At 36.3% G+C, this 72089-nt stretch overlaps 2 protein-coding genes and 1 non-coding gene across 3 annotated transcripts; all 3 read right to left on the bottom strand.

Annotated features, from left to right (window-relative positions):
• Positions 1-19042: 19042 nt before the first annotated feature.
• Positions 19043-19978, bottom strand: LOC140236211 (toll-like receptor 3). Its single transcript, XM_072316177.1, has one exon. It carries the CDS (start codon positions 19976-19978, stop codon positions 19043-19045), a length of 936 nt encoding a protein of 311 aa, XP_072172278.1.
• Positions 19979-31421: 11443 nt separating this feature from the next.
• Positions 31422-45680, bottom strand: LOC140235730 (uncharacterized). Its single transcript, XM_072315742.1, has 8 exons — positions 45614-45680; positions 44985-45308; positions 40506-40802; positions 35774-36052; positions 34776-35048; positions 34131-34202; positions 32738-32894; positions 31422-31629 (listed from the first exon to the last, which is right to left on the bottom strand). The coding sequence occupies exons 1-8, from the start codon at positions 45678-45680 to the stop codon at positions 31533-31535; spliced, it is 1566 nt and encodes a 521-aa protein (XP_072171843.1). The 3' UTR covers positions 31422-31532.
• On the bottom strand, positions 36951-37024 carry Trnat-agu (transfer RNA threonine (anticodon AGU)). Its single transcript has one exon. It is a non-coding gene; the product is annotated as a tRNA-Thr (tRNA).
• Positions 45681-72089: the final 26409 nt, after the last annotated feature.

Here is a 72089-nt window from a genome sequence, read left to right as displayed (position 1 = left end):
TATTTTTGTTATTAATTTCCGAACGTCACAGCAAACATTCGACATTTATTTTAGCATCTTCCGGAGCTGAATGTTATTGCCATTTACTCTTGAACATAAAGGCAAACATCAGACATTTATGTTATCATCGTATACACGGAGTTGAATATTATTGTGTTCATTTCCGAACCATCGAACGCAGGTGAATGTTACTGTTATTCATTTCGAAATTTAAAAGCGAACATCGACAGTTATTTTAGCATCGTATGGAGCAGAACATTACTGCTATTCACTTCCGAACGCAAAATCGTATACTTGTACGGAGTTGAATATTTTTGTTATTAATTTCCGAACGTCACAGCAAACATTCGACATTTATTTTAGCATCTTCCGGAGCTGAATGTTATTGCCATTTACTCTTGAACATAAAGGCAAACATCAGACATTTATGTTATCATCGTATACACGGAGTTGAATATTATTGTGTTCATTTCCGAACCATCGAACGCAGGTGAATGTTACTGTTATTCATTTCGAAATTTAAAAGCGAACATCCGACAGTTATTTTAGCATCGTATGGAGCAGAATATTACTGCTATTCACTTCCGAACGTAAAAGCAATCATCTGACATCTATTTTGTCATCTTCCGGAGCCGAATGCTATTGCTATTTACTTTCGAAAGTACAGGCAATCATCCGTCATTCATTTTATTATCGTAAGAAGTTGAATACTTTTGTTATTTATTTCCGAACGTCAAAGGGATCATTCGACATTTACTTTAGCATCTTCGGGAGCTGAATGTTATTGCTATTTACTTCCGAACGTAAAAGCAAACATCATAATCCTATAAACGTATATACGGAGTTGAATGTCATTGTTATTCATTTCCGAACATCAAAGCAATCATTGAACATTAATTTTACCACCGAACGCACCTGAATGTTACTGTTATTCATTTCGAAATCTAAAAGCAAACATCCAACAGTTATTTTAGCATCGTATGGAGCAGAATATTACTGCTATTCACTTCCGAACGTAAAAGCAATCATCTGACATTCATGTTAGCATTTTCCGAAGCCGAATGTTATTGCTATTTATTTTCGAAAGTAAAAGCAAATATCCGTCTTTTATTTTATCATCGTACGGAGTTGAATATTTTTGTTATTCATTTCCGAACGTCAAAGGGATCATTCGACATAAATATAGCCTACTCAAGCATCTTCCGGAGCTGAATGTTATTGCTATTTACTTTCGAACGTAAGAGCAAACATCCGGCATTTATCTTATCGTCTTACGGAGTTGAATATTATCATTCACTTCCGAACGCCAAAGCAAACATTCGGTATTTATTCAATTATTAGTCAAATGTCACCGTGATTCATTTCTAAAATCAAAAGTAAACATGCGACATTCATTTTTGCGTCTTACGGAGCCGACTGTTACCGCTGTTCATTTTCAAAAGTAAAGGCAAACATCCGACTTTTTTTGTAGCCCGATTGGGCCACCGAATTTTCAGCAATGAAATTTTGGTGGCGCAGGTCGTTAAAAGTCGTGAATAGCGAGATGATCGTAACCGATGTCGATATGTTCTAATAATTATTGATACTTGAGTGATGAACGCATGTGCACAACTTCCGCAGGTGTACTTCTTTATAAAGTAGCGAACAATCAAGGCAGTGGACATCAGAGTGTCATTAAATCGAAAAGAAGCCCCTGAAATCGGAATTTGATGAAAATGGGCAAAGTCGGAACTCCATGAAATGTATTTTGATTGAGCGGTCAAAATAAAGCTTAACGGGAATGTGCCCTTGAATACCCTCGTCCACCCTCGTCCACCCTCGTCCAACCCGCGTCAATCGAGACGCAAATTTCCGAGGATGGATTATCCGTGCGGGCGGATGGACTCGTCCAGTGAACGCGTATACCCGCGGGTACCCGCGGGGATACGCGTCAGTGGCCTCGTCCAGATCTCGGAAAAGTGTGACGTTTCCCGCGGTCGGCACTGTATAAGTGTAGGATGTTCATTATTTAAATAAATGTAATGCAAGTTCCCCAACATACCGTTGTAGTTAGTACACATATGCATGCAATATTGTTGTTGCTTGTTTTAAACGGAAAAGCAACCAGAATTGCAGGCCAGTCTGTTTTTAATGGTGTTACAAATAGGCTAAGTTTGCATGTTGTTGTTTGTTTGTGACTGCACATTTTATTTCGTTGTTATATTGTTGTTTTGTTTCTCTAACAGTTTGTGAGTGATGTATGAAAGGTATTTTACAAGATATTTTTTCAGGCTGCAGATCTGGAGTGACGAAGAGTTGGTGCATGTGGTCACAGGCAAAGCTTATAATCTGTGCGGAGGATGCAGCTGTGGTCGTTACCATCACGCTAAACGTCTGATCCTGCGAGACTATTGCCTTTGCTAATCAATATACCTCTGATGCGGTGAGACTACCAACAGTGGATGATATGCTTGCACTGTTTGTAGTCTCCTATAGCTGCATCCTCTGCCTAAATTATTTACGCTATTACAGGTCCTGAAAACACCTCACAGAGACTGGACATTAACAATCGCCCGGTGGACCCTCTCGGTCACAAAAAATTGATGTTAGGCAACCAGATTTAAAAAGAACGCCATCTTTTGGTTGCCCTATCGAGCACGTCATATTAATAATGGATTGTTATGTTTCCTTTTATTATTTTGGGCCACTACATTTCTCTTTCGGGCCACCAAAGTGAATAGTTTTAAAGGTTTTTGTAGCCTGAATGGGCCACCAGAGTATAAAAGTGTTGAGCCTTGACCAAGAGATCAGTAGAGTCTGTTTATCTTGTCCTTGGGGGTATATCCCACACAGATTAACTCTGGCTTCACAGAATCCGTGACTGTTTAAGTCAAAAATATGATATAAAACTCCTCAGGACAGACAGATTTTTTTCTGTCTATGTTAAAGGTAGGGAATCCCATTTGCATGCCTTAAATGAAGAGTTGTATAAATACAGTGGTATGTTGAAGAGCGTATCATTTTAGAAACTCCCATAAAGTATTGAAAGTGGAAGGTAACATTTAGTACATTTTTATTGACCGTTAGATTTTGAATTGAATTTTTTTCGGGGCTCACCGTAAATTCCAGTGCATTACTAGGCTACCTTTGCAGACCCACGCACTGCATGTGTGTCCATCATGTATATTTTGTGAAGAAAGTTCATCAAAACTTACAAACATTTCTATATACATTCTTGCCACACACTCTATATGTTATTACATCAGCTCTTATACTTTTAGATTTGTGCTTATAGATAAAAAAAGATACAGAAGACTGCAACAAAAAGGCTTAAGTGTGGCTGACACACAGAACTACTGAGTAGTTGAGTTTTGTGCATTATTCAAATTGTAGATAACTGTTGACTTCCAAAATTCTCAGCAGTGGCCTAAACAAGTCCCCTGAGGTTCATGTTTAATGTTTTGCTGCATTTTGGGAGGTCTGTAAAAGGTATCCCCTACCTTTAAGCCCTGATATATGGAGACATGAAATGTACTACTGTGTATAATTGTTGTGTGCGTCATTGTGCTGAAAGAAGTCAGTGGTGATACTTAGCAACTGAAATGAATCCCTCCTTTAGCCAGGAGTATTTGTTGAGGACATTGTGAGGCAGGTGGGAAATGGAATAATTTGTGGTGTGTCACCACGAAAGACTGATGAGATCGCAGACCATCGATTTCTCTCGATTTGGGATGCTGTGCATATTTTGCAGACTGGAAAGCTTTCGCACATCATGTATATTCATCTCCCTCTGTATGCAAAGCATGCTACAGAGTTGATTTGAGCTTTCGAAAGAATAGACAACCAAACGAACACAAATTTCAGAAATGTGGCCATTAGCCAAACTCAGACATTCGAGCTGTTGGAGAATAAGCATGTAATCCCAATGAAAGGTAAAAAAATTTAGATTGAAAAAAAAAAAAAAAAAAAAAAAAACACAAACATAAGACTCTAAGATGTGGACAGGGGTTTTAAACAAAGTTATTAAATTTTGTACATTTTAGCCCCAGTCACCTTAATTTTGCAGCTTCCACTGCCGTGTGCTGTCTGCAACTGTATTAGGGGATAGTGTAGTGATGGGTCACATATGTATAAATCTATGCCTGTCAAATGTAAGTAAAATCTTTCCTACATGATACTTGAAATTCAGTAAGCAGCTGTTGACACTATCAGATATGTATTATAATATCAGATTATAAGCTCGTCTCTGTTGTGTTATACGAGATATATATTTAGAGAGACTACAAATTGCAGAAATGTTGGATCGGTAACCTGTACATTTTTTAAAATAACCATATAGTTTTGGGTTTTTTGTAGTATACTTCATGTAATCCTCACCATATTTATTGTCGGTTCGTGCACAGAAGGTTGCAAACTTCTCCTCCTCTTGGAGAGAGTTTTAGCACCTTCTGCAATTAAACTGGCACAGTGTAACTGAATCTACAAAATGTATCCTGATTCTAACAGGAAGTCGTATTATGAAGAGATATATAGCCATGATATATCACAAATGATTAGAATCACATGTGTTTCTTATGCTTTATAGGGTATAGTGCATTACCTGATGAATTATAAAGTGAATTTGATATTGCCATCAAATTCGTACATGAAATAATGTAAATAAGATGAGAAGATCTTATATAATAGGCAGTTCGCGGTTGCGAGTTTTAATTAATTGTGCTATATGTCTTGTCTTGTGTTATCCTTGATAGAATGGCTCAAACTGTGTGGCATTCCACCTCTTAACACGCAGATGTGTGTGTGTGTGTGTGTGTGTGTGTGTGTGTGTCTGTAGACACAGGTCATTGTACAGCATCATCAAAGTATTATTTTGCAGTTGTGAGAAACTTTTCACGTCTCAATGATGAGCAGTCTAATTCACACGCACTTCTCAGAGGTTTGACTCCAAACTTCACATTAACTGTGCAGAGGAATGACTTTTCAATTTGACCATTAGCAAACAGTGTACACCATTCTTCAAAGTGTATAATTTCCTTCTGAAAAAAAGTGCTGAAGTGTTTGTGCCAATAGGGAGCAGTGTGCCCTCTGGAAGTTGTTCAGTGAGTGACCTTTAACCTTGTATAATCGCATGTCGGGAATAATTAGGGAATCCCCCCACCTCTGTAAATATTGATAATGAAACTCAAAACTGTTCAAGCCCATTTGTGGCGTTAAAGGGAAGGTAAAGTATTGGTGGAGATGAGAATTTGGCTTTTAACTTTTTTGCGAGATTCCAAGAAAACACTTTATGAAATAGTACAGAGCATACTTTTTAAGAGGAATTCAAAGTTTATTTGATGAAAATCGGGTTTGGAATGACTGAAACATCCAAAAACAAAGTAAAACAAAGCGATCGTAATAAAAGGTGGGTCCCATACTTTATTAGAATCGTTTTGTTTTGGATATCTCAGCCATTTCAAAACCAATTTTCATCAAATAAACATTGAATACCTCATGGAATTACATGCTCTTTCATATTTCATAAGAGGTTTCTCATTATCTCACCAAACAAGGTTAGAAACCTGAAATTAGGTCTCAACCATGCGATTCCTTTAAGCTGGCTATGCCAATTACAGTGAATGGGTGTTCACCATCTATAATCTAATCAGTTTTAATACTCTTGAGTTCCGGAGTAGGTGCTAGGCTGAGTCCACCTAATATAGTAGGCTACATATACCTCCTTGGAGAGCCAGTGATGGGTCCTAGATGGCCTTAGACTATCTAGATTAGATTAGATTAGATTAGACTAGATTAGATTAGATTAGATTAGATTAGATAGGTTGGGTTTTGCCATGAAGTACTGACAGTTACAAGTCACCACACAAACCAATTCTTAATGTTACCAGTGACAGTCTCGAGGGTTGGCGGGTTAAGCGTGAAATACGTTCTACTTCTTCTTGTCATGTCATGTGACCATGTATTCATGACATATTAAACGATGCACCCGATGGATATCTGAAACTTTTGCTCAACAATGAAAGCAAAAATATAATGTTGACTGACAAGATCACATACCCTACTTGTTATTGACAACTGAGATTTCTTAAGTTTTTAAAGCAAATAATCAAGTTCCGGAAACACCTTACACTATCTTAACTGATTCAGAATATACTTTGGCAGTTTGCGCTGAATATTAGCACAAAAATCCAAGCAGATGCAATGCTACAAGGAAAGCAAAGTACAAAGAATACAACACAAGTGTTGTGCATTTATGACCAAATTTCTTCTGAATTTTATTAAATTTGGATTGTAAAGATTGGATTTTTACCTGGATCTGTATTAAATTCATATCATACAGACAGAGTTCATGGAGATACAGCTCTAAGTGTGTGTGTGTGTGTTTGTTGTTGTTGTTTTTTTGCATTGTATCAAATTTTATTCTTGAAGCATGAAAAATTTAAAGAAATCATGAAAATACCTTTATCATGAAATAGTGAATGATTCTTTGCAAAACAGCCTGGCTCCAGATCATAACACAGATCACCACCACTACAATCTAGTTACAGCTTTCCTTCACTACAACAGACCTACAACACTCTTCATAATTTCATTATTAAAGCGGGTTCAATAAATTGTTGAGCAATATCAGCTGACAGGCAAAACAAACAAACAAATGCGGGCAGAAAATGAAATGCTTAATAAATACGTAAACAATATAACCTCTTTGGAGTTGGTAAAAAAAAACCGCAACAAACAACTTTCTCTATTCTCTCTTTCTCTTTCTCAATGTTGTGTGTAAAAAAAAAAAAGAAGATAGAAAGTGATGTTGTATCCCATCACGACTGACTGACTCTTGAGCGCTCCATTTTTTGTATCATTTGATATATTTCTATGATACTTTTGATATGAGTAGAGTGTAATCATGAATATTGTGGTCAGATTCCAGAAGTGGGGGTTTGTAAATTGGGCATCTTTTGTGTACCTACAATTAAAAGAGAAACCACATACGTATGTGTAGATTAATAATAGTGAGTTTGCACATGGCGTTATCTGAGTACAGTTTCTGCAGGTTATTGAATGCAAGACCAATGCTGCATTTTGCCGAAGTATATGGTATGTGTTTTCTTACTTTGCTTTGCAATTGTTACCTAAGGATGGCAGTGTGTTTGGTTGTTTTTGTTTTAAGTGACTGTAGTATTCCATGCGACTTGGTCTTGTACGGCAAACCGTAACCATGTGTCTTTGAAGTCACATGCTCATATACAAGTTCAAAGGGGAGAATGATTATAGTTGATACACGCATGTATATGACGGGAAAAAAAAAAAACACCAAAAGGTGGTTTTGAGGGAAACCTTGCATCCCACCAATGATCATTCCTTTGGAAATTATGTAATTAAAGCAATCATTGGATGAAAAGATGACTGTTTTCAGGCACCGTGTGAAATCAAGAATGTAATTATGCTATCAGAATATTGGTTTGTTTGTTTGTTCGAATTTATTTGATGTCACCACTAAGGAAGCACGTAAGTGTTTCTCATCAGTGCATGCTAGGTGTAGCCCTACTATAAAGGGGCCAATTGATGACTCTTGGTAGTCCCCGTAAAAGAGGAAGACAATGAAGATACATTGTAAATGCCTTGCCCAATGACGCAGTTGCTAGGAAACTCAGAATCATTAACCTTTCAAAATGCGAACCAGCTCATTTCAATCGAAGAATGAAAGCCCTTTTAATTCACAGTACATGTATTATTTTGTGCTGCTAAAAGTTGCAGGTGTTACCGACAAAAACGTAAGTGGACAGATGCTGTGCTTAACGCACTTGAAAATGAGTTGTGCAGTTATAGCAGGTGGGTGCAGAGGATCGAGCTGGTGGTAGAAGGTGATACACATAGGAAGCAATAAAGGTTTACCGCTCCGCTTGCGAACCAGGAAGATATAAATCCTGACCGAAGATTTTTTTTTTTTTTGAAGGAAAACATTTTCGTTCCCTATTCACGATGACACTGATGAAAATGGATGGCAGTGATACGAACAGAGCATCAGATATGGAAATCAAAATTGGTCGTTGGATCAGAATAATTGGGAACGTTTTTAAACAAAAATCACCATGATCACCATGATCTTAAAGGAATGGTATAGTATTGGTTGAGATGAGGATTCAGCTTTTAACTTTAAGCGAGATACTGAGAAACCACTGTATAAAGTGTTAAAGAGCATACAATTCTAACAGAAATTCAAGCTTTATTTTTTTTTTGATGAAAATCGGTTTTGAAATGGCTGAAATATCCAAAAACAACGTAAAACAAAGCGATCCTGATAAAAGTTGGGTCCCATCTTTTATTAGGATCGCTTTGTTTGGGATATCTCAGCCATTTCAAAACAAATTTTGATGAAATAAACTTTAAAAAATTCCTTTTAGAATTTACTATGATCTTTCATATATCACCATGGGTTTCTCACTATCTAAAAGGAAATCATCGTCACAAAATGTTGGAAACCTGAAGCCCCACCACAACCAAAACTGCACAATCCCTTTAAAACGACATGCAAATTGTATAAGGTGATGATGACGTCATTGCCTCATAAGATTCCCATTTACCCTCACACACAAATTTTCCCCAACTGATTTGTTCTCTAAGATACAAAACAAACAATTAGATGAACCATTCCCATCATGTTATTTTTATGTTGCTACATCTGCCATCAATGACTGATAAAAATGGGTCTTGATGGAGGAAACATGTATATACATAGTTGCAAAACTACTGACCAACAATTAGCGTATCTGTCACCTCCCCTAATTTCTGTATGTGGTTACAACCACAGTATTCTATAGAAACACATGATTTAACTCCCTTAATAAATGTCTGATGTTATGTGCAGTTATGACGTGTATGATGAAAACATCTACCAATCTTTCTTTTGAGTTTAGTATATTTATGAAGGTCCATTGTACAGTAGTGTGGAAGTACCCTCTATGTACTGGCAGGGGAAAAGAAAATCACGATCAGTTACATTCCGGTTTGTGTGCAATAAATGGTTATGTCATACCCACGAATGCCATATTTGTGATTGTTAATATTATATGATGAAATAATTTATTGATGGGTATGTATGATGGGTATTGACCCATATTGACTGTAATGGCGCTCGGTCTCAAATGGTTGCATTAGCCTACTTGGAACTACAGTCCCAAGAATCCCTTTGCTCTAGGACAAGATAGCCTAACCTTTTCCTTGACTTTCATCTGAAGTGAGATTATTACCTTGACGTGAACGTAGTACATGTATATGGAAGAGTATGCTGTCCTAATTATGAAACACTAAAACAGATTTAGTTGCTTCTCAGACCCAAACGTTAAAAGCTGCTTGTCCCTGTTACCGCAGTTGCCATGGGAACGGCTTTTAAACAGCCAATTAGCTGCGAGTATTTCACACATTACTCTGGTGAGATGCAATATTGATTGTAAAGCTGATGATATGTATATGTCATCGTCTGTTCGTCCTTTCGATCTTCTACCAAAAGCTCTCCCATGGAGTGGAGAGATTGAATTGCATCCTTTGTATTTATGTTTATTTAATTTGTCACATTATCTTTTTGTAAAATATGATACATATTCAGTATTCATGAGATGACATGACATCTGTAGTGTGCGTGTGGTAATAGAAGCAAACGGAAGAACAAGGTTAGTAAATGTGGACCCAGATTGGCCAAAGTTGCACCTAGCAGATTGGAGTCATAAGTACTTTTTTGATGACACGTTACATCCATATTATACAATGGATATATTGTGCATTGGAAATGACTTCAAAGTAACAGACCAATGGACAGACATGCTAACAATCATAATGGATATGGCATGGGTCATGCATAGTAACTGTGAAATTTTAACCCAATTAAGGTGACTGGTTATTCTTGGCCCAAGACAGTGGAAACTCTTATATGGATGGTCCGTTCCTCATTGGACCGAGATATATATGTTCGTTACATTGGGTATTTTGCTATATCAGTAGCCACTCGGATTGGACAGATGTCTGGCTGTATGGCAGTCTTTGTGTTCTCCCTTAAAGGGTTTTCAAACTTGCAATCCAGTGTATGAATCACCATTTAGTGGTAATAGTGATAATATAAGTCATACTGTACTTGGATGCTTACGATGGACTGCACTGTGCTGACCTCAGTCCACATATTATATGTACATTTAACCCATTATACATGCCGATCACTGTTGCCAAAGAAGGCTGTCGAGTTTTTCTTTTACTTATTTGTTTATTTATCTATCTATCTATTTATTTGTTCATTTATTTGTTTATTAATTTGGTAATCTATTTATTTAAATATTATTTATTTTATTTATTTATTTATTTATTTATTTATTTATTTATTTATTTATTTATTCATTCATTCATTCATTCATTCATTCATTTATTCATTCATTCATTGGGGTGCTTGTTGTTTTGTTTGTTTGCTTGTTTTTTTTTTTCTTCCCCCTCCCCAACCCACTTTTTGGTCCTCCTTTCTCCTTCTCCTCCTCCTCAATTTCCCAACCCCCTTGTGCCGAGGAAGAAAGAAATATAAGTGATGCATACATTTAGCTCTTTGCAAGAGGGTTTTCTTTTCCCGGAATACAGATTAGTTTCACTATATACAGAACCAACACGACCTGCTGAATGTACAGGTATACTCGTATGCCACGCCTGCGTAGATCTGCGAATGAAGGTGAAGTCTTTTTGTTCATGAACATTCCAGGGTGTATATCATGATGCGATTTGCAACGTATGATTACTGAGGCACTGCTAGCAGACATGACTGTCAAATGATATCCAGTTCACCTGTTCAATTCTGGGTAAAAGGTATTAACGTCTTCGAGGAAAACAAAAACAAAAACAGACAATTTGTTACTATATAGTATGTATAGTAACAGATTATCTGTCTGTTTGTTTATCTATTTCTCGAAGGCGTCAATAAATCAATCCTCTATAATATAGGGTAAAAATTTATCCATATATACACATTATAATTATTATTATTATTATTATTGTTATTACTACTACTACTACTACTATTATTATCATTGTTATTATCATTATTGTCGTTATTTCTATTGCTTTCGCCTGAGTGGGTCTCTTTTCTGTTGTTGTCAATGTGGAGGCGAATCCCTATACATTTGTACGTGTCAACCCTAATTTAACCATTCCACCATATTTATGAACATTTCCGAATCTGGCAACATTACTTTGAAATAGCAGAGCGTCATCCCATTTCCAACAAAAGCAAGTATATATTTATAGAGAGAGATAGAGTAAAAAAAAAATGTGGAAATTTTGCTTCTCTCTTTTTAAGAATAGTACAATGTAAAGGCGCTATAAACGCCAAGGGCCTTGCTAATTGTGTATTGTTGCATTATATTATTTTCTGCTTCATCTGAACTCTTTTTTTTTTTCATTTGAAGTGTACCGACGATTGTATTTACTCGACTCTGGTATGTTATGACAAACATAAGTATAGTAAGTAGGTAGACATACAGAATGTTTATTTTTGTGTCGATTGTGAAGACGAAGAAAAAAATACGGCAAAATTATATCATGTATAGTGAAGAGGAAAGAGAAAAGCTGTGTCCGTTCTGTGTCTCTGGGTAGTCTTGAGTTTTTCGTGTGTATGAGGAGGAGTGCTCACTTGAACGGGAGAACTTCACGCAACCATGACGTCATTGCTACGTCATGGTAATGCCCTTTTCATTTCTTTTCCTTTTACCGCAAACAATGCAAGGTAACTAAGTCATCTGTCGTCGAGTCGTTTTTTAGATTGGCAAATTATGATAATGATTATACGATTTGTATTAATGATAATGATTATTCTAATGAAAAAATAAGGATTAAAGAAAACGTAATCCCGATGGAATTCCATTTTCTTTGCTAATTCTTCATCTATATTATACTTCTGGTGAGTCTCCCTTCGTTTCCATGTTAGGACAAAACTAATAACAATAATTATTATTTCTGTCGAGGAAAAAAAAAAGATCGAAATTGCGTGGTGCTGTGAGGGGAAAAGACGGGAGAGGCTCATACTAATGCATAACTATGAAACTTTAATACGTTGCGTGAAAACGGTGATCCTTGACTTCATGTTAACTAGCTTCGCGGAGAAGCTCTTGCCCCTTAAAGGGATGGTATAGTTATTCCCCCGCCACACGTAGTGTGAAGGGGGTATATGTAGGAATCACCGTGATGTTGGTCGGGCGGGCGGTCGGTCGGTTGGTCTGTTGCAAAATCTTGCGTCGCGAACTCATACAGTTTTGAATTAATTTAAATGAAACGTAGGGTAAATGATGATATTGAGGTATAGATGTGGAAAACATGTTTTTTTTTTTTGTGTGTGTGTGTGTGTGTGTTTGTCGGACAGTGCGTTGCCATGGTAACCATAATTTTACCAAAACCTTGTGGATTGAATAACTTCCATAGTATTTAAGCAATCAATTTCAAAATTTTTATCTATGATGATCTATAGGTGTAGTTATGCAAGACACTCTTTGTGTTTGTACTTGACAAAGCGTTGCCATGGTAACCGCATGTTTTCTTCGAAATCTTGTGGAGTGAACAACTTCCACAGTTTTGAAGGAATTGAAATCAAATTTGGTAGGCATTATGGCCTTGAGGCATAGATATGCAACACATAATTTTTGTGTTTGTCGGACAAAGCGTTGCCGTGGTAACCATAATTTTACCAAAACCTTGTGGATTGAATAACTTCCACATCATTCAAGCAATTAAGGTCAAATTTAGTTTGTATGATGATCGGGAGGTGTAGTTATGCAAGACACCAATGTGTTAATATAAGAAAAAATGTGTTGCCATGGTAACCACTCATTTTTGTATCAAATTGAACCATTTAATCTATGAAGGTGAAATTTGGTGTGTATGATTCTCCTTAGGTGTAGTTTTGCAAAATGTCCTCTGTATTTGTATCGGACAATGCGTTGCCATGGTAACCGCACTTTTTAAAAATCCTGTGGAGTGAACTTCTTCCGCAGTTTTCAAGCAATTGAAACCAAATTTGGTAAGCATTATGGTCCTGAGGTATAGATGTGCAACACATAATTTTTGTGTTTGTCACACAAACCGTTGCCGTGGTAACCATAATTTTACCAAAACCTTGCAGATCAAATAACTTTTCCATCATTCAAGCAATTAAAGTCAAATTTAGTATGTATCATGATCTAGAAGTGTAGTTTTGCAAGACACCAATGTGTTAGTTTAAGGAAAATATGTTGCCATGGTAACCACTCATTTTTGCATCAAAATAAACCATTCAAGGTATGAAGGTCAAATTTGGTGTGTATGATGGTCTTTAAAGATATAATTTACCGTTTGCAGATGAAACAAAAACCCAGCTTTAGTGCTTTAAAATAGTTCTATAATGTGAGTTAGGGATAGAAACAACAAATGTTAAAATCTGAATCAGTGTGATTAATGTTAAGTATTGTTAAATATACAAAATGTGAACAATAGTTATAATAAAAATGCTACTAAACTAAACTGTATACAGTTATGGTTTATTGAGAAAAATAGTGATATCTCCTTATATTTCCGGCTTAATTGCAAAATTTTTTGCGTGGTAGGATGTTTTGTGATTCAAGTGACCAACACATATGCATCAAATGTGATATCTCAAAAATTTTTAAATCACTGCTCCCAAAGGTAAACTGTACCTTTAAGTATAGTTATGCAAAATGTCCCTTGTGTTTGTATCAGGCAATGCATTGCCATGGTAAACACACTTTTTACCCAAACCTTGTGGAACTCAGTGTCAACTCTGTAATTGTGCAGTAAACTAAAATTATTCTGTTTCCAATTCGACAAGTGCACAAACTTGGTATTAACGTCATTGCCCTCATGACATCACATACTATAAAGCAACACTAGGGTCGGGGGTATTAATCACCTTCAGTTATAATTCTAGTTTTGATTGAGATGGGGATTCAGATTGTAACTTTTTTTAAGATAATATAACTGGAACCACTAATTCAGAACATTGGAGAGAATACAATTCTAAAAGGAATAAAACGTTTTTTTGATAAAAATTGGTTTTGAGATGACTGATATATATAAAAAAAAAAAAGTAAAACAAAGTCATTCAAAGGTGGGACCCACCCTTCATTACATGTAAGACCTCGTTGTTTTTCGATATCTCTGTAATCTGTAATTTTAAAACAAATTTTCATCAAATAAACCTTTATTTCCGTTTAATTGTATGCACGTTAATATTTCATAATTTATTATAAATGGTTTCTAATAATTATCTCGCAAAAAGTTAAAACCTGAATCCCCATCTCAAGGAAAACTGTGCCATCCCTTTAAGGGGCAAGAGCTGCTCTTCAAAGTTAGCTAACCTTGAAGTTTAGGATCACCGTCTGAGCGTAACTATAGTTGCACTAGGTCGCATATCGTTGCATATTAATGCAATCATTTTGAATTAACTACGAGCGAGGGACCAACAAAAAGCGATGGGAACGAAGAATATCTTCTGTCTTTTAATGCAAAATATGTGCTGACAATGGTCTTCATTATTGTAACTTTTTGCTTTCAGTATCAGTATGGGCAAAACATCCGCAACAAATGTGAAACATGTAATAGATATAAAAAACAATGCAATTCGAATTACAATGTATCACAACATGTCAATCCTTTCTTTACCAACAATTGAAACTTCGTAATCGTAATACAGTTGAAACTCGATATAAAGAGATGTGATAGAACAAAATGCCTGATATAGCAAACTACTTTCTCCTGTCCTAGTGTAATCATTTCATTTCTCTTGTATTGTTTATTGACTACTGATTTTATAGCGAAATATCTGATATAAAGAACAAATTGTTCGAGTCCGAAGGATCTCTTTATACTGAGTTTCCATTGAGATACAAAATATACAACTTATTCAATATCATGTTTCCAGTTTCAGTTCATTTTTTTTATTCGTTCATGAACAAGATTAATGAAATACATAGAAAATAACCTCTACTGACTGAAAATAGGTTTGTTTTTTTTTTAAACGAAAAATTACATACACGAACAAGGGAAATACTGACATATTATTATTAAAGAAGAGAACATGCGCACGTGCTACATGATTACAAGAGAATTGTGAGAATATAGGCCAGCCCAAAGGGCATTATCAATTTGTCCATTAGTTGCATGAAAACATCTCGACGGAAGAATTTCATGAATTTGAATAATTACGCAGTACTCGCTGCGTGCTATAAGGATTAGAATCAACACTTGCTGTCGGGCGAAAGCTCGGTGGTCTATTGTGGAGATGACGCCTGTCCGGTGATCAGGAGGCCGTAGGTTCGAATCCTGCTCGAGCATGTACACCCATGATTTTTTTTTTTTTTTTTTTTTAATCATGGCTACTACTAAAACACTGGCAATTTGTCCATCAGTTGCATGAAAACATCTCGTTGGAAGAATTTCATGAATTTGATGAGAGATGTAAGAATCAAGATTTATTAAGGAAGTAGGAAATAGAGAAAAGGACGGGACATGAAATACAGGAAAATCGACAGGTGGGATTCAGAAACTAAACCAATGAGGCAGGTGCAAAGAAAGTCATGCATGATAGGTATGCGTGTTTGTTGATCGGCCGAGTGAATTTCACTCGCGGGAAAAGAAAATTAGAGTTTATTACAGCAGCATCGTTGTAGATTTGAATTGGGAAGGAAAGAAAACTTGTTTCGATTGCAAGTGGACTTTGGAAAAGATAGATAAGTAAAAGAGCCATTGAAACTGTAACAAATAATTATATGAAGAGTTTTATCGTAAAACGAGCTAAATCCATTGTCGTTAATTTGAAATATTTGTGATTAAAGCTGCTAAAAAAATAAAAAAATACAGGATATTTTTGATCATAACTTCTAGAATATTCCCTGTTATGTTACAAGTAAGGTATTGCTGGAAAGATTTAATTTTGCTCTATCTGATGATGGACTTACTTTGAAATGTTTAAAAAATTGCGCTTAGACGATTTTGCAATTAAACTCTTCATATACGGGGCTTAAAAAGAGCTTATTGAAATTAGAGCTGCAAACGAAATGTGAAAAACCTGAATTTGTCAAATGCTCGATTTTTCTAAATCTTTATAACTTTTGCAAGGTTAACTGTCATAATAGGTACATGGCAAATTGAATGTACATGTACCTTATCTTGCACTTTATGAGATACTGATGAAAACGGATACTTTATACGGTTTTAAACACGAAATACTCTAAAGTTTCCTTAAGGTATACAACATTTGATTTCAGCCCTGCCAAAAAGTAACGCTAAGGTCCTCTTGAAATTCAATTTACCGTCTAAAATCTGATCAAAACGATGGTTATGTATAATTGGTTGCAGGTTCTTAACACCGAAAATTAATATCATGATCCCCTTGGTTTTAGGAGCCGACGTTCATAATATTATGATTGACATGTCTCCATAAAGTGCTCATGGGGAACTGATCACTTAAATGACACACTAACGTAATGAACCCAAATTCACACAGTTGCCATGTCTCCAGAGGGTTTCCGGTAAACTGAATATGACACGCTGCTCAAAGTCTACACTGTAAAAATATCGGTGTTAGATTTAACACCACGGGTGTTAAATCTAACACCGATCAAACTTCAATAAAGGACCACACCCACAGGTGTTAAAAATGCACTGTGATGGTGTTAAAAAGTATTCACCTGACACTTCGTGGTGTTAACTTGACACTGTACCTGGTGTTATTTTGACACTGTACTGGTGTTAATTAAAAAATGACACCACATGGTGTTGATTTGATATTTGCTGGTGTTAATATCAATGGTTTAGCACCCGTCCAGCTTCAATAAGGGACCACACCAGCTGGTGTTACTTTGGTGTAAATTTATTTTCACATTTTTTCAAAAAACTAGTATTTTAATGTAAAATTCTTGATCGTCTTGTTTGAATTAAAAATCAGCAAAAAGTGCAGTTACTAAGAAACTCTTCAAAAAGCAGTTTAAAATTTGGAAATGACACCCGTAGGTGTTAATTTAACACCATAAATGAGCACGTAAAATTTAACACCAGCTCGGTGTTCACTATTTAACACCGGACTTTTTGCAGTGTATGTTCATTTGCTACGTCTGTTCTCTTTGATCTACAAAGTTGATACTATTATTGATGATGTTTCCATAAGGTTCTCCTGGTGGACTGATCACTAAATGATACACACTATTGTAGGAGTCGAAGTTCACACAATTGACACGTATACATCATAGAGGCATGATGTAGGCCTACTGATTTCTGTAAATGGCACATTAAATGTACAATTCTAAGTTCGCACAAGAGAATATCTTCAAAGGGCTTCCTTGGATAATTTAGTACGAAACAGAAAAGAATGTGATAAGTCAATGTTAACATGCTGTATTCAGGAGCCATAGATTTTTTTTTTTTATTACAGTGTATTTTATTATAATTATTATCATTTTGTAAGGGGGAGCTGAGGGACGGGGAGGGGGTGGCAAGGTCAATAGTAACCCCCTCCTCCATCCCGACCACGTTTTGACTGGAAGAATCTGAAGCTCTGGAAGGAACCCTTGGAAATTCATGGGTGTTCTGATATTTTTTGCAGTGTTTTTTTTTTCCCCTCGATTTCCCTCGCTTTCTGGCGAGGGGGGTGGGGGGGGGGGGTGGGGGGGGGGTGGGGGGGGGGGCGACCAGAAATGGTGAGGGCTTGAACTCCTCAGCCCCCTCCTCCCTCCGCCGTTCAATGGCAACTGGTATTAATTACCTACGTCTAAAAAGGGTGTTTCTGGGACATTCCATTTATCACACAAAAAATGCAGTAGTCATAGTTAATCAACATCATTGACGTGTATTGGATGTTAATGCAAAGGCCCCGCTAATATGATGTAGCGTTGATATTAAGCTAAAAACTCCAGAGGTAAACAGTGTGTATTGAGATCAAAAGCTAAGCCCCAATTTCATATCAAGTACCAATATAGTTTATTTCTTACTCTGAGGTTAATGCTTATTATCACATCCAAACATAACATTCTGGGAAATTCTGTCATTTCTTCCATCTCATTCAGTTGGAAAAATGACCATAGAGTGCAAGTATGTGCATGATTAAGCCGATATTATAATGCGGATATAAAACACTTCATGTTGACATCTATTTTTCATGTTTGTATACATTTCATACAAACATACTGGAGGGAATCTACTGAAATTCAAAGCAATTCCAAGTAAAAGTGGTGGAAACAACATGGTTGGCTAAAACAGAACTATACAGAAATAAAAGAATTAGCTCATAGAAGTAACACAAACTATATATGACAAATTACTAAATAATTCATATGCTACATTCATACAAGTGCAAACATAATATACAAACTAATGTTCAACATTACGTAGTCGATATTAATGAATGATATTAGAGATCATATCACCCAATGCCTGGACATATAAAGTTACTCAAACATAATGAGAACTTGGAAAACCCATGGTAGATCAAATAGTAAATACAAAAATAATCCTAGCAAAACCTCTGGATTTGCACAGAATCATAAGTACACTGAGCAGTATTGAGAAACTGAGATTTATATCAGTGGCAGGACTCGGATTTGTGTGAGTGTGTGTGTCTGTGTGTGTGTGTGTGGGGGGGAGGGGGGTACGGGTAGTGCTCGTGGTTGGGTCAATCGGCAATGCTCTCCCCCACCCCCACCCCCCACCCCCTCGGGAAAAATCTCGTTTGATATGAAATTCACTGGAAGTCATGGGTTTTCTTGAGGTTGCCTGCTTCTTGTATATTTTTTGTCAGTTTTTTTTTTATTATTATTCGTAGAAAATGGAAAGTGAGTGTGAGGGTTAGGGGTGAGGTATCAGTCTTTATCAGAAATGGTATCGACATTACGCCGTGAATCTTCTCTTAGCGCTGGTTCTTGTACTTTTATCAGTATTATTGGATTGACTGCAATATCAAAGTGTATAACGTTTTCATGCAGTAAAGGGATTCTGCGTTCAAAGAAAATTACAACTGAAAATTTTCGGGAGCAAAAGATTAGGCATATTTTGATTTCACCTAAATCGGAAGGACGTGATTGATCTGTGAATTTGTCCGCATGCACTTCTCAAAATAGGCCCAGAACAGGTCTTGGCCATCATGGTCCTCAGTCCAGAGCAGGTTAGGCCTGTCTCTGCTCAAAAAGAGTCTTACCAGGTATGGCAGCCGCTCATCTGGTATGTCCTCCAAAAATACCAGGATCACTTTGTCAAGTCCTGTTTCATTCACATGCTCCAGAGCCACTCTGACCTTGGTGATGAACCAGGCGTCACCGGCACAGTGGTTGCTAAGCAGCAGGACAGTCTTGTAGCTGTTCTCGATGATGTGGTGGACAGCGTTGATGTAGTACATCGAAACCCTGAGAGCTTCGTCGCCATAGGCAACCCGTTTGAGATGGGGCATCCTCTCTTCTAGTGCAGGTCTGAGGACACCATGAACCCAGTCATCATCATCATCCTGGCACATGATGTTGAGCTGATACTCATAGTCATCTGCCTCCTGGTCTTCACCCTCGTGTTGCTTGTAACCCAAGAGAAAAAGCTTCAGCAGGAAGAACTTGTAGTTCAGCCACCAGCGTTTCCTGTAAACCAAAACCCCCATCAAGGTAACTATGGCACCACCAAATATGAGTCCGCACGTGAGTGGTGCATTGATTCCACAAAAGTCACCTGGATGGAATGCTTCAAGTGGTAGGTTCACTAGTTGTTTGAAGGAAGTCTGCGAACACAGGGTTTCGTTGACCGGGGTAGCATTAACGTTTGTGGAGTGGAGCCAGTTCCGGAACCATGCCAAGCTGCAGTCACAAGTTAAAGGATTGCGAGAGATATCAAGGCGTACAAGTGTCTCTGGCATATATGTGTTTGCAGAAATTGTAGTGAGATGATTTGTGTGAAGGTACAGTTTTGTTAGATTAGGCGTGTCCGTGAGTAGATTTTTGTCGAACAGAGATAACATATTAACCTGCAGAAGCAATATCTGTAAGGTACCCAGTCCATCAAAAGCGCGTGGGTAGATATATTGGATCTCGTTTGAATATAGCAGTAGTTCTCTTAGTGATGATAAGTGAGAGAATATCCCTGGTGTCAGAACGGTGATTCGATTATCGCTTAGGTTGATTACTTGAAGTTTATGTAACGGTTGGAAAACCCAAGGGAACTTGTGCAAATTGATCAAATTATTCCCCCAAAGATTGAGGAATGTTAGTGATTCCAACCCAACGAAAATAGACGAATTTTGATGATCACTTGCAAGGTCCCTGATACTCAACTTTGCCTTGGACATGAGGAGGGTTTTCAGAGAACTCGCATTTGTAAATTGATTCAGTGAGGGAAAGTAAATTGGTGTATTTCTCAGGCTTATGCTCTTGAGGTGCCTTAATGGTGCAAAAGCACAATTTAGCTCGAGGAAAGATTGTAGAGACAGATCAATAGATTCCAGAGAAATGAGCCCAGTAAATGTGTCTTCAGCAACGTTTGTGATCATGTTATCGCTCAAGTTAACTCTCCGTAAACTAGGCATTCCTGAGAATGTGATTTCTTTCAGTTTTTGTAGCTTGTTTCTTTGCATGTTCAGTGTCTTTAAGAATCTCAGATCCCAAGGTCCTTCAAACTCATTTATGCTATTTAGGTAAAGATCCAGGACTTGTAGACCGGAAACACCACGCAATATGAGGGGATGCAGGACCGTAATGTCGTTGTTGGACAGTCTAAGATATATGAGATTCTTGGTACAGGCAAACGCCTGACGGGGCAACTGTGGAAGTTTGTTCCCCGCCAAATTCAAGTCGGTGAGGGAATCCAATCCACAGAATGAGACATTAGTGATAGACTTTAAATTGTTGTCCTGGAGGTCCAAGCTACGTACATTCTTAAACCCCCTGAATGCGTTGCTCTGAATTTGATAAAGTTTGTTTAGCCTCAGACTAATTTTTGTCAAATGTGGAAAGTCTAGCCCTTGGCCGCATTGTCTGAGGGGGATAATAGTATTAATGTTTGCGCTGTTGATCCATATGTGAGTGATGTTATAATTTCCCATGAAGGCCCTCATGTCGAATGTAAGGAGGTTTGTGTTGTTAATGTCGAGATACTTGAGATGATGGAAATAGGAAAAGATTTCCTTGGGAAGTTCCGAGATATTGTTGAAGGCAAGTATGAGGTTGAAGATGGAGCAGTTTTCAAGAGGAACAAAACTGTCTTGATGAAGATGAGTGATCTTGTTGTCTGTAAGATCAATCCTACGCAGGTGTCGACAAGACGAGAACTGAGCGAAACTGATGTTTGTGATCAGGTTGTATCCAAGGAGGATGTCCCTCAAGGCTCTAATGGATCCAAGAGCATTATTTGGGATCTCGGTCAGTCTGTTGTGGGATAGATCAAGGAGTGAGAGAAGGAGGTTCTTATGAAACAGAGCGTCTGGAAGTCGACAGATGCTGTTGGAACTCATATCAAGCTCTCTGAGGTCTCGGAGCAACTCGAACGATTTCCCTTCGATGCGATTCAGAGCATTCCACTGCAAGAGCAGGATTTGGATCTTCTGATATGCAACGAACGAAGCATTTGTGATGTTGACAATTTCGTTGTATGATAAGTCAAGCTTGATGAGGTTGTTCGGAAGATCCTGAGGGACAGCGGAGAGGTTGCGGTGAGAGCAGTCTGCCCGTAGTGAATGCCCCGATCCAGAGATGGGGCATGTGATAAAAACATTTTCCCCATGGCTAGCAATAGATGACAAACTCGCCAGCACTGTCAGAACTATGATAACAGTACCTCCAGCCATTGTGGCTTACAGTGCGAAATGGGTTACTCTGAATTTCCAGTGCTGCATGAAGTCATTATTCTGTTTGTCTCTTAAAGAATTCTGGGTTAATGCATGCGCTAGAGCAATAAAGCACATCCCATGTTTGTTTCTTTCGCTTTCGTTCTTTTGTAACGCTGCATTTCAAAAGAGGGTAGTAAAGCTATGTATAGTGGTGTTGTCAAGAGCTACAGAAAAAAAAAAGCGTAATTGAACTGCGTTGGAAGAAAGCCAAACTCAATCTTTGCTAGAAAGCTATTCCTTCTAAACGAAAGAAGGAGCACGGAGAGAAAGAAAGAAATAAAGAGCTATTGTCCATCGTGTAGGCCTATTTTCCATGCATCAGCTTTCCATTTTGTTTGTAGATATATGGAAGAGAAATTCCCCTTTACTAGGAGAACTGCCACTCATTAGCTGCAGGTATATCCAGTTTGTAATTTGAAGCGCTATAAACCTACAAGGAAGTTCCACTGGTTGAAGTGAAAAAAAAAGACGTAAGAATTTATTCTGCCTTACTATAGCTTTTGTCTTAAATTGCTTTAAGTTATTAAGCGCCATCTTTGTTTGGATAAGTAGCCTATCCCTTGGGTTAATGCTGTGAGACTGATCTTCGTATCAATTAGCTGTAATCTTCACACATGCCATTAGCTAGCCTCTCCTCCTAAATCCTTTTATTTGTCTAAATCCTTTCCTTTGTCACAAAAGCTTTCAACATGCTCTGCTTGTTCCTGTTTTCCTTCTTGATCTTGTCCGTTCTAAATCAGATTGGTTGAGTCAGGTTGCCTGAACAATTAATCATGTTCTATACAGATCTGATTATAATGACAAACGATCTCAGGTAGTGTATATTCAATGTTTCATCGTCATCATTATGGCAAGTTGTCGTCTATGATAAATGAACAGATTTAATTTGCTTTGACGACATGTAACGATATCATAATATATGCTTGTTATTGTCTGTTCGATATTAAACCTCAATTTGAACTTTGACATTGCGTTTTTAAGGCATTTATGTTCGCTGAAGAGTGTCCTTATGTTTCGTCGAAAGCAATTTAGTACACGTGCTAACAGTCGTTAATTGTGTTAGTCAATGACCAACGTTACATAATTGCATGATTTATTACTTTAAACCCGCCTTCACTCGCACCTTGCATCTGTCAACACACACACCACAAACATACACAATAACGTACACACAACCACGCACACACTTACTCTCTCACATACACTCAACACGCAACATTTTTGGCCTAACAATATTTCTCGAAACGAATCTGGACATGAATTAAGGATTCATATGACGTATGCCTATATTTAGACCAGTGTTTAGCAACTTAGAGCAGGTATCATACCATTAAATTTTCTGATTTTTATGATAGTTTTGATAATACATCACATATTGAACCAAATTTAATCGGTAATCGTGCACATTACAGTGGAAGTGTCACTATTTAATTCGGCACAAACCCGAAATAAACCGGTGATGAAAAGACAACAAAAGAAGAATCGATAAAAAGAGTCCAGGGAGGTGTTTCATCAATGTAGTAACCGCTGACAATTTCAGCAAAATCCTTGGTTTTTGGGGTTGCTCTGGTCACTGACTGTTACTATGGTAATTGTCAGAGACTGACAACTTGTCAGCGCTGACAACTTTCATGAAACGGTACCCAGAACTAGACGGCACTTCTCTGGTGTAAGGAACAGCTTGAAATCTTCATTTCGAGCCTAACATTATCGCAGATTAGTATTCTATCAGTACCGAAAAGGTTGTCTTCATACACTGATATATTTACTCTACTGAAAACAATTTTACACTCGTTAAACACAGCCATTTTAAACAAAGTGATTCTCGATAACTGCACTGCTACTTGCGAAAGATGCAAATCATTTCTTTGGGGATTCATTATCAATAAAAGGCTGCTAGGTAAAGATGTATGCACGGGTCAACGGTAGATGGGAAAGGTCATTGTATCAGTTCCTTTAATTTCAGCATGTTAATACCTTGTGAAAACAAGTGAAATAGTAAAATCAATATTTGCCTAATTTTCACGACACCTCTTTCACTCTTCTCGTCTGATTCAACTGTATTGAAACCACCTCTACACATCATGTTATGAAAGTTCTTTGCATGGACAATTCTAGCATATTTCATTATTTGCTACATTATTGTCTTCAACTTTGCCTCTTAACAAACAAACAAACAAACTTTCAATGATTCACTCTCGATCTCTCTGAGTCTTTAACCGGTCGAGATCACATTCGTCGAGTTATTGGACCTCCACCATGACACTCTTTGGTATATCCGGCTTATCCATGAAGATGTTTGTAATAAAAATAGAGTCGTGGGTTTCTTGTGACCAGGAATGTAATATGAGGTCCTATTAAGGTACTATGCGTCGAAACCTCGTTAATTACAATAACAAAGAATCACTTCCCCGACTGGTATATACTCGCAGGAATATAGGACACGTCGTGTTTCAAACATGATACTCTGATCGTTTTAATGACTTCATGAGGAAGTGTCTGTGTGTCTGTGTGTGTGTGTGTGTGTGTGTGTGTGTGTGTGCGTGTGCGTGTGTGTGTGTGTGTGCGTGTGTGTGCGTGTGTGTGTGCTCTTTTGACTGTTTGTGTACCTGCTTGTGTGTGCATGTGTTTAATACAATGACTCTTCTCCCGCTCAAATTATAACCAGGGGCTGGTTCGTTTGGAGAGTTTTACATCTGCGTGCAGTTCACAACTTAAAGGGAAGTACTCCAATTCATGCTCAAATTGACGAAAGTAAAAACAGTTTAGTCCGACGGACAAGACAGCAAACCTCTCTTGACAATTACACATCCAAAATAAAAAAAGTAAAGTGACTTTGATAGTTTCACGCAATCTATGAAACGATGACATTAGTTAGAAACACTATTGAAAATAGTATTATGTGAGGTGAAAAATTCCCAAACATAATCATTCACATACGGGCTATACTGGTGAAGGTGTGACAAAGTCCCATGTTATTATTCTGTCATGCAGACATTTCACTCTCTTGTCATGCCTGTGTTCTTGGCCTTTGCCATAATATGATTTTTATAATGATTTGTATGAGCGCTAAGCATACCTAGGTTTTCTCAGTTATACTTATATCATATCTTATTACATACTATGATTGAAATTGAACAAGCTATGTGCTTCTTTTGAGTATCCTTCATATTGTGCTTTCATTTTTTTCTTTGATGGAAAAAAATAGATTGAACTGAACTGAACTGAAATGAAATGATAATGATAAATGATAATGATAACAATGATGATGATAATGCTAACAATAATAATGACACTAATAACAATGATAACGAACATAACAACAATGAAAATGTTCATTTATAAACAAATCTTCCTGCTTAACAACAACAGACATTGACAGATAAAAAAAAAGATGTGTTTCTCTTAAGATTTTTCAAAGTGCTTAGTTCTATCTGTCTCATTTTTTTTTTCTTCTGGCAACTCCACTAAACCGATGCTGCGCGAATTTCACCAAGAACGATCTTCAATTAAAAAGCACCTAGTTTGAAGCTTTTACACTATTAAAGCAAAGGCTAATCAGAACAGTGGATATTTCTTTAAGTTATATGTGGAGTTGTGATGTCATTTGAATGGAAAGGGGACTTATTGATCACAACTTGATGACACAGAAGAAAAGATACATACACGATTCTATTAGCATACAGGTAACTATAGTGCAGGCGTCTTCAGCATAGGCGTACTTGGATGACTACCTACTTGCATGTTCCACCAGTTAAGCCAACTTTTCTTTTAACTATCCCACAAAATTTCATTTTTCTGGCTTGCATATATCTTGAGACCCCAGAAAGTTTTAATCAATATTAATATTTTCATGTGCTGTAAGCCACGCCTTCTTTCCAAAGATAATCAGTCAAACCAGCGTAAGATTCCAAGAAAATAGACACTCAGTTTTATAAGAGCGAGTTTATATTGTGCTTGTTGGGGTGATTTGTTTTTGTTTGTCCTGTATACATTTTTGTTTTTGATGTGTTTATTTTTATTCTTGTTTTATTTCCAGCTTTTTATCTCTTTGTGTCAGAGATGGATATTCTTTCCGTATAAAAAGCAATTTTACGACGCCATCTTGAATAAACAATGTTTTCCTTTCAATGATATAAAAGAATGTTATTTGAATAGTTATATTCTTTCCCCTTACAATGCCAGAATTGAAGTGAAAGATATAGAACCACACGATAATTACATTCTGTTTTGTCGTGTTTGTATTTTGAAATAATGTTTATTTGTACTTTTAAACGTAACCAGGCAGGAATACACGTTGTAATTGTACTCATTAGAATGAAACAAAAAATGCATGCTTACAGATTGCTGTTTGCAAAATAAAAGGGGACGCATTATCAAAAGAACAGCAAAACCCCTGATGAGGAAGATGACTCACTAGATTTTGCATTATTCGTCTGTTTTTTTTTTTAGGTCGAGCTAGACGAACGTTGAAACGAGAATTGTGTGATATTTGATTGCACCAGCCAATAGAACAAGGAAGATATTTTGAGTGTGTATGTTTGCTCGCAGTAAATGTACATCATATCTATAGTTTTACGCATTTGGGTATGATCATAAGTATAGATTAATGTGTATGCGAATATCAAGATAGATATATTATTCACTTTAGTAAAAACATACTTCATATACACTCAGCAAAAAGTAACGCCTTTTCCAGTGAATGTTTGTCATAGAATGTACACCTAAAAGTTAATGTATTTTACGCCTTTTCCAGTGAATGTTTGTCATAGAATGTACACCTAAAAGTTAATGTATTTTATACCATAATAAAGGTAATTTAATTTGTTATCAACCTGGTAGGAGGGAAACTTCACGCATGAGTGAATATCTTTGTCTTTCTCTTCCAAGGCACAAAAGTAAAAATTGCCAAAAAAAGTTGTAATTCATCCGTAATTGTGTGTCCCCGGACCCTTTCCCTGACCCTAACCCTATATAATCCTAATCCTGAACCTATTATCTAATCCTAACCCTAAACCTAACCCTAATAAATTTACTCTAACCCTAACTACTAACCAGTATTTAGCCGAGAAGGGGGGGGGGGTAGGGGTTCCCCTCGGGTAGTTGCCCTGATACGGCTCTTCCATCTAACAATAAGATCAAAAGACATATTCAACACAATAAAAACATGAATCAAGATGCAACATAAAACTACGATCTCTAGAAAAATATCTTTGAAGACAAAGAGTGCGATAAAGGCTCAGAATAATGAATAATGAGGAAAATGAATAAAAAGACTTCTGTCAAATCCAAATGCAAATTTTAGCAAAAATGGCAGAAATTTGAAGTGATTTTTCAAATTGGAAATTTGGCTCTTGAATTTTTCTCATAAATTCTTCATTTCCTAAAACGAAATAATAAATTAAGAAATTCTGTTCATTTTAATCATCTTTGTGCCTTTAATCTCTATGTCATTTGAAGCTTGAGTGGACAGAACAAATTTTATATTCCCTCTTCAGTTTCCCACTTTGTTTGTTTGAGGTTATCAAGAGATAAAGAGAAAAAAAAATATTTTGCTATTTAATTCATGTCTCTCATTGTATTAAAATGGTCTTTTGTTATCATTGTTATTTTAAGGGCATTTGCAAATGAAAGAAAACATGTCATTTTGGCCACTTTTACTTTAGTGCCTGGTAGGACAAAAACAAGTGTCAATTCATGCGTATTAAGTTTCCCTTTGTATTGACCTATACTAGGTTGATAGCCAATTGAATGAGCTTTAATATGATATATAATACATTGATTTTCATCAATATCTTCCATGAAAAATATGAACTCGAAGAAATATTTATACTTTGGTTTTTTGTTGAGTGTATAGGCCTTATCATATATCAAGTGTATTCCCATCTACACTCAAAGTTATGTCTGAATTTCTGTATAATGGTCCTTACAAATGCATGTCGTGTATAATCGGAAGGCGTATAGGAAAGGGGTATAGGGAAGGCGTATTTTAGCGGAATAAGGTCTTTAGTAAAACACTGCACAAACTCGTACATAAACACACAAAAACACATATTAACGTTAATTTGTCTATTATAATAGGTCCTATTGGGAAAGTTAATATATATATAATCATATATATCTATATATATATATATATATATATATATATATATATATATATATATATTATACATATGAATAAACGGAAAATGTTGTTCACACACTATTGTAACTTTATATTGAGTTTTCTGTGATGTTACTGAAAAGAATTTCGATTTGTGTATGAAATTATGTTGGAAGAAAAATAAATCAAACGAATAATCATTCATAATAATATTGTGTATTAAGACTATGATGCAGATTAATGAATGTTAACCAGTGGTCATAAAACAACCATCAACTCGAAACTAGGAATTAAAAAAGGCCACAATTTCATACCGGATTTGTGGATTATCCTCTTCATATGGTTCTGTGTTAATCAAATGATGTTACCTATAAGGGTTCAGTACATGGACCGATCGGCTTTAGCATTGGAGCTTCTAAAATACGAAGTGCATTGCACGAGCTAGGGTTTTTTTTTAGCAGTCCCCTCTATTTCCGACTTTTTTTTTCTTTATTACGATTCAGTAACAGTTTGTCCATGCATTTCTCCATCTAAAGCATGTTTTGTCTCATTGTAAACAAATGACATTCATTTCAATGTCATTTGAATATACAAAGTCACATTGTATTTAACTTTGTTTATATGCAAATATTATATTGTATACTGTCGTCTGAAATGAAATTAAATGAAATGAAAGAATGGAATTGTATAATCATTGTTCTATCACATTTGTCTCTTTGCTTTTCTTTTTCCCCTCCAATAATTGAATAGATAAATAAATGAATATATATATATATGTATATATATATATATATATATATATATATATATATATATGTGTGTGTGTGTGTGTGTGTGTGTGTTGATATGCAGACATATCAAATCAGAACTATAGATATTTGTGTGTACACAAGATTCTCTCTAAAAGGCTATGGCTTACATAATCCAGATCAAACTGCAAATAGGGTTTATGTGAATTCCTTAGCAACATAATGCAGAAATAAAGATCTTGCCCTTACATTACAAATTATTCTTTTGGAAAAAAAAAAGAGAGAAAACAAATCGTGTTGTTGTTATCTTTGTTGAAGTCCCATGCCACAGAAAACTAGAGATCAATCGGCAACAGAGTGAACAATTACTTGCGGGTAATCAGTGTGTACATGCTGGTCGGGGAATAATTATCCAGACTTAAATTATCCCCAAGAGCTACCGAAAGCAAATCACGAAGACGTCAGTCAACAACAAGTCCTTATGAATAATACAACATTGCGTACAGGCACACACAGAGAAAAACAAATAGACTAACAGACAAACAGACAGACAGACAGATGGACAGACATATACATCCACACTTACATTCCTCTGAACATCAGCCTTGAGACATTTTCTTTTCTTCTGTCTATTCAACAAAGTTTATTTCGAGAGAACTTGAGGATGTTCTTGTTTCCACAAACAAAAACTCTTCATAAACTGATTCCATTGTGTTTTTACACACGCAAATTAGCAGTAATCAATGTTTTTTCTCAATGCCGCTGGTTACTGCACTGTCATTTTTCTATTCTTATAAATATGTTTATCAATGACATCAGACATGCCAGAGATCTTTGCTGTCTCATACAAAGTCGTATCCCAATCTCTCAGACTCTCAGCACGAGCCTCATAAATTTTCACTTGATGTAATTTGCCCTATTCCATATAAAGGATGCAATCAAGCATAATTAAGAAAATCAAATGTAATGTTTATTTTTCTGACTTATGTTTGATTTCGACCTTTATTCAACAGGGCGCAGTATATTGAGATCCAGCTGGCTTGTTGTAATTGGAAGGGCATACAATTGGTAAAAGACGATAAGTTAAAGGTACTCGGTAAAGAGCTCTGAGTATCGAGATTTTTTCTTTTTTGCCTTTTTAGCATTTTCTTTAGGAATCAAGAAAATATCATGTGCAATGAAAAGAGTAAAAAGCTTGCATTCGGGCATACCTCAACAATTTGGTCAATGTGATTTTTTGTTGCATCTTGATAGGTCTTGAAGATGTAGCTGTCATAGTTGAGTATTTGACGATTTTTACCAAATACCGAGCTTAAAGGGATCATATAGTTTTGGTTGAGACCTAATTTCAGGTTACTAACTTTTTTTAGTGAGATAATGAGAAACTTCTTATGAAATATGAAAGAGCATGTAATTCTATGAGGTATTAAACGTTTATTTGATGAAATTTGGTTTTGAAATGGCTGAGATATCCACAAAAGAGTAATTCTAATAGAGTGTGGGACCCACACTTCATTACGGTCGCTTTGTTTTACTTTGTTTTTGGATGTTTCAGTCATTCCAAACACGATATTAATCAAATAAACTTTGAATTCCTCTTAAAATGGTATGGTCTGTACTATATCATTAGTGTTTTCTTGGTATCTCGCAAAAAGTTTAAAGCCCAATTCTCATCTCCACCAATACTGTACCATCCCTTTAACTATTCCAAATTGCAGGGAATTGCATCAATTTAAACAATACAATACATTGCAATACAATACTATTACAATGTGTTATAATCAATGCTAAGTACGTCCTTCCCCATAAGGCTCTACAGGGAGTAGTTTGTAAGGTCACAGAAAATAAATAGAACATTGATTACAAACACTACTCAGCATGATAGTGAAAACAATTCTGAGTAAACTTCAGTCAATCACTCGTACTTCACACATTAAAGTGTCAGTTTAGTTAAAAAGTAACAAGGATACAGATCGCTATAGAGCATTTTAAAAGAGGGATAGTAAAGTAAACACGAATTTAAGAGTTTTGCTGCGAGTAGCAAGTATGAATCGCACAATGAGTCAACTCTATTCCAGTTAACTTTAAATATTGGCGATTAAAGTTGCTAATAAACAGTGAAAATGATAAGAAAATGTGGTATATTATTATTAATCATAATTACGAGAAAATGCCTTGTATAGCAAGTGACATATGGCATGGCAAGTTTTGATTTGTTCTCTCTTACGATGGACTTATACTTTAGAATTGTTTAGGAATGGCCTTGATCCGTTTGCGATCAAAAACTTCAATTGCCGTTCTGATATCATAAAAGAGTTCAACTGATATTATTCAATTACCACGTTATTTCGCAATCTTAACATCTACGGTATATAAATCAATGTATGCACAGTATAGTGTTAAAGAGACGTTTAATACGATTTGTGTTATGGTCAGTTTTATTCATCCCCACGAATGGCAACATAATGTCTTTGTTTCTGTTTTTCTCCAACAAAATATCATGAAATACAAATAACAATAGCACATTATTTGCTGATAATCCTTCTCAAAATGTCAAGAAAATAACACAAAATTTCATGATGTGACCATGACCTCAGTCGTTCAAATTCTATTTTCTAATGAGTCTGTTGCATGCAATGCATTATCCATGTTATCGTCATCATTTTCTTACACTAAAGACCCAAGACGCTATAATTGTTTTTTGTTTTTTGTTTTTTTTCGTTCCGCGTGCAGTTATCTCGGTTAGAATATGTCTTTCTAGAATTTGTCAGTGATTGGTTGTCAAAGGAGCGAATCACCGTACTTGAACCGGTAAGGGCTGCCTCGCCATTCGTCCTCATTGGCAGGGGATTCTTGACGTCATTTCGTAGGCTCCCTCGGCATGTGTGTTGACTTTTATGTCTTCTTCCAGTTCACGCGCCAACTCATCCGATCTGTGCAAAATGAACAAAAACAAAGAAAAAACAAACAAACAAATTGACAAATTGAACAACGTCACTGTTGCAGATTCAGTCAATTAATGCGACTTCCTAATTGCTCATGAAAACAGCGACTTGGGATCTAATTATCCTTTACGAAGAACCCTTGAGTGTTTATAGCATACACTATGCTTTGTGGATGTAACTGTATCTTGAAAAAAAAAACATATACATGAACAACTCTTGGATGGGATGAAAACTTATCAAATTTCAGTAAAATCTCAGTTAAAAATTCTCGTTCAACATTCATGGTATAGTCTTTGCTGCTGCAAGAAACTTTACCACATGAAGAAGTGCACTGAAACATATTCATTCATTTATACATTCATTGTTTTGAGCATGAACTATTCTTTTTAACATAAACGTACATGAAAAGTTTTATTGTAAAATAAGGTAGGCGCCATTCTTTAACATTTCAAAGTAACTGCATCATCTGATCAGATAGAGCAGAATTAAATCTTTCCAGTGATACCTCACTTGTAAAATAACATTGAATATTTGAGAAGTTATGATTTTAGAAGTGAAGATATCCTGTATTTTCTTATTATCTTCTTTGCTTTAATAAGCTTTAATCATAAATATTTCAACTTAACAAGGTAAGATTTAGCTCGTTTTGCGATAAAACTCTTCACATATCAAATTGAAAAGAGAAAAGACAGCAACCTATCATAAGCAAATTTCAGTAAAGTCTCAGTTAAAGATTTATGTTAAAGATTCATGGTATTGTCTTAGCAGCTTCTAGAAACATCACCATAAGAAAAGATTTCTTAAAGAATGCTTGAAGAAGTGCACTGAAATTTTGACCGTAACAAGTTTCACTCCCATCAAGAATAAAAGCATATCAAGAGGCAAACAGGTTATGTATTCTGATACAACCGTATATTAAATTAAAGATTAAAGATATCCTATATTTTCCTATTATTTTCTTAGTTTTTAGCAGTTCTAATTACAAATATCTCAACTTAACAAGGATGGATTTAGCTCGTTTTGCGATAAAACTCTTCACATCTCGAAATGAAAAGAGAAAAGAGGACAGGTTGGAAGCAAGTAAAGGAGAGCGTACGTTCTCCACGTACCCGCCCTGGGTGGCGAACACGATCGCTTCTTCATCACGACCACGATGTTGACTGCAATGGAGAGAAGGAGAACGACGATGAGCAGGCCAACGGTGGTCGTCGACTGACCAAAGACACCAACAACAGGGTCGAACCTCGCTATGACTACAGTCATTAGATAAGAGGAGAAAATTCGAACAAAAATAGAATGCGATACTTAATAAGAGAAATCAAGATCCGAATTTTATTCCTAAATAAAGAACTGGAATGTAATACCTCTTTAATGGATAAAACTTATGTGATCTTTACAATACTCACCCATAGAGACAAGGTTTTCGCATTATTAACTACTTACAGATGAAACACAAACCCAGCTTTAGTGCTTCAAAATGATTCTGAAATGTGAGTTATTAATAGAAACAACCAATGTAAAACAGCTAATCTGTAAAATCAATGTTAAATATTGTTAGATATATACAATATGTGAACAATGATTGTAATGTAATTGTTTTTAGACTAACTGTCTGCAATTATGGTTTATTTAGAAAAATAGGGATATCCCCATATATTTTAGGGGTTTTTGCGAAATCGTTATATGATGAGATATTTGTGATACAACTGACCAACACATATTATGCATCAAGTGTGATAACTCGAACATTTTCTATAAAATCATAGCTCCCAATGGCAATCAAGACTTTTAAAGCGATGGTATAGTATTAGGTGCAGATTCAGCTTCAAACTTTTTGCGAGATATACTTAGAAACCATTTATTAAATGTTAAAGAGCATACTATTCTGATAGGAATTCAAAGTTTATTCGATGAAAATCGGTTTTAAAATGGCTGAGATACCAATTAAAGAAAGTAAAAGAAAGTGATCCTAATAATTATTATTAGAATCGCTTTGTTTAGGATATCTCAGCCATCTCAAAACCAAATTTCATCAGATAAACTTTGAATTCCTCTAGAATTGCATGCTCTTTCATTATTTCATAAGAGGTTTCTCATTATTTCATTAAAAGAAAAAAAAACAATCTATTATAAAAAATTATTATTAAAAAGTGGGGAAAATGAAACCCATCTCAACCAAAACTGTACTATCCTTGTCAGCACGATCAAGTAACTAAAACAGCATTTTGCTGTCGGTGAAAATCATCGCAGTATCCATTTGAAGTTTACTCCAGAAATTCTCAGACTCCGACTCTGTAAGTTTCCATCGACAAAGATTGTACGTGACATTATCCATTGCATGATTGCAAACATCTTTCTAGAAACGAAATCTGCGCCACGTTTTAAGAGAAATGTCACCGACTAAGCCCAAAGAGATGTTTTTGCTCTTTGTTTTTAAAGCGAGAGAGGTTTATAAGAGACTGGAGAGTCGATAGAATCAAAGCACTTACTTGTAGTTGGTATCGGGTTTTCGGTGACACACGGCGATGTCTGCTGTATTGCTGCTGGCGTCGTCATGGCAACTGTAACGATATTTAATCAATGAAGAACATTTTTTTTTTTGTCTCAGAAGCATTGATAAAATTCAAAAGATTCGGGTCTACTTCTAACGAAATGACTTCGATATCTTTGAGGGGCAGTGCATCATAATCTAATTATTCATTAAGCTCGTTTCAGGTAAAGCATTCTAATATCAGATAACTCTAGTACTGGAATATTATATCCGCTTTGAATAGACATCACAGCTCATCTGTTTGTCCTTCTCAGGGAATAACTTTTGCATCAGTGGTCAATGTTAATGTTTGCATATCATTTGAAATAAAAAAATGAACATAATTCACTGTATCGAACAAATTCCAAAGGTTATAGGTAAAGTTAGCTTTCCACGTCGTATATACGTGGCTCGGGCGGGTCAAACACGAGATCCCTATTCCGTGCTATTTTCTATAAAAAAAAAAACCCACACATACAACAACAACGCCAGCGACAAAACACAGTTGAATACAAAACTTTACACACACATGCACACGCACGCACGCACACACGCAAACAAATACGACAGCACACTTCAACGCAACAAATGGGTACCCATATACCTGGCGGGGGACAATGTTCCCTCACAGCTTCCACTCGTCCAATTCCATTGTCTGCGATGCACCTGACGATCATGCACCTGCCTGGGTTCGACTGTATGGTGACAGAGGCGGACTCATCGAGGGGCACACTGGTACCGCCAGCCTGGATCAAATACGTGTGTATTGGAGGATTTGCCTCTTCCGTCGAGCGACACATAACAGAAACGCCGATAATGTATCCATCTTCAATCTGGTCTTGCGTCTCAAGCCGCAGGGTGTCGTTGCGAGGGGGAGCTGTAAAATGACAAAAAAGCAAAATGGACTACAGCCATGTTTGATCAAGCTCAGGACGGTGTCGATCAAAGCTGTACGTTTAGTCTTATTCAAACAATGTAACTCGAACCGTGACCAGTAGTTATTAGTTGTTAACAATCATAATTTGATTAGATGAAAAAGGAAAAAAAAAAGAAACGTTAAACAATGAAAAGAGTTTAATCCTGCGTGCCTTTGTATCTGTCGGTAATAAAACGTACATAATCTTTTTAACGAGATTTCGTTATCAAACATTGCGAACATTACCTAGTCCCCTTCTGACGGAAATGTTTCTAATTTTTAAAACATTTCCAGAGTAGTTTTCCTTTAATATCATTTTCTAAATCGAAATACATATAGAACAAGCGCACCAAAACAAAACAAAACAAAACAAAACAAGATAAAACGATGACGTACTGCGGCCTTACTTGGACATTTTCTAAATCACAAATCGTCACTCCATGCTCCCTAGATTTACCTCATGTTGTGTATAAAGGATGAAATCGTGTCTTAGTTAAACAAATATTAAAATGCATGGACACTGGTAAATTAGACTTAAACAGGGTTACTTGTTAGTGCTGATTGGGAAAAGGGTAAACAATGCTTTTACCTAGCTGATATTGTTTTATTACGGGGGTGGGAGGAATTTTTCATGTCTAACAATATTGATATCCAGCTGGAATGACAAACTGAGCGCAGATCCTCACCTTTAGGACACAACCTTTCCTCAGTGGCGGTCCAACCGAGCTCGCTGGTACCATTACACGTGACATTAATGCACCTGTTGGGGTATGATGGGAGAATCGCCGACGTAGAATTCACCATATGCAGCGGGACGCTGTCGGCATTGATGACGTAGGCGTTGAGGTAAGGGTTGGGCTCATCCTCAGGGCTCACGTGACACGTGATGGTAACAGTTCCGGGTTGACCGTCACTCCATTCGTCATGAATCCTGACCGATATAACTCCGGACGTAGATGGAGGATCTAGGATTGAGGATGGGGTGGGGTAAATCATAGTAAGTGTCTGAATACGTGTCGATGCATTTTACGCAGATGCAAAGTGTAAAATTCAATTTCTAATCAGTCATTGTTTCATTTAGCCAAACGTTGTAGCAAAATGCCCAAATGATTTAATAGAAATAATTTACTATTTGCAGATGAAACAAAAACCCAGCGTTAGTGCTTCACAGTAGTTCCAAAATGTAAACTGGGATAAGAACAACCACTGCAAAAAATTTGAATCGGTAAAATCGATGTAACGTATTGGAAAATATAAGAATTGTGAACGATAGTTATGGTAAGAGTTTGCAGACTAAACCTTCTATAGTTACGACTTATTGGGGGGAAAATACAGATATCTCCTTATATTTTATGTTTTTGTTTTTTGTTTTGTTTTTTGCATAAAATGTATATGATAGGATTTTTTTTTTTGGTACAACAGACCTACACATATGCATTGAATGTCATATCTTGATTTTTTTTTTTTAAATCACTGTTCCCGAAGGTAAGCAGGACCTTTAATATATCATATATGATTATATATGAAGAGTTTGTTTGCAAAAACCGATAAGTCCATATTTGCCAAACGGAGATATTTGCGATTAAAGGTCAAGAAAAATAAAGAGAAAAATAAGAAAATTTTTGCTTCTTTTGACCATAATTTCAAAAATGTACCTTTTTATGTAGTGACCAATATATCATTTAAAAGGTATTATTTTTTACCTTATAACAGAGACCGTACTTCAAAATCTTCAAAAATGGACTTATCGGTTTTTGCAAACAAACTCTTCATATGTATATATATATATATATTGAAACAAGGAAGGGAAAACTGACCAGAAACAATTGTAATAATAAATAACGAAAACTTTGTGCAAAAATGGGTTTTCATCGGGATTCGAACCCGAGACCTCCGGATTACTAGACCGGTGCTCTACCGACTGAGCTATTGAAAACCCTAGATCGGTGTTCGTCCCAAACCCTTAACTCTCTTTGCTTGTGTGGTCAGAAGCTATAGTGTGTGTATGTGTGCTACACACACACACATTAAGGATGTAAATCAACTTTGGAATAAATGTGAGGGATCGCCGAAGCGATGCAGCTTTTTGTAATATATTTTGAAACAAGGGAAAACTGACCAGAAACAATTGTGATAATAAATAACGAAAACTTTGAGAAAAGAAAATGGGTTTTCATCGGGATTCGAATCCGAGACCTCCGGATTACTAGAACGGTGCTCTACCGACTGAGCTTTTATAAGCCCTTTTTTCGTTATACATATATATATATATATATATATATATATATATATATATATATAATAACAACTCCTGACACGTTGAATAGAAAGAGCATGAAATACCTCCACTAGCAGTGTAAAGGAGGGTTTCGAGCCTCGCCATCAAGACTACCAAACTACGGCTATTCTCCAGTTAACAAGCCTTTGGAACACACAGACTCAATTGAAGAAAGACCGTAAGACTTTATAACTCAATACGGCAAGCCTTGAGCCTACTACTTGAACTTGAGAAGTTGATTTAAATTCAATGAATGTCAATGTATGGAAAAGAATAAACGAGGAGTCTTATTATTTACATAATTAAAAGGATTTTTTTTTTTGGGGGGGGGGGGGGGGCTGAGACAAGACTTACTGTACTTTAACATGTTTTGTCAAAACAGGATACTCGTATTATGAATACTTTGTCATTGGTTAACAGCAAGACACGATTTCAGCAAAGCTTGGTATATACGCTCAGCAAAAAAAGAAGAAGAAAGTAAATACTCTTTCGAGTTATTATATTCATAGAAGATTTTGATAAAAACCAAGCATATCAAAGGTAATCTAATTGGCTATCAAACTAGTAGGTCATTAATAATGAAGGAAAACTTTACGTATGAGTACATGCATTCATTCTTGTCCTCCAAGGCACAAAAATAACAATTGCAAAACTTGACATGGTGTCTTTCATTTGGAAATGCTCTTCAAGATAATAATGATTAAAAAAGGACCACTTTAAAGGGAGGGTACAGTATTGGTGGAGCTGAGGATTTGGCTTTTAACTTTTTTTGCGAGATATCAATAAGCCACTTATGAAATGCCATTCTAAGAGGAATTCAAAGTTTATTTGATGAAAATCGGTTTTTGAATGGCGACATCCAAACACAAAGTAAAACAAAGCGATTGCTCTGTCTTCGCTTTCTCAGCCATTTATAACGAATTGTTATCAAATAAACTTTGAATTCCTCTTAGAATGGCATGCTCTGTACCATTTCATAATCATAAGTGGTTTCTTAATATCTCCTCTTGGAATTACATTCTCTTTCATACTTCATGAGAGGTTTCTCATTATCTGACCCAAAAATGTTAGAATCTGAAATTAGGTCTCAGCAAAAACTCTTGCAAGCCCTTTCACCCAATGAGAGACATTAATGAAACAACAAAATAAGTTTTTGTGCTCTTTATCTCTTTATAACCTCAAAGTAAAATCAAAGTTCGAAAGCAAAGGGGGATTTTTTTTTCGTCCACTCAGACTTCAAATGACATATTGAGTAAGGGCAGAAAGAGGATACAATGAACAGAATATCCTTATTTCATTCTTTTGATTTAGTAATTTAAGAATTTATGTGATAAATTCGAGAATCAAATATTATTTTGAATATTCCTCATTTGAGAAATCTACTTAAATTCCTACCATTTTCGTTTTTATTGCTTCTTCTCTCATCTCATTTGAATTAGAAGATTATTGCTTCTTCTCTCATCTCATTTGAATTAGAAGATTTTACACAAGAATCTTCATTTTCCTCCATTATTTTATCCCATATTAATTTCTTGGGCTTCAAAGATAATAAAAAGGTCATAGCTTTATTTTTGCAAATCAATTCACGTTTTTTATTGTGTTAGATTTGTCTCTTGTTCTTATTCTTTACATGGAAGAGCACTTATGAAGAGCACGCATGAATTATTACTAATAAATTTTTGCAATTTGTGCTTTTGTGCCTTTGAAGAGAAAAAGGAAGGTGTTCACTCATGCATAGTGTTTTTTTTTTATTGACCGACCAGGTTGAAAGCATATTGAATTTCATTTCAGATTATATGAAATTTCAGCAAAATATTCTATGAGAAAAATAAACTCGAAAAAAGTTTTTAATTTCTTTTTTTTTTTGTCGAGTGTACTATGCTATTGTTTTTTACTCTACCTATGAAATATGCCATCTTCCCTTTCTATTAAGATTTCATGACCTGTCAATATGAAACGGTTATTCCTCATAATGACATCATTTTGACACGATATGATTATATATTGACTGTTCATTCACTTACACCTTTCAAATCACATATTTTCAGTGCTGAACATAGTGAAAATAAACTAGTAAGAATGGATGCAGTGAATTCCCGTTATAACAAAGTCCTCGGGATGGGCAGTTTAATGTTTTTATGTCGAAATTCCGTTATAACCGAACAAATAAACAATTAAAAAACAAAACAAAACCGTGGAGCCGATAATGTACCGGCCTGAATCTTTATTTCGTTGTAACCGTGTTTGTTATAACGGGAGTGCACTTTATACACTTTTACAACATACGAAGGGACTTCTCCACAACTACATCAGAATTCTTGTCAAGTCATCTTTTAACTTAGCATTAATTTACACAAATTTTCATTAAAAAAACCCCGAATGTACAAGTATAGACTGTAAAAACACTGCATTCTACTGTAATATTTATGTAAATCATTGAAGTCACAGAGGAAACCTTCAACTGAGTCTGTTGGTCTACATGGCTTTGATCAATAGCGACATAAGTGGTCAAAGCATAATATTTAATTTTCCCTTGAATTTCCAACTTTAGGATTTCTATGCAAACACAGCCAATGATATTCAATCAAGAGCACATTTTTCGTTCTAAATGATTCAATGATATTGTTCTAAAGTACAGTTTTATGGCGACAGATGTCTCTTTCTCCGCTATTTATTGTTTTCCGTCTGATACTTTTATCACAAACATGTCATTTACCGTCTTTTTGAGCCAGCCACATGTCTCAATGTCAAAATCCTGAGACTTAGCAAGTTTCGTGAGAATTTGCAGGGTTTTCATACATTTTACGTCGCAACGGAAAAATGAATAAATAAATAGATGAATGAATAAACAAAATGAATAAAGGAGTCGCTACCATCACAGGTAAAGTACAAAATCTTGACGCAAGCTTTGGAATAATATTTTATCATAAGAAGAGACCTTCTTACCTTCTTCTAGTCACTCTCCACAATATATTACACTCAAAGTTTGTGTTAAAAATGTCTCATGTTTTATATTTTGGCCAATAACCAGTCCTTAGCTAAATAATGTCTTATCGCTTAGAGTTCATGAAGGAATTCTGCGATATAGCACAAATCATATGAAAAATTTAGAATGCAGTATACAAGGAAGTTTTACTCACAGCGTACATCCAGCTTGTACTCTCGGTATTGGTTGAACTCCGCAAATTCATGTCCGGAAACCCGGCACTGGAGGATCTTTCCGTTGTCTGCTGGCGTCGGGGTAAAGGTTAGCGTGCTGTCAGTGTTATGATTGCAGTAACCATACCAACTGCCTGCGTCAACGCATCCGGTAAGAGCCAGCCAGTGGTTGAAGTACTCTCTGATAGGGAGTCCGCTGTCTGAAGTCGATTTGTTCTCTCTCTTCCACTTTGAAGATACGTCCTCGATGTCATCGAACAGTTTGATTAGCTTTCTGTGATTATATAATCACTCAATGTAGGACGAATCACTGGAAGATGTTTAAGATGTGATGAACACCAATTCTTAAGTTCATGTATCATAATTTTCCTATTTCGCACTTTAGAACTTAGTTGCAAATCACCTAAATCTATTAAATCTAAATTTGTGCACCGATTGTTTCCAATGAATACTTTTCTTTAAAAACAAAGCAGAAATATGAATACACTAATTGCAATATCCATGATTGGAGATACCATGGTATTTTACGAGTGGCAAAAAAAAAAAGAGGAGAATTTACATTTGGAATCTCAATTATCAAGTCTCGAGATGATTTCTTAACGCCTAATTTTGCGGATGACAAATGCGACATCCCGAGTGCATGAAACGCCTTGTACTATGGGAAGAAAAGAATGTCCCTTATTCGACGGGGCAAACACAAATATTGTGCATTAAAAAGAGAGGCAGATAATGAAAATCATTTAATACGGTTTTCAAGCTCCGAACGTAATTATACAGCAAGAATATTCCCTCTTTGTGAAGGAAGAGAAAATATTCCGAGATGTCTATATGTCTAGGCCTTCCGCTGTAGCGTTCGGTTGATCATGCTTCCGTCTTCACATGCCCTTACACCCTGGTATGAGGTTAAAACTTCTTTTTTTACTGTGATCAGGCACCGTTTCATGTCAGGTAAGACAGATGAAAGGAATTATATACTTTTTCTTTATCTCTGTGGCAGAAAAAAATTGAGTTCTCGCTAAATTACGCAGTAATCGAAGACTAAGCATGACTTTGCAAGGTCTGTGGTTTCAGTTGTAGCTAATGTCATATCCGTCTCAGAATTCCTTATGTCGTGCTTAAATGAGCTGATATTTCACGAGAACCCTGGAATAAGCTAGCTTGATGTCATTTGAACATCAAACCGAACATAGAGACGACTTGGCATTGCAGTAGAAAAAAAAATTCCATGACTCTGATTACTACGTTTCAAATCACCTTTGGGAAGAAATCCATATTGTTTTCCTGGGATATTAAGAGCGATGATTCTAGGAACATCACTGTAATTTTTCCAAAATCAAAAAGAATACAAAAACGGAGGACATAAAGAGACGTTTCCTTCGAACGAAAAAGACGACACAAGGAGAATAATTTCTAAGTCGGTATACCTACTTCCTTAGGGTGTCCGCTCAGGAACTGCATTTATCTGCCTCCTTCAGGGAACAGCGGGTAGCTGACGGGTAGATTAGGTCGAAGCCGGAATGCGCTGTGACAAGCCGTCGAAATAATGTTTCGTCGGGCTATTCTGAACACCAGGTATTTTACCCTCACTCATTACGGAGCAGATGTGGTCACTGCCGAAGGGAATCAAGAGTTTTAAGGTGAAATTTAGGACCATGTCGAGGATATGTGGCAAAGGTCACTTCCTGTTCTAGTAGGTAAGAGATAGGACTGCAGATATTCTTCCGCTACACCACTGCTAATGTCATATGACTTTACCGCTGATTCATTGTGCTGCCATTGTAATTTGCTATTAGAAATATTAATGCGCAAAGTCTTCCCTCTGTTCCTCATAAAAAAATAACTCTAATATTACTAATATAGCTGAAATCATAGCCTAACTGTCATTGTGTGTGAGATATCGATTTCTTGAAGTTATTATGAAATTTTAATTTGTTGAAACATTTGGTGCGCCTTTTATCTTTTCTCCCAAAACCCAGTTGACGACTATATATTTCGGATATATTTTTATGCCGACGTCTGCGTGCATGGGAAACTATTACGCTTCTTGGCAGAATACAGTGCCTGCTTTGACATATATTTGGATTGATTTCAGTAAAAATCGAGTATGAAATCAAAAGATAAAGACTATGCCCTCTTATACAGGTAGAATATGACTTCATGGCTTTAGTCCAAATCTATTGAAACGTTGACATTTTTTCTTGCAGTGACTCTAGCATATGGTAGAGCGGCCGATGAACGTGGAACAAATTTCTTCCAATTGGGACTTTCGTGAGTTTAGCTTTTAGGTCTTATTTATTCGATAACTGGGAATTACTTGCATTTTTAAGCGCCCAAAAGAAACGCAAGGTTTGAAGATCAGTCCTTTACCTTTCCAACTGCACAAACACATTTTGGTACAACGCCCTGAAAAGTGTATTAAATGGTCAACAAAAAATGTAGGTAAATAAGTAGGGCAAAGTTCACTTCCGGTAAACGAAACACTAGGCGTTTGGCACAGGCTTGTTGTGCAGTGTTTGTGTGTAGTTTACGAGGCATGAATACCGAGTCGCAGAGTAAGTGAAGAAGCGGTTAAAAGTTCTGGAATGCTCGGAATGAATAATTCAGGCAAATTTTAATTCTTGAACTGAAAACATTTTCTCTCCATTCTGTTGTTTTTTTTTTTCATTTCACCTTGGAGAGGAATAGTCATATAAATGAAAAATACTTTGTATTTTAATAACAATTAAAGCTGACAGTTTATTTTTCAAGGAAATGGGGGCAAATTTTCAGGGAATGTTTGCATTGAAGTATTTTTGAGCGAAAAAGCTAGAAACGAAATCAGACAGATTTAGAGTAGTATTGAACAATTGATACTCTGCAAGCTTTGAGTGCTAGAACCCAATGATGAATAAATGTTTGCCTCCTTGTCTGTTCAATACAAAACTATGACTAATTTCCGACAGACAGACCTTAGGCAGTGTGTAGTGTGTGTGTGTGTGTGTGTGTATGTGTGTATGTATGTTTTTTTAATTGTTTAAACATTGTTGATTGTATATTGAGTTTATACATTCAAGATGAATGTTTTTGTCATGTGAAATTATAGAAATCAAATAAAGATTACTGAAAAAAAAACCAAATATGTCTGTGCATGTGCGGTGAGTGTATGTGAATTTTTCCTATCATAAAAGTAATTTATCTTTTTATGATAATATGATGATATGTCTGAATGTAGGATATAGTTTTATCTTAAGCAGAGCCATCTATATCAAAAAAAGATGAAAGCAGAATGATTGAAGCGACTTGTGTTACCTAACTCAAAATTGTCAAATATAAAGTCATCTCTATATGTGACCATTGAAATGATAACCAGTACGTCTTTTAAAACGTTGATGGTTTCGAAATGAAGATTGGTAGGAAAATTTATTCATTTAAAAAAAAAAATAATTTCTTGGGAAAAAAATGTCTTTTTTCAATACAAGTATAAACGACTTGATGATTAAGACAATTGGTATTCTTTTTTTTCTTCTGTTAGAAAAATCAATTAACAAGTTCTATTTTAAAACAACATTATGAATCGAACGTCTTTTCTAACGCCTGAATGAATGTGAAATCTATCCATCTCAACGAAATGAGGATCAACGAAAATTATGAATCAAATGACATCTAACAACGCTAATTACGTAAAAAATTGGCAGTGTAGAATACGTTACTTTCTTGTAGTTGTAGTTTTTGTTTATCCGTCAAGACAGAGTGAAAGAATCTAATATGAATCAGGCTGGGTCAGCTTGAATTTCATGTGATGTTGACTGGCATTTTCATGGTATCATCGGTGTCTGTGAAAAGTAGGAACATGGCAACGGTCCAAGAAATGTGCTGAAAGGAATTGGAGGGAGCAAGAAGACGAAATTTATCCCTACATTTTATTCAATTCCGTAGATATCTTGTGCTTCGTAAGAGTAGTACTTTGCTGAAATTTGGACGATGCATTATTGGTATCTGGAAGTCTTCAAAGTCTCGTTTTCACGAAAATCAGAACAGTTTATCGGGAGTAAGCCCACAGTCTATAAAATAATCCTTCTTGAAGCGAGTAATGTAACTCTGTGACGTCACGTCTTCATTGACTCGCGCGCCGTCGAGATACCAGGATAATGTTTCGACTGGAATCGCAGCCATGGTGGAGCAGCGTGCTGTGATTGGCTGATTGGCTGAGGGTCTACTTGGCACGGTGAGCGTTATGTTAGATTTTCCTGGGGGAAAAAAATAAGTATGAATAATGAAAGGACAGTATCGATTTTATTTTTTTTTCTAGCTATGTTCCAATTATGATATGAAGCATTCAGCATCACACAGAACGGAGTGAAATGATAGCTTATCACATAAATCAAATTCGAGATATAATGAAGTGGCTAAAGGAACACGTTATAGCTCTTGCCAAAATGATTGGAAAAGATAAGAGTATTCCACCTTCATATCAGCCTTACGTTCAACTTTCAATGTGATGTCTGCATGTTGATTTCCAACAAGGCAGGTGTAGATACCAGCATTGTACATCTGGAGATCTGTAATGCTGAGAACGGAGTATCCATCGGAGCTGCTCTCTCTTACGTTGTATCTATCCCAGTAAAAATGGGCAGAGGTGTACCGTTTGCTACCGCCGCTGAATACATGGTATTGTGGATGTCGGGGATAGCCATAGTGATACCATTTGAAAGAAGGATTCGATACCCCTGTCACGCTGCATCTCAAGTAAGCCGTCTGACCTTCCCCGTACGTGATGTTTGGCGGGCTGAGGTGAACCGTCGCACCTGTAAAATGTTAACATCAATTTTGCTATATCACATCGCGATGAAATACTTGTAGTACATCAAAAGGTTGGATATGAGGTGTTTTCTATCAATGGACCAGTATTATTAACTTTTTCAACTCCTCCTCTTCTTAAAAGTCGAATATAAACAATTGAAAATGTGAAGCACAAACTAGCACAGCAGCGAAGTCATAATAGGACAATTGCCATGAGATCTATGTACGGCTACACAAGAAATGATGAGGCTGATTTCTGTGGGATGTATCATAAAAAAAGAAAACGCCTAATGTGTAAAAGGCATCTCACCTGTAATGCTTGGTGCTGCTACCAGCATGGCTAGGAAGACACAACAAATGAATGATTTCATTTCCATTTCGTCGAGAAAAACCAAAGATGCAGTTCAGTCCTCAACCAGGGAAAGATCACCTGCAGAACAAAAAGAAGACATGATATTCCAGAAACCGATGATGGGTTAGCAGATACTAATCTTAAGCAGACATCTTTTTACGGTTATCATATCGAAAAAACAAACCGACTTCGGTTTAGATGAGGGAGAAAACGTCTGGTCGAATGCAATGGTCTTAACGTTCTCTGTTTCTTAGATTAAACGAACCTACGGACGGAAAATATCACTACTTCCTCTCCCAAGACGTCGCCTAGTATAATTTTGAAAATAATTAATTATATTCGAAAGCATGTCTTTCTTTCCATCTACACCAAGCATAGATAGATAAACACATATAAATATACGGATACATATAAGAATATCTCACCGCATGACGAATCACCCTAAACGGTGGACGGTAAAATGCGTGCAGACGCTCTGCAGGATGATTTCACGCTTCTGAATGATCAACTCGACGATTGACCGCCAGATATACTCTCCTGTATGGTAACATGACACCTTGCTGGAAATCTCGATACTAGTATATCGGATACCTCGATGAACGCTATCATGTGACAAGCCTTTGATAGGTTCCGGAAGTAAGAAAGAATGCATGAGGTAACAGACGAGGAGATGTCTGATGCGGTCTCACATGCCAACTGTATCTTGGAAAGAGGATAAAATGAAATCGAAGTGATAATATTCTTTTAAACGATTCAGTTCGATTGTACCCTCAGCAAATAAGCCTACTTGATTATTCTTAAAGAGGTCACTTAAGGACGGAAATGAGACATATATCATTTTGACAGTATTTGGATATTTCATTCGTAAAGAATGAATTCAAGACGATGAATAAGTAAACTGAAAGTACTTGTAAATATGAGCTAAATAAAGGCCTTATTGATATTCCATAGCAAACATCATCGAACTATCTTCGACATATATGTACAGGTGTGTGTGTGTGTGTGTGGGTGCGGATGCGTGTGCGTGTGCGTTTGTATGCTTTTAGCAAGTTTTGCAGGCTTTTCTTTAAAAAAATGTATAATATACTGTATGACTTCACATAGTGATAAGTGATGTCATATTTTATGTCGCTGATCTAAAACAAAAAAGACTAAAATAAACCGATACCCTCATGTAATATGATAGATAGCTAATAGCGAATAGATAGCGTTGCCATGGTAACGGCATTTAAATGGCAGAAGATCAAGGAAAGATCATTCCTTGGGTAAGACTGTCGTCACGGGGCGGGGGTATTAATCACCTTCAGTGATATTTCTAGTTTTTCAATATTCGAATAGTGACAACTAAATGAGACTTCCATTTTTAAAATTCCTTTCAATAACAATATCGTTTAGAAAGACCTTCTGAACAGAACTTGCATTTCATTAGTAAGGTATAGCTTGACACGGGACTCAAAACGGGAACGTGGACGTGGACAACATAGGAAACAAAAACTTTTTATGAAACTACTGCAGAGGAAAATGTCATAAATTGTACACAGCAAATAAGTTACTAACTTGTTTAATCCATGATTCATTAACTGAGAAAAATAATCATGATCAATTTTGAAACAATATTTTGTAGATACCAATAATCCTAAAGTAAGAGAAAAATTAGCAGAATTATTTGAAGCTAGACTGACTGAAAAAATGGAAGTAAGCTATCATTTATTTTGCCAAAAGCAAAGCTCCAGGCAGTGGTCTGAATATTGCATTTAAGCAATTTCTTTAGACGGAAATCTAGGTTTTACTTGTGCACTCTTTGAATGAATCTTTTGAAGAGAATGGGTTATCAAACACACATGAAAACAAGGTACTATAAATGCTTTAATATTTAAAAGAATGATATGAGTTAAGTCTAGTTAAAAAAACGATACCAATCTTCGTTCTGAACTATTACTATCAGCTTTCATAAAAGATTTTTTTTTTTTTTTTGCAGAAAAAACTGCAATAACTTCACAATCACTCGTAAAGAATTGCTGATAGATTTTTGAAAAGATTTGAATTGTTGAAGATGGAAATGCTTTTTTTCGAATGGTTACATATTTTGGATTCAAAAGTGATTTTCTGCAAGAAGGTTTCAACGTTGTTTACAAATACCTGAAGATGTGCAAATGTAAATGGATGGTGAACAGAAAAAAAAGTAAAATAAATACCAAGAGAAGTACATCATTCGAGGCTGCCGTTATTTAGGCATCTATTCTTATCTTTGCCGTTGATGTTTGTTAGGCATCAGATAAGGAGTGATCTTTACATAAAGGTGGTTGAAAATATTATGTATTGGATGGTAGAAACGAAAATCTGAAAATTTGCTGATGACTCACCCATCTTTGTTGATGAAAAAAAAAGGGAAAAGGTAGAAATTGTCAAAGTAATTTCCTGTTAAGAATAAAACAAAACTAAAGAGTTTCATATTGAATAAGTGGTGATATTCTTGATAAAGATGATGAAGGTTTTCCATGGTTAAACTCAGAGGTGAAAATATTTGTTGATTATTTTGGAAAAAAAGGCAAACCTTTTTAAATGGTATGAAATATGAATGAAATAAGGAAACATAATTTGTTCATGGAAAGCAAAGCATTTGTTTCTGTTTTAAAAATTAAGTTTATTTTGATTTTCTTTTTTCATTTGCAGACTTATTTGTGATGCAAGATTGATCTTTTAGTGAAAAAAAAATAAACATATTACACAGATCGGGTTGATGCATTCAGAAGACAAATCATGAATGAATACTGTTTTGAAGAATAAGATTGAAATTGAAATCAAAATTATTTCAAACCAATCTATTATAATCAATAACGCAGGAAGATAAACATTGATGAATGGGAGATGATTTTGAAAAGCCCTATACAAACACACTAGAAAGAAATTTATTTGATTTGATTTGATGTGATTTGATTTAAATTTGAATTTGCTAGCCATAAAAGAATCTAGTAAAATAGATGTTTTCTTTATTTTTTTCTTTCCTTGAAAGGATATTAAAATTCATTAGTTGAGCGTAACTTATTTTTTTATATAATCTGATCCCTCACATGTATACAATTTGTTCAAATGGAAATTGAATAGCAGTAGTTTGTACATATTTGATATTAATCTACATTTCTTTGTTTTTAAAATATGAAAAGTTTTTGGTTGAAATTATACCAAATTCGCAAGAAATGTGTGATCTTGATTTTACTTTCAATAAAGTAATTTTGATTGACGACAAGTTAGAAAACTATCAGTTCAAAATTGTACACTTTCTCATCGCTTATGAGATATATTGAGTTTTTCTTCGCTCTAGCTCAACACGGCAAAGCTGTATTTAATGAGTTTCCAATGTTTCGTGTCTTTAACAATTATGTCTATTTTGTTTGTTTGTTTTATTTCCGTCATAAACATACATACAAATATAAAAGACAACATATAAGGTACAGGGAAAATGATACATCATGCATAAAATAAAACATACATACATAGCAAATGAATAGTGTGACACATCATCGATATACAAAAAAAAAGAAATAAAATGTAGGATTATAGAAAGATAACGGGTGGATAGCCCATAATCAGCTGCACTTTTCTGGTGCCGCTGGTCTTCCATGGGGACCAGTTATAAAGAGGTATGGAAAAAGAAAAAAAAAAGAGTAGAAGCTTACATATTATATAGATACGACACTATAAAAGTCTCATGTAAACTTACAATGCAATAATATTATACAAAAGCTCAAGGCAAAATACGCTTTCTTGAAAAGTGTACATACATTTCTTATGTATCAGACAAAAATATAGATATCTAGATAAGTTTACATAGTCTGAACGCTTAAGAAACTGTAAGAACATAAACCTTGCATCTTTGACAACATGGACAATATTGTCATAAGGAAAGTATATTATGTTTTGTGTAACATTGATATCAATGTTTATGATATGAAACGTGACTCTTATATTCATTGTGTATTATTTTCTTTAATGTATTATGATTAATACATGCATTGCAAAAAAAAAATAGAGATCCTTGAAACAAAAAGCAGATCAATATTCCTCACTAAAAACAACACCTTGAAAAAGTTATAATTATAGCTTTGGAAATGTCGTAGCCTACCCGCAGGACAAGAAGTAGCAGAATTAGGCAGTATGAATTAGAAAGTGAAATCACTCGTTAATAGACAAAGTCGTGTCTACTTGTAAGAAATAATGTGGTAGCCGCACGGTAATTTTGAATGTGAAATTTGTTTATTTCTAAATATACAGTTTATCCAGCAGCAATTCACATCAACATTACTAATCACACAGAGACAAATGTGTATGTGTGTGTTTGTTTACGGATGTGTGTGTGTGTGTGTGTGTGTGCACTGAGCGTGTGTGTGAGTATCAAAGGGAGGGAGAGAGAGAGAGAGAGAATGGTGGTGGAGGGAGATAGTCAATATGACTTTTTATTAGCATTTTGATTGTTGTTACCATGGTTACAGCGTTTCCGTTAAAATATTGGGACCTGGCATTTGTCCAGGTCATTCATTGTGAAAATCACATGTGGACGAAAATGCGTTCGATTTCTCTTTCAACTATGTACATTTTGTGAACTTTCCATAGGGTCATTTCTCACAATCTTGGGATTGTGAGTCATACGGATCATGATATCTCCATAAGCTCTTCTTTCAGATAATCTGATGGGATTATTGAAAGTCCGCGGTGAGTCTATTGCATTGGATCCTTCGTAAAGCGATTGATGTACGTCTGTGACGTCACGCCTTCATTGAGCAGCACACCGTCGAGATACCAGGATAATGTTTCGACTGGGATTGCAGCCATGGTGGAGCAGCGTGTTGTGATTGGCTGACTGGCTGAGACTCTACTTGGCAAGGTAAGAGTTATATTTGCTTTCCCTGAAAAAAAAATATTAACGAATGAAAAGATAGTATTTTTTTTTTCTGAAACGGTTTTCCAAATAATACGATATGAAGCTTTCAGCATCATATAGAACGGATTGAAATTACAAATTATCACACAAATCAAATTCGAGAAAATAGTGAAGTGTTTATACGAACACATTATATGTCTTGCCAAATCAATTAAAGAGATTAGAGTATTCCACCTTCATATCACCCTTACGTTCAACTTTCAATGTGATGTCTGCATGTTGATTTCCAACGAGGCAGGTGTAGATACCACCATTGAAAATCTGGAGATCCGTAATGCTGAGAACGGAGTATCCATCGGAGCTGCTCTCTCTTACGTTGTATCTATCCCAGTATATGTTGGCAGAAGTGTACCGTTTGCTGCCGCCGCTGAATAGATGGTATTGTGGATATCGGGGATAGTGCCAGTGATACCATTTGAAAGAAGGATTCGATACTCCTGTCACGCTGCATCTCAAGTAAGCCGTCTGACCTTCCCCGTACGTGATGTTTGGCGGGCTGAGGTAAACCGTCGCACCTGCAAAATGCTAACATCCAATTTACTATATATCGTGTGAAATATATAGTAGATTATATGGTTGGATAGAGGGAGGTGTTTGCTCTCAATGGACCAGTATTAGGCAACTCTTTTAACTCCTCTTCTTTAAAGCCGAATATAAACAACTGAAAATGTGATGCACAAACTAGCGCGGCAACGAAGTCATAGTACGACAATGGCCATGAGATCTATGTACGGCTACACAAGAAATAATGAGGCTGATTTCTGTAGGATGTATCATAAAAAAAAAAAACGCCGAATGTGTATAATGCATCTCACCTGCAATGCTTGGTGCTGCTACCAGAGTGACCAGGAAGACACAACAAATAAATTTGATTTCCATGTTGTCGAGAAATACCAAAGATGCAGTTCAGTCCTCAACCAAGGAAAGATCACCTGCAGAGCACAAAGAAGACATAATATTCCAGAAACTGATGAAGGGTTTCATTGCAAGGAGAAATATTAATCAGACATCTTTTTGAGATTATCATATCGACGAAACGACTTTGGTTGAGATGAGGGAGTAGAAGCTTGTTCGAATGCAATGATCTAAATAACGTTGTCTTTTTCTTCGATTAAAAACGAACCAACGTACGGGAAATATCTCTACTCCCTCTCTCAAGACTTGGCGTACTTTGATTTTGAAGTTATTTCAATGTATGCAATTATTTTACTTGAAAGTTCACCTTTCTTTCTGTCTTATACCAAGCACACATATTTAAATATCTTACCACATGAAGAATAAATCAAAACGGTAAATAGGCCACTGCGCGCAGACGTTCTTCGGGATGATTTGACGCTTCTGACTGATCAACTCGACGATTGACCGCCAGTTATACTCTCTCGCATGTTAACATGACACCGTGCTGGAAATTTCGATACTGGTATATCGGACACCTCGATATACGCTGTGATAGGCCTTCGATAGGTACCGGAATCTTCCTTTACGGAAGTAAGAAAGAATGCATGAGGTAACTGACGAGGAAATGTCTGATGCGGTCTCACATGGCAACTGTATCTTGGAAAGAGGAGAAGGAAATAACATCGAAGTGATGATATTCTTTTTAAAAAGACTGAATTAGATTGTAATTTTAGGGACATTTGTGCAATGGGATGTATAGTCCTATATACACAAATTAGAAGTCATTTGAATCACATAGGCCTACGTGATTATATTCAAAGGGTTTACTTCACAACAAAATTTAGACAAATATATTCTATCACAATATTTGGATATTAATTCATAGGAAGTAATTCAAGAAGAGGAAAATATAAAATGAAAGCAAGTGTAAATGTAAGGTAAATTAAGGCCTTATATTCCATGTAGCAAATATCATCGAACTACAATCGACATATTATGTACATGTGCGTGTGTGTGTCTGTGTGTTTGTGTTACTGATCTTTTTTTAAAGACACAAACAAACCAATACCCTCATGTGATATGATAGATAACTAAATATCAAAACGGGCTTAAGATGAAATACGGCCAGTGTTGATAGAAAGAGACGTTGGACTCAGGTGATGAAGATGGAAAAGTCGGTGAGCTTTTATTACCTTATGTTTTTTTTTTTTCAAATTTCGAAAAGTGACAACTATATGAGACTTCCATTTTTTAAAGTCCTTTCAATAACAATTTCGTTTAGAAACACCTTCTTAACTGAACTTGTATTTCATTAGGAAGGTAAAGATTGACACGTTGGACACAGGAATGTGGTCGTGGACAACATAAGAAACAAAAAATTTTCATGAAACTACTGCAGAGAAAAATGTCATAAATCGTAAATAGCAAATAAGAAAAGTTTTCTCACTCTTTCAATTCATAATTTGTAAACAGAGAAAAATAATCATGATCAAACTTGAAACAATGTTTTGTAGATATCAATAATCCTAAACTAACAGAATAATTTGCAGAATTATTGAAAGCTAGACTGAAGAAAAATGGAGGCAAGCTATCATTTAATTTGCCAAAAGCAAAGCACCTGGCAGTGGTATGAATATTGCATTTTAACAATTTCTTTGGACGGAAATAAAGGTTTTACGTGTGCACTGTTTGAATGAATTGTTTGAAAAAAATGAGTTATCAAACATGCGAGAAAACAAGGTAAAAAATAGATATGATGAATTTATTTGAAAGCACGATACCTATCTTCGTTCTGAATTATGATTGTCAGCTTTCTCAAAAGATCTTTAGCTGAAAAATGACAAAAAAAATACCAAGAAAGAGTTGCTGATAGGTTTTAGAAAAGATTTGGATTGTTTAAGTTGGAAATGTGTTTTTTTTTTTCCGAATGATTACATATTTATTTTGGATTCAAAAGTGATTTTCTGCAACAAAGTTTCAACATTGTCTATAAATACCTAAAAATGTGTTAATGTAAATGGAAGCTGAACAGAAAAAAAAGTAAATAAATACCAAGAGAAATACATCAAGGTTAACATCTTTAAGGCCTCTATTTTATCCTAGCAGTTGATGTTCATTAAGCATTAAAGGGATCGTTCAGTTTTGGTTGAGACCTAATTTCAGGTTTCTCACATTTTTGGGTGAGATGATGAGAAACCTCTTTTGAAATATGAAAGAGCATGTGATTCTATGAGGAATTCAATGTTTATTTGATGAAATTTGGTTTTGAAATGACTGAGATATCCAAAAAAAGAGCAATTCTAATAAAGTGTGGGACCCACACTTTATTACGATCGCTTTGTTTTACTTTGTTTTTGGATGTTTCATTCATTCCAAACCCGATTTTCATCAAACTTTGTATTCCTCTTAAAATGGTATGCTCTGTACTATATCATAAGTGTTTTCTTGGTACCTTGCAAAAATTTAAAAGCCCAATTTTCATCTCCACGAATACTGTACCATCCCTTTAGCTTAGGAGTGAACTTAAGATAAAGCTGATGGAAAATATTACGTATTGGATGGTAGAAACGAAAATGTTAAAAATTGCTGACGACGTACCCATCTTTGTTGATGAAAAAATATGTCAGAGCAATTTCTTGTTAAGAATTGAATAAAACGTTAAGTTTCATACCAAATGTAAGTGGTGATACTCTTGCTGAACGTGTTATAATAATTTTATAACATGTTATATAGGTATAACTCAGAGGTGAAAATATTTTAGGACTATAATTGGAAAAATGGGCAAACTTTTATAAGTGATATGAAAGATGACTGAAATATCAAATTTAATTCCTTACGGTTAGACATTTATCTCTGTTTTGGAAATAAAGTATATAATATTTTATTTTTGTTTCTAAGCTTATCTACGATGCACGATTGATCTTGTGAAAAATATGGAGAAATGCATTAAATCATGTTACACAAATCGGGTTGATGCATTCAGAAGACAAATCATGAATGAATACTGTTTTGAAAAAACATATTTTAAACCAATATGTTATAATCCATATCACAGGAAGATAAACGTTGATAAATGGGAGATGATTATGAAAAGTCCTATATAAACAAACTGGAAAGAAATTTATTTGATTTGATTTGATCTGATTTGATTTGAATTTGAATTTGCTAGCCATAAAGAAATGAAGTCAAATCAAATGTTTCTTTATTGCTTTCTTTCCGTCAAAGGAAATTAAGATTTATTAGTTGAGCGGAACTTGAAGTTTTTATATAATCTGATCCCTCACATGTATACACTTTTTTCAAATGGATATTGATTGCAGTATTTTGTACATATTTGATATTAATCTACAATTATTCCTTTGTAAAATATGAACACAGATAAGATTTTTGTTGAAATTATACCAAATTTTCGAAAGAAATGTGTGATATTGATTTTGATTTCAACTGGGCAATTTTGATTGACGACTATAAGTTAGAAAACGATCAATTCAAAAATGTACACTTTCTCATCGCTTATGCGATATACATTTGTACGTAGTTTTTCTTCGCTCTAGCTCAATACGGCAGAGCTGTATTTCATGAGTTTCCAATGTTTTGTGTCTTTAAAAGATATGTCTGTCACAGTCAGAACGCTTAAAAATATTTTTAGGAGAATAAAATGTTGCATCTTTGACAACATTGTCAGCCAGGACAGTATTATGTTTTGTGTGACATTGATATCAATGTTTATGATATGAAATGTGAGTCTTGTATTCACTGTGTATTTCTGTAATGTATTATGATTAAAACATGCATTGCAAAAAAGAAAAAAAAAAGAGAGATCCTTGACACAAAAATCAGATCAATATTTCCCACTAAAATATTTAGATAATTATAACTTTGGAACTGTCGTAGCCTATCCACAGAAGAAGTAGGAGAAATAGACAGTATGAATTAGAAAGTGAAATCACTCGTTAATAGACAAAATCATGTTTCCTTGTAAGAAATATGGTAGCCGTACGGTATTTTTAATGTGACATCAACATTGCTAATCACACAGAGAGAAATGTTTATGTGTATGTGTATGTGTGTGTGTGTGTATGTGTATGTGGTTGTGTATGCGTATGTGTGTGCACTGTGCGTGTGTGTATCAAAGGGAGAGAGAGAGGGATTAAGACCGAGACAAAAGGGTACCAAAGAGAGAGAGAGAGAGAGAGAGATAGGGAAAGGGAGAGAGCCAATATGACCTTTTTATTTGTATTTTTATTGTCGTTTCAATGGTTACAGCGTTTCCGTTGAAATGTTGGGACGTGGCATTTGTCCAAGTCATGTATGGTGAAAAGGACAAGTGGACGAAAATGCGTGCGATTTCTCTTTCAACTATGTACATTTTGTGTACTTTCCATAGGGTCATTTCTCACAATCTTTGGATTGCGAGTCATAGGGATCATGATCTCTCCATAAGCTCTTCTTCCAGATAATCTGATGAGATTATTGGAAGTCCGCGGTCAGTCTATTCGATCTTTTGTAAAGCGATTGATATTCGTCTGTGACGTCACGCCTTCATTGAGCAGTACACCGTCAAGATACCAGGATAATGTTTCGACTGGAATTGCAGCCATGGTGAAGCAGCGTGCTGTGATTGGCTGATTAGCTGAGACTCTACTTGGCACGGTGAGCGTTATGTTAGATTTCCCTGAATAGTAGTGAACAATATCCAAGGATGGCGGTATTAAAAGACACAAATCTTAAGATGTAGGCAAAAAGTAAGATTCGATTAAGTATGTTCTTCTTCATCTTTGTTAAGCAGCAAAAAGTGAAATGATGCATTAATATACACGCGTTATGTAACTATAATATTCCGGGCTTTAATGACATCATTAATGTTTTAATGATGGAGATATCATTCCTCCAATAGAGTATTCGCAATGTTATGGTGCTCATGGACAAAGTCTTCTAGATTGGGAGAAAATAAGAAATGATGTCACTGATGTCGGCCTCAGATATTCCTTTTCAAAATTCACTAACAGACTTCATCGTCTTGAAAAATTATGAACCAAAGGGGTGATGTGTTTAGTTGCAAGGCTTTGCTTTCAGTTTGCCATCTAAGATGCTCTTCGTGAGTATGCATTCTTTATCAGGACTATACACAAGTAATATTATCAAACAATAAATGCGAAAATATTACTCTGCTCACGTTCAACTTTCAAAGTTGCGTGTGCGGGTTGGTTGCCGACGACACACGTGTAGATGCCCGAGTTGAAGATCTTGAGATCAGTAATAATAAGAAGGGAGTCCGAGCCACTCTCTCTCACATGAAGTTTATTCCAGTAGATATCGGTGGCGGAACTGTACCGCTTGTTCCCGCTTGTAAACAGATAGTGAGGTTGATGGTTCGGGTAGGTGTAATGATGCCATGTGAAAGACGGACTCGAGATTCCTGTTACGCTGCATCTCAAATAAGCCGTCTGACCCTCTGCATAGGTGATATTTGGTGGGTTCATGTAAACTGCCGCATCTGTTAGGTACAATGAATAAGCAAACAAGCAGCAAGCCATAAAAACATATAATCTAACGAGAATTGAAACTGCTCGCTTGACTCATTTTTGGTTAACTACCTCAGACAATGAAATCACATTTAAATATACATGTACATGTGTCTGTGAGTGTATACGAAAATGATGACTGTAAAGAAAAGAAAAGAAAAATAAAGAAGCGAAAAGAAAACATTTCGAGCAAATTCTTCACTGCTCTCTGACATGTATACAATTTTACAAAACTTACATGCCGGTTTTAGATTATAGAATGATCACAACGTCACTAGCGACAAATTTAAGGCATACCTAATGGCAAATGACATCCTCCGAAAAAGAGTCATCCACACTAGAATTGCTCGTACGTCTTACCTGCAATCGTTGCCAATAGGGCCACTATCGCACCGAGGACAAGATGTTTCATTTCCACTTTTAAGAGCCGCGCCCTACTCTTGATTTAAGGCTGAAAGAAAGAATACAAAGGGAAAAAAATTAAATTGAATTTCTTTTAACAACAAAGTGATATGAATATTACATGTACAATGTATGTAATTGCATGTTTCAGAACAAACATTATTAAGATCCGTACGCGCCTATGAAGTCATGAATACCCGGCTTGAAGTTGTTACGGTGAACATTTTAAAGAGCATTGCAAGCGTAAAAAGGCGAACGTCACAACAGAGTACTGTTTTACCAACCAAAGATGAAGAGCAAATCCTATACGTGCAAAAGACAGAACGTGCCGTGCTAGCGGTGGGTTCGATCTCACAACTAGCGACTGATGCGCTGAAACGAGGCTGCCAAATATCAGCCGTAAAATGTTAACAAAACTCTCTTTATACGGATATCGCCTCCCCTACATGATATCATGGGTATTGTACCCCATGGTGTCATCTTACGTGTTTAGTGTTAAAATAACTGGCTGGCACGTCAGTGGCTTCAAAATGCAGTCACATGTAAATGTGATATTCGAGCAAGACGCGGCATCCCGGAAGAAAATGAAGCTTGTATGGCTATTCATTAGAAACAGTCGGGTTTGGACGAGAGTTATTTGGTAACGTGTTCTACAAGGTTCCGTAAGTATGGTATTGACCGCAAGACCCAGATGATGCCCAGATTCGTTTCACCAACTGGTTTAAAAAGACAAACTTTATCGGGTGTGATCTGAGAAAGTCTTTCAGAAAAAGGAAGGCTCAGTCCTCGAACTAATCTTTGAAGAAAACATAATTGTTAAATTTTGGTTTCTTTTACATTATAGTAGAGGAAAACGTTGGAAGAATTTCTAACTAAAGTTAAAGGCTGGATAAACTACAAATACTTGTCTGTTTTGGCCGATTTGAAGCTGTCTTATTGCCATTAGCAGGAAATCGTTGGTATATTTTTCTTCGGTGAAATACAGTATACAGATGTTTGCAAGCTTTCAGCTACTGACGTCTGCGCGAACTTGATCTGCAACTCAAAATCAAGAATACTCCCGCGTCTTGAGTGACGATGATAGAGCAACAGTATAGCGGCTTTTTAACGTTTGTTTCATTTTATCCCCATTTATAGGTGTTTTGACCAATGCAATAAAGACTATAAACAAAATTAGATATTTCGAAATTTTGTGCAAATGAAACGATCGTCGTAGGTTCAACGTTTGTTATGTCAGTTCGGGTCACGGCTATCTACTTTTTAAAACCAAAGTATCAATTAACCAGACTATATAATTTTGCTAATTTGGCAGTTTTGGAAGTCAGAACACATCAGCGTCAGCTGCACTCATCAACATGCGTTCACGTTTTTAACTTGCGTATAATGTTGAGCTGTGCACTGTTTTTAAACTTTGCTCAAGTGCGCTCAGGGAACTGTCATCGTGTGTAATCTTGTACTGTGCAAGTTTCATGAAGTGTCCCCGTGAATGAACTCTATCGAAATAAGACTTTAACACACACATAAACAGGCAGACACACAAGACATGATAGCAAAATGACGTTTCTCTGTATCTCCGATTTATCTGTCTCTGTCTCTGTCTCTTCCAAGAGCGCTTTTAAAAGTAATTGGTCGGCTTTTCAGCAGCCTATTCCCACTAAAGTGAGTATTCTAACTTTTCTACCGTATGCACAGTCACTTTATTTCCGTCACCAATTCCGATGATATACAATGTCATGTACCTTCATATTGTATCGATAAGGTTGCATAATAATTCGGCTACGGGACAACCATTACTCTTTTATAGGATTGTTTCTTTTTTTATCTATTTAATGGAATACTGGGTACTATTTGGTTTTTTTTTTTTAGATTTGCATGATAATATCCTCAGTGTGTGTCATTTAATGCTATTTAATGCTATAAGCCAACATTGAAGCATTATTTCGGATGTATATGATAAGGGTAATCCTCTTCACCTTGATGTCAGCACAACTCTTAATGTTCTAACAAGGAAAAAAAGAGATATTTACTGCTGAATGCAATAGTTTTTATTGACACCCACACACACACCCACACACACACACACACTTGCACAAGAGGGAAAGGAAAGGGACAAATAACAGTAGCATCCCACAATCTACTTCAATATTGTATATAACCTTGTTTTATTTTATGTATTACCTAGTTTTGCAAACATACCCTCTGTTAGTAACGTTTTGACGTTATTTGATGTTATTCAATGTCTTACAATGTAGTATTTTTTGTCATCAAATAATATCACGAAACGTATAAATTTATTCAAAAGATTTGTTGAAGCAACATGTGGTCCGTACAAGTTCATCTTTCAACTTTGATTTTGATATGATCAAGACAGTCATATCCGTATCATCTCCGTATTTTTCACATCTATGTATGTTGGGACCTACAGCTTTACAAGTTACCTTTTAGGTAGGCCCCATCACATTTCTGTTTCTTCCTTGAGATATCTTTATACAATAACATGACCATTAACACATGTGTTCAGTACGTTCTTTATTAGGTGTAACCAAAAGACATGGCTGCATACATATTGTTTGTTTTAGTTTTATTTGTTGTATTAATGTCAATGAATTTATTACTTCTTTGAGAAAAACAAACAAACCTGGAAAGTATATACCGGTAAGTTAGTCGAGATAAACTGACCATGTAACATTATTATGTTAATTACCTTAATCGCGGATAGCCAAATTAGAAATACATCCCTATGTCTATGTGCGCGAGGCATAAAAACGAACAAATACAAACCTAAATCGATGAATGAAGCAAACGCTTTTAGTAGGAGAGGTGCCCGGCAATGCAGTTTCTCTATAATACGATTCTCTAAACAACAGAAATTTGCTTTCGTGTTTCACTCGCCCCACCCAATCCTTCCTGTGTAGTGTATAAGGTGCATGTCTTGGTTAACAAGCATGTTGTACCAGTATTCAAAAGAGCGTTATCACCGTTGCCGGAAAAAAAAAAATCTTAATTCTGGTCAGTTGGAGAAGATCTGGGAAATTGTATATCGATAGTTTTTTTATTTGTTTATTTCTTCTTTTTTATATAATATACAATTTCTGCCATGTAGTCTTTCCTTTCCGGATATGTATTGGTCGTAATTGCTCCTTCGTAGTTTTTCAATGCATGTATTAAAGGCTATACATCCATTGCAGAACAAAAAGTATGGTAAACGGTAAATATGGATGGAGCTGGGTGCTCATAAACAAGCAATAAAATCGAAACAACGAAGAGAAAACAGTTTGAAACTTTTGTGTGAAATAGAAATACATTTTCCCTGTGGGGAAAGTGAAAAGTAATATACTTTAGTATCATAGTTATGATCCTTCGAATCACCCTATTTCATACAAGAAACGGAATCTTGGAACATATATATAATTCATTATACGTTTTCAATTCAATTTGATATGCAGTTTGTTTTGTGTGTGCGTTCTTTTCTTTTGTCTCTTAGGCAGATCACATCATCTTCAATATTGTCCAATGGTAATGCCCCTAGAATTTATCACAGGGATAACGGGCTTTACACACACACACGCACATATATATATATATATATATATAATATATATATAGAAAGAGAGAGAGAGAGAGAGAGTACACACACATAAAGTTATGCATAGTGTGAAACAAAATTTCGCATATACACCTGGAAGGAAAACAATTTTCCTCAAATTTTCAAAATTCTTCATGTCCTATCACCTTGTATTTTCATGGGTACAGACAAGTTTTATATAATTATCTACCATGTGTCTGCTAAGTATACATAATACATGATCTCTCAAAAACACCTAGGGGGTGTTGCAAGAAAGCCGAGTTGCAATTAATCGCAAATATCTCTTGCAACTTTGCAATAGATAGATCTATTGCAACTTGCAATCAATCGGGATAGGGAACTTGCAATTCCATGCAACTTTCTTGCAACACCCCCTTAGAGACATATGTATGGTTTAGAATAGTAAACATTGGCAGATATTAAGGGGGTCAAAAGTTTATTTACACCAACCCTAAAACTTTGCGTTACTAATTCTATTTTCCTATTTTTTTTCATTCATGGTGACATCAAACTTTTTCAAACTTCACGTAGCAGCACCATGCCATGATGCTGCTTTGCTACGTATAGTATTGGCTCATTTGGAGAAGTTTGATGGCACCATGAATAAAAAAAGTTAATTATTTGAGAAAGCCTCTTGGAACCTGATATTTGGTCGGAATCGAATCTGCCAGCAGGAAATTGACCCAGGACATTCATTAAAACTACGATAAAAGTGGCAGAAGAAGAACAATGTGAGATTTTGATACGGTTATCCCAATTGAGAACTTGTGGACAAAACTCGAGAAACAAGTTTACACAAGGCATCAAAAAACATATTACGACTGAACTGCAGATTATCAGTCTGAATGAATAGTCCAGACATTCAGTGAAGGGTTGCAAGAAGCTGCCCATTACTATTGCTACTTCGATGCTACTTCGGTGAAGGAAATTAGAAGCAGCAACACAAAGTGCATGTTGTTAACACATGGCTCTGAATGAAGTCAGAGGAATTAAGCAAGAATCTGGGCCAAAGGTTGGAATGACAAAGGAAAGTCTCGCTTGGCTCGTGTCCCATATGAAGAAAGAGATTCTTTGAATGAGGCAGAAAATGAACCCTTACAAACTCTTCAAAGTCGTCCGTTTCTGGTATATTGAACTGTCCAATGGTCATCATCTTTTTGCCTTGACATTCTTACATAAAAAAGTTACTCCTTGAAACATAATCCAGTCAATCAGAGTGAAATTTCATGTCCAAGCGGTCTTGCTATATGATAGTGCTTGGTAAACTTATTAACATAACTTTGTGAAGTCACGCCCTCGTTGATCTGCATGCCGTCGAGATACCAGGATAATGTTTCCGCCGGAAGTCCAGTCATAGTAGAGCAGAGTGTTGTGATTGGTTGGTTGGCAGAGATTCGACTTGGCACAGTGAGAGTCATGTTGGATTTCCCTACACATGAATGAATGAATGAATGAATGAATGAATGAATGAATGAATAAATGAATGACGCCACATTTTTGTGCTTTTTAATATGAGTGGACCTATGGAGCAATTGATGCATTGAAAATGGCTTTCATATGATATTGTTAAAGAAATGCTTAAGAAAACTTTTTAGGGTAAAACTTTTAGAGTAATACTGGAAAGTAAATACAAGAACTGTCGAATGTACAACAACTGACGTCTATAGAATACTTCGCAAGTTGCATTGGTTTGTACAAGTGCGAATCATTAAATAACTGAAGAGCAATGATTTCATTTTAATGTAAACAAATTACAAGTTCTAAACTTACGTTCGACTTTTAATGTCGTTTGTGCGAGCTGATTTCCAACAAGACACGTGTAGATTGCGGAATTGAAGATGGTGACATCTTTGATGGTCAGTACGGAATACCCTTCGGAGCTGCTCTCTCTGATGTCAAATCTCGACCAGTATACACCACCGGAGCTCCGCCTGCTGCCGCCACTATAAATGTGGTACTGTGGATACCTTGGGTAGTGGTGGAAGTCATACCATTTGAAAGAGGGATTCGAAATTCCGGTCACACTACATCTCAAGTAAGCCGTCTGACCTTCTGCGTAGGTGGTGTTTGTCGGACTAATATGAATCGCCGCATCTGCCAAAATACAAACAGAAATGATAACTTGTATGACTTTAATAGACCGAAAGAATGTTACATTCTATCACATGCAATTTGGAAGAAACTGCACCTCTTGAATTGTGAATTAATTGAAAAGTGAATTAATGAATGATTGCACCCGTGTATCAAGATTTAAAAATCATGTAATTCAAGCGATTGATTACAACGCTCGAATGTACACTGTAATATGTGGTATGAAACATACAACCTTTTTACGGCAGAAAACGAAGAAAAGAGCTTAATGAAAATGACAGAATTAATTTATGTATTGTTCTTACCCGCATGAAGCGTTTTCGAAACTAGAATTGCACACACAGCAATAAATAGCCTTTCCATGTCTTACACGTCCAAAGACTGTCCGTCTCCAAATCCAATTAAGCACGCTGCGTTCAAGAGAAAAAAAAAATAGATAACTAGATAAAGAAGGAGAAAAAGAAGGAACCAGTAAACATGTTATTTGTGAAGGGAGAAAATGGCATAACAAGTTGCAATATTAAACGTACAAAAGCATTTTTGACATGGAAGACATGAATCAAGAAAAAGAATATCATGATGGTCAAGCATATTGTTGAACTGGAATGGAATCGAAAGGAAGAGATGAGATGCATTCGAATTAGCTTTCAAATATATTCCTTCGAATTAACAGCAAGAGAAAGTATGCAATGCCACATTCACAATTTGAAGAAAAAAAGGCACGGCAACGCAAGGAAGCAGACAGCAATTTTTAGATATTGATTTGACGCTGTGATTCACTAACAAGAATGATTACATATCACACAGAAAGACGAATCAAGCAAATGCTCACAGAAAGGAAACTCTGAGATCACGAGAGACCAGCCAGATCTTTTCGTACTCGATGACTTCAGGCAACTGCTACGTCTGGGGAGGAGCGGCCGCTAAATATCGTCCCCGCGATGTTGACGTAAGCGGAGGTTTCCATTCTCACTATCTTCCAAGGTAAAAGAGGATGTGTATCTTATAACATCGGTTGATTCACAGACCGGACGGCGCATGAGCAGAAAAGCATGAATTAAATGCAGAGTTAATACAACAATGATGGCCTGTTCAAATCATATTGATCATATAGCACATCTGCTATATCAATACTCACTAATCTGAAACTTGATCCTAAAATGAAATGAGGTTCTAAATTCTCAAAAATGAACGAGGTGCGCACTCACGATCCTTCGGAATAACGGACCTTATTTCATTTTCGGATTAACGAACCTTCAGAATAACATACCTTATTTCATTTCCGGATTACAGAACGTTCGGAATAAGGAACTGTATTTTATTTCGGAATTAACAAACCTGCGGAATAACGAACAGTAACCAAACACGACTCCCAGGTAAATTAGGGTGCACGTCACGAGACCGACACCCACGAGTCATACAGCCCACAAGTTATAGAGCTCACAAGTCATACAGCCCATGAGTCATACAGCTCACAAGTCATACAGCCCACCAGTTATACAGCCCACGAGTTCCACACTGAGTAAATAAAGCCCACGAGTTCGACATCAAGTAAAATAAGCCCAGGAGTTATACGGCTCACGAGACCGACACTACACACAAAAGGCTCATGAGACCGACAGTAAGCAAACAAAGCCCACGAGACCAACACTACACTTTAAAGGTCCACGAGACCGACGCTACGCATGCAAGGCTCACGAGACCGACATTACGCAAAAGAGGTTCATGAGACCGACACTAAGCAAAGAAGGCCCACGAGACCGACAGGATGAACAGCGCCGCCTATAGACCAATAAATTGTTTAGGGTGTCCTGATAATAGCATAGGAAGATATGAGAGATGGAAAAGAAGAGTTGCCATCTCCGGCAGGGTGTTACCCCATCAGTTGCCCCCCCCCCCCCTCCCTGAAATGATCAGGATCTTTAATAATTGTGTTTGCATGGGTGTGTGTTTGTGACAAAAAAAAATGAACAAAGTACCGTAAAAGTGTGTAACAGATCTTTCCACAATAAACCTCCGAGGGTGTTGATTTAGTATTAATAAAAAATAAAAAATAACGGAATTGTCTATTAAGGTAGCGTTAGGGATTCGGAAAAAACCAGATGCATCCATGAAAACAGCTGTTGTATTTCACGATAAAATGTACTGTTCGGAAGAGAATAACACAAGCCACAACATTGAGGTGAATCCCTGCGATATAAAACGTTTTAATCAGTGGAATTACATTATAGTTAGAGAGAAAATTACAAATAGATCTCACTGCAAAACGTCAAAGCAGGAGGGTAGAATATCTAAAATAGAATAAGTAACTAGTGAATCGGGAAAGAGAAGAGGTAAAATTTATATCTTGTCCATCTTCTAGCTAAAAACTGAGAAAGCCTATTAGAAATAGCACGATGGCATTATCAAAGCTCTAAAATAATCCATACATCGCTATTGTACTCTTTTAAATTAATTTGTGTTTTTGTCTCTTTTTGGGGGCATGAAGAATACAATTAAATTTTATCTACTTGATAACTATGTCGCTCCCTGACACACTTGCCCCCCCCCCCCTCCCCAGAAGTATGTAGAAATACATATTTGATGTCGTTCATAATTATGCATGGTCACCATCTTTTAATTGATAGCGTTAGGAAATTACACCCGCCAGTATGTTATTTTTCCGTTCATGGAACACCCTGTACAGGTGATTGACATGTAGATGGCGCTGTTCATCCTGTCGGTCTCGTGGGCCTTCTTTGCCTACTGTCGGTCTCGTGGGCTTTCTTTGCTTAGTGTCGGTCTCGTGAGCTTTTTTAGCCGAGTGTCGGTCTCGTGGGCCTTTTTTTTTTTTGCCTACTGTCGGTCTCATGGGCTTTCTTTGCTTAGTGTTTGTCTCATGAGCCTTTATTGATTAGTGTCGGTCTCGTGAGCTATGTTTGCTTAGTGTCGGTCTCATGAGCCTTTTGTGCGTAGTGTCGAACTCATAGGCTGTATGACTCCTGAGCCGTACAACTCGTGGGCTGTATGACTCATGGACCTATTATTGATGTCGGTCTCGTGGACCGTATGACTCGTGGGTGTCGGTCTCGTGGGATGCCCCCGATAAACATGTGGAATTGGAATACCGAGCCGAGGCCGGCCTTTTCACTCACTGTAAACGGGGTTATAGTCTACTTTCAACACAAACTGTAAACAGGCAAGTTTTGTAGTCCTTAAAATGTCTGATTTTTAGATGGGATGCAGTCTGTTGCATGCAATCCAAATGTGTGCTTTTCGAGTCATGAACTCCTCCATGGCGTTAACCACATAGGAGATGAGATATTTCATCTTGTATGATTTTTTTTTTTTGTAAAATTGTCAAATACTCTTTCACCATGAGGATTTTCAATCGAGTTGCTTCTAAACGAGTGTAATTAGGTTCTGAGTAAATTTAGGGAAAGTCAGTTGATTGGATATATTCGTTAAAGATAATTCATTATCGATGGAATTGAAGAGAAAATATTGGTCTTTATACGTGATTGAAAGTCGCTTGAGTCATCATTCAGGTAATCCGTCTACCACTCTAAGGCCCTTCCATGTCTCATAGACACTTTGTATTTTGTTTTGACGCGCGACAGACAGAATAATAGTTTATGTGGTGATATAATATATATCATACTCGTAAAAAGGGGGCCGGTAACACACTCTTATAGGGGAAAAAACCCACGGGTATTCAACACTGTTTAAAGCTGTTAGAACTCCCGATTATCTACTTGAAGACCCTATAGGTTCATCTTCTACGATTTGTTTTTTAGTAAAATGGTCAAATGCTTTTTCCCCAGGAAGATTTTAAATGGAGTTGCTTCTAAGCGAGTGTAATTAGGTTCTACGTAAATTTAGGGGTAGTCAGTTGGTTGGATATATTCGTTCAAGAGAATTCATTATTGATGGAATTGAAGATAAAATATGGATCTTTATACGTGATTAAAAGTCGCTGGAGTCATCAATATGAATTGAGCTTGCGACGAGCATGTAATGTTGTAGATATAGCTGAGAAAAAGGAAGATTCCTGATGGAGACCCTTGTGGAACGCCACATTTGATAGGTACCAGGGAAGATTCACATCCACTCAGTGACTTATCCTTGTAATTCAGGTAATCAGTGTACCACTTCAAGGCCCTCCATATCCCATTATACACTTTGTATTTTGTTTTGACGTGCGACAGACAATAGTTTATGTAGTGTGTTATATACCATACGCGTAAAGGAGGGTCCAGTAACACACTCTTTTAGAGAAAAAAAAAAAAACCCGGGCATTTAACACTGTTTTAAACTGTTAGAACTCTCGATTTCCACAAAAGTTAATTTTCTAGCATAAGGACTAACCGCTATCAGATAGCGGGGGAATAATTGCTACCTTTACATATGTCACATCAAGTTGATAGAATGTGTAATTTTCAGGAAAAATGAAATTTTTGTTGAATTCCCTTTATATTTTTTTATATTGTTGTCCACACATGACGCCATAACCTCTAGTAGTCTTCTCAGCCAGCGGTTCCAACACCAACACTTTACAAAATCATAACTTTTTTGTATCAATCGTCTGATTTTCCTCAAACTTTTACTGATGGGTTCTACTAATGTTGCTGCTTTTAAACATCCCCACGTTTCTCTTTGGGTTTGGTTTCTTTTGTATTAAGTGATGAGGCCTGAGGGCGAGACTTCCTTTTTGGATATCACTATGGTATCTATGGATTTGTAGGGTGAGTATCCCTGTAGAGGAAATCAATAATCCATGGATTGTTATGGTAATATGGCACCTAGTTAGTCTCTTTTATATTTATGTATTGATTGATTTGTATGATTAAAAAATGACATGACAATCACGTATACATCATGCAAAACAAAGCCATCCAATTGTTTGTCATTTGAATGTATCTTGAAAATATAGGACTACTAAGGTTATATTCTTCAGCTTTTGGGCGTTTTTCTAACATGAGTAAGTGAACACAAAGTAGATGACATGAATACTCCAGAAGAAGGAAAAATGGGCAGGGTGTCCATGCATTCATAGTCGTACACAGCAGTGGGAAGGGGAGGGGATATTTTCAAACCTCCCTTTGTCTTATACTCGGATTACGTATATATTGATTAGATTTTAAGTATATTCCCCACATTGAAAAGTTTTACATTTTTCAATGCCGTAGATTTAATTTCTCATTTTCTTTTCTGTAATAATATCTTTATTTATCCCCATAACACAGTTTCATTTTCATACCTCGGTGACCTCTGTCTTTTCATACGTTTGTATTGACCCTTGCATTCCTCTTCCTTTACTCCTTTTCCCTGTCCTCTTTTCCTGTCAACAAAGTATTTTCTGTTCTTTCTATACGCTTATCCTGGTGAAAGGTGAGCTGCACCGTGTATGTTTGTGTATGTGTTTGTGCCAATGTATTTTGTTTTGTGTTTTTTTGTTATGTAATGTTATGTTTTGTTTTCTCCGTGTTTTTTTTTTTCCGGCAATTGGCCTCAATTTGCCTCCCCCCTCCCCCCCCCCAAAAAAAAAAAAAAAAAAAACACACACACACACCCTCGCTCGGTTGCGATACGTCGCTTGCGCCTTGCCCCCCTGTCCTGGGTACACCAATGGTATAAGGTATTCATTAAACACGCTTCTCTTTGATAAAGAAATTGAGTATTGTTTGACTGCTACCTCCGCCTACCAGAATCTTTGCCAATGGTTGTTTTGACAAAGGGAAGTCTCCCTTGGCTTTCGTCCCATGAGACATGTTATTCTTTAAATGAGGCAGAAAATGTACCCGTAAAAGCTCTTCAAAGTCGTCCGTTTGTGGTATATTAAAATGTCCAATGGTCATCATATTTTTGCCTTGACATTCTTACATAGACAGTTCCTCCTTGAAACAAAATCCAATCAATCAGAGTAAAATTTCATGTCCAAGCGGTATTGCTATACAATAATCCTTTGTAAGCTTGCTAATGTAACTTTGTGAAGTCACGCCTTCATTGATCTGCATGCCGTCGAGATACCAGGATAATGTTTCCGCCGGAAGTCCAGTCATAGTAGAGCAGAGTGTTGTGATTGGTTGGTTGGCAGAGACTCGACTTGGCACAGTGAGCGTCATGTTGGATTTCCCTGCAAAGGACAATGATAGCACATTTTTATCCTTTTATATGATGGAGTTAGTGCATGTTGAATGGATCTCATATGATCCATGATAGTAAGAATATACATCGAAATATTGTCAAAAACTGCGTAAGTGCTTTCAATGCTAAAAAGCAAATAGAACTGTCGAATGTTCAACGACTGATGTCTATTGACTACTCTTCGCGAATTACAGTGGCTCGTACAAGTGCAAATGATAAATCACTGAAGAAAAATGATTTCATTTTAGCATAAACAAATTACAAGTTCTGAACTTACGTTCGACTTTTAATGTTGTTTGTGCGAGTTGATTTCCAACAAGACACGTGTAGATTCTGGAATTGAAGATGGTGACATCTTTGACGGTCAGTACGGAATACCCTTCGGAGCTACTCTCTCTGATGTCCAATCTCGTCCAGTATACACCGCTGGAGCCCCGCCTGCTGCCGCCACTATAAATGTGGTACTGTGGATACCTTGGGTAGTAGTGTGAGTCATACCATTTGAAAGAAGGATTCGAGATTCCGGTCACACTACATCTCAAGTAAGCCGTCTGACCTTCTGCGTAGGTGGTGTTTGTCGGACTAATATGAATCGCCGCATCTGCCAAAATACGAAGAGAAGTGATAACTGTTATGACTTTGATAGACCGAAAGAAAGTTACATTGTATTACATGCAATTTGGAAGAAACTGCACCTCTTGAATCCCAACTGAATTAATGAATGTTTTCACCCATTATACTATTAACATATAAAAATCATGTAAAGCAAATGGAAATGATTGATCACAACACACGAATGTACACTTTAATACGTGACATGAAACATAATAAATTCAGCATTTTTCTTTTTTTACGGCATAAAAAGGAAACGACTCTATTCAACAAAGAAAAGCGTTTAATGGGCATGACATAATTGATGTGTTTTATTCTTACCTGCATAGAGTGAAGTGTTTTCCAAACTAGAATTGCAAACACAGCAATAAATAGCCTTTCCATGTCTTACACGTCTCCGAATCCAATTAAACACGCTGCGTTCAAAAGAAAAAAAAATAGATAACTAGATAAAGAAGAAGAAGGAGAAAAAGAATGAACCAGTAAACATGTTATTTGTGAATGGAGAAAAGGGCATAAGCTGAAAAGGAGAGCGAATTGCAATATTAAACGTGAATCAAGGAGAAGAATACCACGATGGTCAAGCCACTGTTAAACTGGAATTGAATAATAAAAGAATAGATGAGGTACATCCGAATGAGCTTTAACATATCTCCATTCGAATCAACTCAAGAGAAAGAATGTAATGCCACATTCACAATTTGATGCCACATGCACAATTTGAAGAAGAAAACAGGAATGGGCAATGCAAGGAAGCAGACAATAATTTGACGCTTTGATTCACTAACAAGAATGATTATATATCACACAAAAAGACGAATCAAGCAACTGCTTACAGGAAGGAAATTCTAAGATATCACGAGAGAGCAGCCAGATCTTTTCGTACTCGATGACTTCAGGCATCTGCTACGTCTGGGGAGGAGCGGCCGCTAAATATTGTCCGCGCGATGTTGACGTAAGCCGAGGTTTCCATTCTCACTATCCTCCAAAGTAAGAGGATGTGTATCTTATAACATCGGTTGATTCACAGAGCGGACAGCGCATGAGCAGAATAAAATGCAGAGTTAATGCAACAATGAATAGATAATAATGGCATGTTCAAATCATATTGATCTTGTAGCACATCTGCTATATACTCGGCGCCTCACTAACGAGTAAATTTGAAACTTGATCCTAAAATCAAAATTTCTAAATTGCAAAATAAGAACAAGGTGTGTACTAACGAACCATCTGAATAAAGGGCCTTATTTCATTTTCGCACTAACGGACCTTCAGAATAACTTACCCTGTTTCATTTTCTGATAACCGAAGCTTCGGAATAAGGAAACTTATTTCATTTTGGAGTTAACGAACCTGCGGAATAACGAACAGTAACCAAACACGGCTCCCTGCTAAATGAGGCCAATCACTTTAGATATATCAGCTCGTATGTGGCTAACTCTATGGAGAAGTTAATGTCTCGCAAAGCATCCTGCATCTCACCTGGAAGTCAGACACTAAGGACTTACAAAACTTGCCTTTACTTTGAAAGCCGACTGTTATATTAATGCGTGACACGGACCATGAAAAGTGCAGACTATCAGTTGAGATTTCCTGCCCTTTTCTTCTATTGTAGCTTGAACACGATTTTCAGGTTACTGTTTCTGTCCAAAAATAAAAACCAACCAACCAACCAACAAACAAACAAACAAACCGACACACACACACACGCACACACCCACACACATATATATGTGACCGTGCACCACAAAACGACCATGAAAAGTCGCACACACTAATTTTGCGTGAGGACCAAAAGTAAGTGAAATGGTTGAACATAGCCGATCTTGACCTTTTTCATAGTTTCTGAAAGAGCAGGTATTCTTTTACATTATGCTAAAATTTGGTATCATAAAACGGGCGGGAAAGTGTGCTTTTTAGCAGTTTGTCTCGAACATTTTTGGTATGATTAGGTGTGTCTTTAGAGTCCCTTTTTCATTTCTGAAAAAAAAAAACTGGTACACACCCTTCACTTTCAACTCTAATAACTTTAGAAAGGATAGTGCTACTTCTGTGAAAGTTGGCATTGATTATGGACAGAATGTGTTAGTGCGGCATATTTAATTTTAGTTTAATCTGGTAATCCCTTCAGTGTTGTTACTCTGGTGGTTTACTTCCTGTTTTTTGTCCCATTCATCGCACAGCCAGCACGGTTTGGTAAAGATTAAGCGCTTGAATAGACAGTGTACTAAAGAGCCTCTTTTCTCGGTTCACACT

This window comes from Diadema setosum, chromosome 12 (assembly GCF_964275005.1).
Source record: "Diadema setosum chromosome 12, eeDiaSeto1, whole genome shotgun sequence".
Lineage (NCBI taxonomy): Eukaryota > Metazoa > Echinodermata > Echinoidea > Diadematoida > Diadematidae > Diadema > Diadema setosum.
This window is presented reverse-complemented; position numbering and strand designations above follow the sequence as displayed.

What these genes read in the sequence shown, in the direction of transcription:
- LOC140236211 (XM_072316177.1), bottom strand. Translation starts at nt 19,978, where the DNA reads ATGTTATCTCTGTTCGACAAAAATCTACTCACGGACACGCCTAATCTA.
- LOC140235730 (XM_072315742.1), bottom strand. Translation starts at nt 45,680, where the DNA reads ATGGAAATGAAATCATTCATTTGTTGTGTCTTCCTAGCCATGCTGGTA. An exon ending in GGAACATTGTCCCCCGCCAG is followed by an intron (nt 34,203 to 34,775) that starts GTATATGGGTAC and finishes ATATCGTTACAG; the next exon opens with TTGCCATGACGACGCCAGCA. An exon ending in AAACCCGATACCAACTACAA is followed by an intron (nt 32,895 to 34,130) that starts GTAAGTGCTTTG and finishes TAATGACTGTAG; the next exon opens with TCATAGCGAGGTTCGACCCT.